This window comes from Dendrobates tinctorius, unplaced genomic scaffold (assembly GCF_039654945.1).
Source record: "Dendrobates tinctorius isolate UK_male_01 unplaced genomic scaffold, ASM3965494v1 ptg000062l, whole genome shotgun sequence".
Classification (NCBI taxonomy): Eukaryota; Metazoa; Chordata; class Amphibia; order Anura; family Dendrobatidae; genus Dendrobates; species Dendrobates tinctorius.
Window position 1 is genome coordinate 21,710,292 of NW_027361730.1, and position 72,089 is coordinate 21,782,380.

General features: G+C 43.4%; 1 protein-coding gene across 1 annotated transcript; it reads right to left on the minus strand.

Moving 5' to 3' along the window:
• Positions 1-14,250: 14,250 nt before the first annotated feature.
• CRABP1 (cellular retinoic acid binding protein 1) lies at positions 14,251-52,768 on the minus strand. Its single transcript, XM_073579178.1, has 3 exons — positions 52,699-52,768; positions 49,894-50,072; positions 14,251-14,394 (listed from the first exon to the last, which is right to left on the minus strand). The coding sequence occupies exons 1-3, from the start codon at positions 52,766-52,768 to the stop codon at positions 14,251-14,253; spliced, it is 393 nt and encodes a 130-aa protein (XP_073435279.1).
• Between the last annotated feature and the right edge of the window lie 19,321 nt (positions 52,769-72,089).

Genomic DNA, 72,089 nt, shown 5'->3' on the forward strand with positions numbered 1-72,089 from the left:
TATCAGATTGCAGACCCCTGAACCTATCAACACAACTAGCAGAAGCCGTGGGGGGTTCCTACGATGACCTAGACCCCTCGATCACAGTCGGAGAGATACATAGGCCTAAAGAAGGAAAGGGGAAATCTAACTGCCCCAGAGCAGACCCCAAAGCAATAGGCAGCCCCCCACATATAATGACGGTGAAGCAAGATGAAAACACTTACACAGACAGAGAGACAGGCTGAGAAAAGACGGGGCCCAAAAACTACCTAGATAGGAACGGATAGGAAGGCTGCTGTCTGCAATCTGCCAAAACCCTATCAGAGACAAAAGCCAACAAGCTGATATAAAAATGGCCCTGAAGCAACTAAGCTTCAAAAACTAAATCAGCACTCAGGTACCTTCAGAAGACAGAGCTCACGGAACACTGCACACTCCAGCAGGGAGTGGCAGAATCCAAAAGCAAAAAAAACAAGAACAAATCTTAGATGCAAAAAGGCAAAACAGAAAACTTAGCTTTAGGAGAGCAGGAATCAGACTGGTGTCCAAGAGTCCACAGAGAAATCACCCCCCGCAGGGCAGAAAGGGAGTAGGCTGCCTTAAATCCAGTCAGTGACTCCACTCAGCCAATCGTCTTCATTAGTCCCAGGTGTCTGATAATCAGGCTCACTACCTTCCTTCACTGGAATAGGGAGTTCACCAGGCCTCAGTGACGGAGGGGAAAATGAACTCACAACAGTACCCCCCCTTGAGGAGGGGTCACCGAACCCTCAACAACGCTACCAGGGCGATCAGGGTGAGCCCGATGAAAGGCACGCACCAATCTTTTGGCAAGAATATCAGAGGCAGAGACCCAGGAATTATCCTCCTGACCATAACCCTTCCACTTAACCAAATACTGGAGTCTCCGTCTAGCCAGACGGGAATCCAGAATTTTCTCTACCTCATATTCCAAGTTACCTTCAACCAATACAGGGTCCGGAGGTGCCACCTCAGGCACAACTGGCTCAACAAACCTCTTCAACAAGGACTTATGGAACACATTATGGATCTTAAATGTGACAGGAAGAGCCAAACGAAAAGAGACCGGATTAATAATCTCCAAAATCTTGTAAGGTCCAATAAATCTAGGCTTAAACTTAGGAGAAGCCACCTTCATAGCAATATTTTTAGACGATAACCACACCATATCACCAATCTTAAACTGGGGTCCTATGTCGATTGGAAAACCGCTGGGCCTTTTCCTGGGAGATAGATAACTTATCCACCACTTGGTCCCAGATCTGGTGCATTCTCTCCACCACAGTGTCAACCCCTGGGCAGGCAGAGGGCTCCACCTGCCCTGAAGAAAATCGAGGGTGAAAACCAAAGTTACAAAAAAAAGGTGACATCAAAGTGGCAAAACTAGCTCTATTATTTAAAGCAAATTCGGCCAAGGGCAAAAATGAAACCCAATCATCCTGATCAGCGGAAATAAAACATCTCAAATACGACTCCAAGGTCTGGTTTGTTCTCTCTGTCTGCCCATTGGTCTGAGGGTGAAAAGCAGATGAGAAGGACAACTGAATTCCCAACTTGGAACAGAACGTACTCCAAAATTTAGACACAAATTGAACTCCTCTGTCAGATACAATGTTCTCAGGAATCCCGTGCAAGCGAACCACCTGTTGCAAAAACAGAGGCACCAACTCAGAGGAAGATGGCAACTTAGGGAGTGGTACAAGATGAACCATCTTAGAGAACCTATCACAAATCACCCAAATAACAGTCATTCTTTGAGAGACCGGCATATCAGAGATGAAATCCATTGAAATATGGGTCCATGGCCTCCTGGGGACCGGCAAAGGCATCAACAACCCACTAGAGCGAGAACAAGATTTAGACCGGGAGCAAGTCCCACAGGACTGCACAAAATTCCTGACATCATGAGACAAGGTGGGCCACCAAAAAGAGCAACTCACCAGATCTCTAGTACCAAAAATACCTGGATGACCAGCCAATGCAGAGCAATGAACTTCAGACATCACTCTCTTCTTCCACTGGTCAGGAACATACAACTTTCCACCGGGGCAACGTTCAGGTTTGTCCTCCTGGAACTCTTGCAGAGCAAGTCTCAAATCGGGCGAGATGGCAGAAAGAACTACCCCTTCGCCTAAGATGGTGGCAGGCTTGGTCACCACAGGAGAATCAGCAAAGAAACTCCTAGAGAGGGCGTCTGCCTTGACATTCTTAGTTCCAGGAAGGAAAGAGACCACAAAATCAAAACGTGTAAAAAACAAGGCCCACCTAGCCTGTTTAGGGTTCAAGCGTTTAGCCGACTCTAGGTAAATCAAATTTTTGTGGTCAGTGAGGACCACAACTTGATGTTTGGCTCCCTCCAACCAATGTCTCCACTCCTCAAATGCCCATTTCATGGCCAACAGTTCCCGATTCCCCACATCATAGTTACGTTCAGATGAAGAGAACTTACGGGAAAAGAAAGCACAGGTATTAATTTTAGATGTTACCGGATCCTTTTGGGACAACACCGCTCCTGCACCAATCTCAGAAGCATCCACCTCTACCTGGAACGGGAGTGAGACATCAGGTTGCCGCAGAACCGGAGCGGAGGTAAATCTACACTTCAGCTCCTGAAAGGAAGCAACCGCCTCCGGAGACCATTTCAACACATCCGCACCCTTCCTGGTCAGGTCAGTCAATGGTTTGGCAATACTAGAAAATTTTGCTATAAATTTCTGATAAAAATTAGCAAAACCCGAAAACTTCTGGAGGGCCTTCAAAGAAGTGGGCTGAACCCAATCATAAATGGCCTGTACCTTGGCCGGGTCCATTTCAATAGTTGACGGAGACAAAATAAATCCCAAAAAAGAAATTCTCTGTACTCCAAAAAGGCATTTTGATCCTTTGACATACAGAGAATTCTCTCTCAAGATCCGGAACACAGTCCGAACATGTTCCACATGAGAATCCCAATCCTTGGAGAAGATCAAAATATCATCCAGATAGATAATCAAAAATTTATCGACAAAGTCTCGGAAAATATCGTTCATGAAGCACTGGAAGACAGAAGGGGCATTAGTGAGCCCAAAAGGCATCACCAGGTAGTCAAAATGTCCCTCCGGAGTATTAAACGCCGTCTTCCATTCATCCCCCTGCTTAATGCGGATAAGATTATACGCCCCCCTGAGGTCAAGCTTGGTAAACCAGCAAGCACCTCTGACTCTAGAGAATAGATCCGAGATCAGGGTTAACGGATACTGATATTTAATAGTAATTTTATTGAGGGCACGATAATCAATACAAGGCCTTAAAGAACCATCCTTCTTGGCCACAAAAAAAAACCGCCACCTAAGGGTGAAGAGGATGGTCTAATATGACCCTGTCATGGTTTGAACAGGGTTCTTGCCCTGCACTCACAGGGTTAAGTGTTCATGGCCTCTTTCTGGATCTGGGAGGGGTATTTATACTCACTCTTTACCAGGGTTCTCAGTCAGCTATACTGTTGTTCTGGTGTGTCTGACCCCTGGTGTGCGTGTATTCTGCGTTGCTTGTTTGATTCCCGTGTATGACCCGGCCTGTTCCCTCACTCTGTATTCCGTCTCTCGCTTTGGTACTACTGTCTTCTCCGGTTCTGACCTCCTGGCTTGGCTATCGTTACTCCGTTACAGTTTGTCCCTATTGTACCGTCTATTGCCCGTTCTGGTTTTCTGACCTATTGCTACGTCCTGTCTATCCTTTCTGTCTAAACCCCATGGTACTGTATTGCTATCTGGTGCTTTGACCCTGGCTTCGTCTGGTTTCTGTCTCTGTCTATGCTCCTTGGTAACATTGCCCCGTAGTTACCTTTCTAGGAGTTTCCCTGCAGCTCCTAGATCTGTGGAGCTTAGGCCACGCCCCCAGCAGTCATGTGCTTCAGGTCCTGATACTCTGAAGCATGCATCGTCACCGCTGCTGCCCTGCTCCACAGGTATCTGTGAGTACTGTCTTTGTACTCAGGACACCCGCACTGGCACAGTAAGCAAGTGCAGTGCGGTGTTCCTGACAGACCCTTCTCCAACTCCTCCTTAATATAGGACCGCCTAGCCTCGTGGTCGGGTACAGATAAATTGAAGAGCCGACCCTTAGGAAATTTACACCCCGGGTTTAGTTCAATAGCACAGTCATAACTCCTATGAGGAGGCAAGGACGCAGACTCATTCTCACTAAATACATCATAGTAGTCCGCCAAATAGTCAGGAACCTCATGCGACTGAGGAGAGGTGGAAAAAACCGGAGACTCACTAAAGGTACACCAGCAACCCTAACTCACCACAGACACAGACTTCCAATCCAAAACTGGATTATGAATCTGCAACCAGGGAAACCCCAGAACAACGGCATCATGCAGACCATGCAACACCAAAAATCTGCAATCTTCTTGGTGGTCTGGGGCGACCCGCATGACCAACTGGGTCCAAAACTGAGGTTTATTTTTAGCCAGAGGGGTAGCATCAATCCCCCTCAAAGGGATAGGCGCCTGCAGAGGTGTCAACGGAAATCCACAACGTTTAGCAAAATCCAAGTCCATTAGGTTTAGCGCTGCTCCTGAATCCACAAAAGCCTTGGCAGAAAATGTGGACAGGGAACAGATCAGAGTAATCGCCAAAAGAAACTTAGGCTGAACCCCACCAACAGAAAACGTGTGTGCAAAGCGTTTCTCACGTTTAGGACAAACAGAAATAACATGTGAGGCATCTCCACAGAAAAAACACAGCTTATTACGCCTTCTGAATTCCTGACGTTGCGCCTTAGGCAAAACTCTATCACATTGCATAGGTTCAGACATCTGTTCAACCGGTGGCAACACCTCTCAGGTAATCCTGCGTTCACGTAAACGCCGATCAACCTGAATGGCTAAAGACATAGAATCGTCCAGACCAGAGGGAACAGGAAATCCCACCATAGTATCTTTTACGGCTTCTGACAAACCCTTCTGAAAGAGAGCAGCCAAGGAACTATCATTCCAGGTAGTAAGGACCGCCCACTTTCGGAACTTTTGACAGTACAACTCTGCAGATTCTCGACCCTCAGCCTGATCAATAGCATTAGGTTCATCGTACAGCAACCCCAAGGCTTGAAAAAATGTGTTCACATTAGTCAGAATAGGGTCATCTGGTTTCAAAGAAAACGCCCAATCCTGGGGATCGCCGCGCAGCAAAGAGATGACAATTTTAACCTGCTGCGCGGGGCTCCCTGACAAGTTAGGCTTCAAAGCAAAAAATAATTTACAATTATTTTTGAAACTCAAAAATTTAGATCAATCCCCAAAAAATACATCAGGTGTGGGGATCTTTGGTTCAACAGCATGTGAACGGGCAAGATAGGCGGAAATTCCTCGCACTTCAGCAGCGAGCTGCTCCACACGATCAGACACTTGCTTAATCTCCATTGAGGGAGAAAAAAAAATTCCCCCTACGGCCTCAGAGATATAGAGGAAAGAATATACACCTTTTTTTTTTTTTTTAATCACAATTCTTTCCTGCTATTGAGTACCCCAGGATCTGCGGTTGGGCGGGTGATTCTGTTATGATTTAGTCACCGTAGGAGGCAAAAACAGAAATGCTAGCTAAGTCCTGAAAACCAGAGAAGTTGGCAACTATCAGATTGCAGACCCCTGAACCTATCAACACAACTAGCAGTAGCCGTGGGGGGTTCCTACGATGACCTAGACCCCTCGATCACAGCCGGAGAGATACATAGGCCTAAAGAAGGAAAGGGGAAATCTAACTGCCCCAGAGCAGACCCCAAAGCAATAGGCAGCCCCCCACATATAATGACGGTGAAGCAAGATGAAAACACTTACACAGACAGTAAGACAGGCTGAGCAAAGACGGGGCCCAAAAACTACCTAGATAGGAACGGATAGGAAGGCTGCTGTCTGCAATCTGCCAAAACCCTATCAGAGACAAAAGCCAACAAGCTGATATAAAAATGGCCCTGAAGCAACTAAGCTTAAAAAACTAAATCAGCACTCAGGTACTTTCAGAAGACAGAGCTCAAGGAACACTGCACACTCCAGCAGGGAGTGGCAGAATCCAAAAAGCAAGAAAAACAAAAACAAATCTTAGATGCAAAAAGGCAACCTGTTGCATTTTGGTTGTGCTCGGCGCACCGTCAAAGGACGCATGCGCCGCCAAACGCAGACTGTGCGCAGACTGCGCACGGCCTGCGCCCTCTGTGATGAAGATAGGGGACGCACGACGCATGCAACGTCATGCGCCCGGAGGCGGAGATACCGGTGGAGGCGGGGCAGGGGGCGGGGCTTAGCGACGGCTGTGCGCAGGCCGTCGCTGCGCTCAAAAGCGCGAATGTGAAACCGGCCTAAGACAGGACATACCAAAAAGGAGAAAAAAAGTACTCAAAAACGCAATAAAACCACATGAAAGAAACGTGCTGAAAAGCGCAATGAAAAAACACAATCAAATTTAGCTAATTGGTGTATAAATACTGCAGAAAATTTGCAACATCAAAAACGCACCAAATACTCATTATGGAAACTTTGTATTAGGGCAGGTACAGACGATCGTAGATTCTCTCATCCAAGAAAATCAGATCAATTAGGAAAATCACACTTCTATCAGACTCTGATCACAGTTTGATCAGAGTGCGATCACAGTGTTGTCCAATTCTCTCAGATGAGGAACAGATGGAGAAAAACATTTCTCCATCTTCTCCATTGTGTGTCCTTAACATTTCTCAATCTTCTCCATTGTGTGAATCTTTGGAAATCAGACTGCATTCAGATCTAATGCGAGTGCAGTCCGATGTTTCCAAAGCACTCATTGACTTGCATGGTCACGTGCGATCCGAATATCAGATCAAACTCAGGCATGCAGCAATTTTGTTTCCTTGCAAGTCTTTTACTGAAGAAAAAATTGGACATGTGCTCAGCCTCACAGACTTACATTGGTCCAAGTGCGAATCGATGTTTTGTTGGATTGCACTGTGCGCTGTACTATTGCGCTGTAATGACATCCCTGTACACTGACTGACAGCATGCCCTGCTCACACACATGTTGCATGTTGTCAGTCAAGCTGCATGTAAATAGTGTTTCTGGCGGGCACAGGTTTCCATTAAGATCAAAACAGTAATATCACCTAGTCTGCATAAACTCCCTATCCATGTCACAAGCTGAAATATGGATTACTGAGCAAACCATAGTGCTAGAGATCACCACTGCAGTTTTTCTTTATCTTAGAACATGGCCACCATCAGGGTATTACTGCCCTGATTGGCATATGGGGCCCGGTCAGCAGAGGAGGCCCGCCTTGGGCCCCGTCTCTTCTGCTGATCGGGCCCCAGTGGCAGGATTATCAGGTGCAGTAACTGAACCTCTGTGTCCGAGAGACAGGCTCAGTTACTCTCTTGCCTTGCAGGCCCGTGAAGGCCTGCATGGCAATAGTTAAAGGCACCAGCCTATCGGAGGCTGGCAGTGATGCCAGCACGCACGTTGCCGGTGTACGATATCATTGTTATTCGCCAGCAAGTACGTGCTTGAAAGGCCGGGAGAGATCATTGCCGCAGGAGAGCTGCCAGGTAAGAATTTTTTTTTAATTGAAAGAGGCATGCCGCACTATGTTTCACCGAGAGGATGGAGACACATGGACCATGTGTCTCCATCCTGCCCGGGGCAGAATGGAGACAGGGGCAGAATGAAGACACGGGTTCAGAATTGGAGACAAGGGGCAGAACGGAGACATGGGGGCAGAATGGAGACACAGGGCAGAATGAAGACACGGAGCAGAACGGAGACACGGCAGAATGGAGACATGTGGGCTGAATGGAGACACAGGGCAGGATTGGAGAGACGGGGGCAGGATTGGAGAAACGGGGGGCAGAATAGAGACATGGGGGCAGAATGAGAGACACAGGGCAGGATGGGAGACACGGGGCAGGATGGGAGACACAAGGGCAGAATGGAGATGGGCAGAATGGAGACACTGGGGCAGGATTGGAGGCACTGGGGCAGAATGGAGACTCGGGTGCAGAATGAATATACACGGGGCAGAATGGGGACAAGGGCAGGATTAGAGATGCGGGGGCAGGATGGGAGATATGGAGGCAGGATGGGAGACATGGGGGAAGAATGTAGACAGGGGGCAGAATGTAGACACGGGGCAGAATGAAGACTCGGGGGCAGGATTGGAGACTCGGTGGCAGGATGGGAGACATGGAGGCAGGATAGGAGATATGGAGGCAGGATGGGAGACACGGGTGCAGAATTTAGACAAGGGGCAGAATAGAGACACGAGGGAAGAATGGAGACACAGGGTAGAATGGATACACGGGGCAGAATGGATACACAGGGGCATTCTGGCAGACACAGGGCAGAATGGAGACAAGGGCAGGATTGGAGACAAGGGGCAGGATTGGAGACACTGGGGCAGAATGGAGACATGGGGGCAGAATGGAGACAAGGGCAGGATTGGAGACATGTAGGCAGGATGGAAGACACAGGGGCAGAATGTAGACAAGGGTCAGAATGGAGACACAGGGCAGAATGTTGACGAGGGACAGAATGTGGACAAAGGGCAGAATGGAGACACAGGGCAGAATGGAGACATGGGGCAGACTGGAGCCACACAGGGCAGAATGGAGCCACACAGGGCAGAATGGGAGACACAGGAGCAAGATGGGAGACACGGGGGCACAATGGAGACACAGGCAAGATTGGAGACACAGGGGGCAGGATGGAAACATGGTGGAGGATGGAGACACGGGGCAGGATGGAGACACAGGGGGCAGGATGGAGACAGATGGGGCAGAAATATGGGGCAGGATGGAGGCAGATAGTGCATGATCATGGGGCAGGATGGAGACAGATGGGGCAGGATGGAGACAGATGGTGCAGAATCATGGGGCAGGATGGAGACAGATGGTGCAGGATCATGGGGCAGAATGGATACGATGGAGACAGATGGGGCAGGATAATGGGACAGATGGGGCAGGATCATGAGACAGATGAGTCAGGATCATGGGACAGATGGGGCAGGATGGAAACAGATGGTGTAGGATCATAGGGCAGGAAGGATACGATGGAGACAGATGGGGCAGTATCATGGGACAAATGGGGCAGGATCATGGGGCAGATGAGGCAGGATCATGGGATAGATGGCACAGGATCATGGGTCAGATGGGGCAGGATCATGGGACAGATGGAGCAGGATGGGGAGATCATGTGGGGCAGGATGGGACATTACAGGGGGGCAGGATAGGAGAACATATGGCTGGAGCCAGGAATGAGACACACGGGGTCCAGGATGGAAGATATTATTACCATAGGGGCTAATTAAGGTGTATTATTACTGCAGTGACGTATTTATTTTATTTTTTGAGGATACTGTTTTAAATGGGGTGGTGATCCTATTACTGTGCAGAGCAACACTGTTGCCTTTTTTTTCTTCATCTGGTGTAGTTTAGAATTTAGGAAAAAATAAGTAATGTATTCTGCAAGCAGTGCTTTAGATAACTGTGTTATTTCCTGCAGAGACGAGCCCTGGCTGGAAGAAGTGACTGTGGTCTGTGCTAGATGAAGATTAAAAGCGAAGATGAATGACTTCATCTAGAGATGTCACTGGTGAGTCAGTGTGTTACCTGTACACTGACACTATACACTGTATACTATATACAGCGGTCCTGTGTACAATATCACCAGTGATCACTGTATTACCTTTACATTATACACTATATACAGAGCTCCTGTGTATAATGTCACTGGTGATCACTGTATTACCTGTACACAGACACTGCATACTAAGTACAGATCTCCTGTGTATAATGGCACTTATGGTAATATTTGCATTGTGTTTTTTATTACTGACCAGTATTGTTGTGTTCAGTCACTGTGTGGTGGTAATATGTTGTCCGGCCATGGTTTGGCGGTATTTTTTCCTTGTATGTGCTATTATTTGGTCACTATGTGGTGGCAATATGTGGTCTGGTCATGGTGTCGTGGTATTTGTTCCTTGTATGCAGTATTATTGGTCACCATGTGGTGGTAATATGTGGTCTGGCCATGGTGTGGTGGTATTATTGGTCACCATGTGGTGGTAATATGGGTTCTGGACATGGTGTGGTGGTATTTGTTCCTTGTATGTGGTATTATTGGTCATCATATGGTGGTAATATGTGGTCTGGACATGGTGTGGTGGTATTTTTTCCTTGTGCTATTATTTGATCACTATGTGGTGATAATATGGTGTCTGGTCATGGTGCGGTGGTATTTGTCCCCTGTATGTGATATTATGGGTCATTTTAAAACTTGAAAAATAAATAAGAATATACTTAAATTGCACTGGATATTTTAGCAAATGTTTAATAGGTTAGAGTAGAGTAGGGCCTGACCTAAAGAGTCTACCTTGTTGTGGTGGCGGCTTAAAAAATCTTTTGACTGTGGAGGGGTGGATGTGGGGCTGGGGTGGAGCCTGGGCAGAGTCTCAAGGGGGGCCCGAAAATTTATTCTCTTCATATTTAAAGCAGATTTTTCAGTAAAATATGCTGTCCTAGTCATTATGCTGACCTTGTTCTGCTTTCAGAAGTGAAGAGCCACTGTTTTTATTAGAGAAGGACCACAAACCCTGCCAAAAACTACTCTCCGTATGTCAGCTTTATGGTCTTTTTTGAGTGTGATCTGCAACAAATGAGTGAAGTACATGGTGAAATAGTGTAATGTTCCCTTTCTCACATTGACAATTTACTTAATCCTAGAAGTCTTTTCTGAGGGCAAAAAGTTGGGTGACTTTTGGCAGAAGTGCAAGTGAGTCGGGTCTGGTGATGGGTGAAAGATTTGAAAGTGAATGTTATAATTAGGGCAAAAAAAGATAATATTGGCAATTTTAGGGGTAAGACAGTTTTTCACACTAGGGTTTTAATGAGCAAAAGCACAATGACCTCTTTGTATATGGATAATGTTAATGAGAGCTTGGTCAGGAAACAAAGACCTTCTTGTGTTAATATGATGTTCTTATTGACCTCTGTGTCTGGCTAGCCTCATCAGTATATACTAATGAGGTGCATTAGTATCGTTGAGTGTCAATGCAGCCTGTGTACAATGTCATTTAATAATTCCTCTGCCATACACAACAATGGGTGCCAGATATAGCACTTTTTACTCTGTCACTTCTACATAGACTCATTAGTAGAATAAAGTAAACTCTTTAATCAGAAAATATGTTAACACATATTTTGGCCTTCTTTCTCTTAAAATGAATCTCATCAAATATTCAAACAAAGCCAGGGAAAGAGGCCCACTGAAAAATATAGCTTAACATGCCATGCATTTCTTGATTAAATTTACATTTACATCATTTGATATATGGTAAGGTTTTAATACTAGAGGTTAGGACGTGGTGGGATGACATTTACGTTTTGTTTTAATAAAAAGTACGTTAACTAAGTACCCTATGTTATTTTCATGCACTACTGCTATTTATTCATTTACTCCAGGTGATTTACTCATTTTGTTTTTTATCTTAGGTTTTGTCTGTTTAGTGACCAGTGTGAGCATGCGCCTACACGTTGCATGCGTACCAACTTATATTCCAGTTCAACTAATTAGGATCACCTTGATGTGGTGGGATGACTTTTTTTAACCAAAATTACGTTAACTAAGTGCAGATATTATGTTCAAGCGCTATTGCTATTTATTTATTTACTGCAGAGTATTTGCTCATTTTGTTTTTATCTTAGGTTTTATCTGTTCATTGGCCAGTGTGAACATGCACCTACACATTTGCATACATACCAACTTATATTCCAGATCATCTCATTAGGTTTTAGTTCTACTTTGTGGTTTGACACATACAGCTGTGCCTAAGGTAAACTAGAGCAAGAATGGGGCACAGTAAGTAAATGGTTGGTATATAAAACTATATAAATTTGGTATCACCATAATATTACTGACTTGTAGAACAAGTTAACATGCCATTTTATCAAGCAGTAGACTTTGTAAAAACAAAACCTAATCTAATATATAAAGCTCAAGTGTGTGTATGTATGTGTGTATGTCCGAGATTGGCATCCGCACCGTTGCAGCTACAGCCACAAAATTTGGCACAGTCACACGTCTGGACCCCGAGAGCGTCCTAGGCTATGTTGTGAGGTGAAATTTTAACCCCACGCGTTCCAATTCACCAAACAATTTTGCCCCTATCTACATAATGGGGAAAAAGTGTGTGTGTGTATCAAGCCCTGCCCCTCATTATGATGTCATAATGGTTGCCATGGCAGCGCCGGGCTCTTCGGCTAGTTAACAATAAAAATGGTGGTGTTTCTTATGCTAGAAATGTTACTCCGGTCTTTGACTAGAGTAGCATTTTTGACAAGGTGCATGGAGTCTCATGTCACTGATAAGATGCTCCAAATTCATTAAGTATTGTGCGCCTCCTAATGAATTAGGATTGTATTCCTGCACACCCCTCATTAAGACAAGAGTATGAAACCCCAGTCTTAATGAATCGACACCATTATGTATTCCACCTCTCTAAGGTTGCCAGTGTCAATAGAAATCTCTATATATAAAAAAAAATGTGTGTGTGTGTGTGTGTGTGTATCACCAACCAATCACGAAGCATCTTTCATTTCACCAGAGCTGTTCAAAAGTAGCTAAGCTGTCATTGGTTGCTATGACCAACAGTTTTCCTTGCAACCAATCACTAAGCATCTCTCATTTCACCATAGCTGGTTAAAAGTAGCTGAGCTGTGATTGGTTGCTATGCGCAAGTTTTCCCACTTGACAACACCTCAGCAGACACTGACATTGTGGGAGAAATCTAGCATCCCCAGGAACATAAGCTCCAGCCATCGTCTGTCCCCCAGAAAGGAGCAGTGAGTACATGACAGAATTGAATCCCCCCTCCCATGTGGTATCATTAAGTGACACACATGAATGTAGGAAAGTGCACATATTAAATGTCATGTGGATTTAATATTTTCTCACAGACACTTTTATGCATTATTGATGTGTTACTGTGCTCTGATGCTGTGAGTTTTTTTAAAGTGCTACTTTCCCCATAATTCACCTGAATATACCCATATAATGCGTAATGCTTTTCCCATAACAACCCATTAAATATGATAATATACTGCATACAGATGCTGTACATCCATGAGCAACTCAGCCGGACAAATTACAAGTTGACGGTGCATGAAAATGTGTATGAAGGTTTCTCTACTGTACTAATGTATAAGCTTTGTGCCTGTCCATTGGTGAAAAGCATTACTGTGATATTTATGGTGGCAGATAAATGAGAATATCAGCCTGATCAGTAGAAAACCTGGGATCTTAGTGAACCATGTTTCTGTGCAATTTCACTTTTCTACTTTTACTGGCTTTGACGGGATGATGTGGGATATTAGGGGTAGTAGTCTGGTAGCTCTGGCTGACGGGATGATGTGGGATATTAGGGGTAGTAGTCCAGTGGCTCTGGCTGATGGGATGATGTGGGATATTATAGTGAATGTGGCTATGCGGAGTGGGCGGGGCCATACACTCAGCTTTATATATAGATATAATAATTATAATTTGTTACAACTAACCATATTTAGTTACTATGCCCGGGCAGCACCAGGTTCTTCAGCTAGTACAGTATAAAGATAGAAAGCGCTTGAATATAACTGGAGTTGTTGCTGTGCAACCACTTCTCTTCTACGCTCCCACATGTTACAAGTAAATGAGGATGGGCCATGACTACCGGCTCTGGCCATTGAGGTGGACAGAGAGAAACTTGGAATCTATCTAAAGTTTGAGGAGGACCAACCTAAGTAATATTTCTAAGTGTAACCCTGCAGATAGTTCAAAGTGCCAGGCTCGTTAATAAAGTGGATAAACATCCACTTTATTATTAATAATAACATCCACTTTATATTAATCTAAATAGAGAAAAAATCATAAGTACTTTCCAATACTCAGAATAAATGTAAAGTTTATTCACAGTGTAATTATGAGGTCAAGTTATTTCCTGGTATGCATTTAGTTTCCGAATTTATTATCATTTCTAGATGTACTTCGAATTTCAAAAGTTATTCAGTAGTCGCTGTACAAGTAAAGACATTGTCCAGCCATTAATAAAAGAACATTTTAGAATGCTATAACAAATTTAGTGAAGCCATACTCACCTTCCTGGTCCCTCAATAGTCTTTGTAAAGTCGTCTTTTTTTATAACATTTTAGGCTAGTTTTTTTTGTTGCTTTTTTATGACAGGACAACCCGCCAACTTCATAAGAAATAATCAAACATATAGATTATTATATTGCCTCACCAATATCAGTTCGTCTCCTAAGAGCTCTCGTGTCCAGTAAGTCTTGGGCCCCGTCCCATCTACCAGATTTTGCTTACAGTAGATCTTATTTTCTTTTTCCCAAACAGGAAAACTCTGAAAAACAGAAAATAAGTTAGTTTATGTTATGCTTGGGTGCATATAATAAGCAAAAGCAATATGATTAGTAACATTGGAAATATGAATGTTAGTAAGATCTCTACAATTCATTTAGAAACACTTAGCTACGCTGTTCTCTTTGGTCATCTAATATACTGTATAAAGCTCAAGTGTGTGTATGTATGTATGTATGTATGTCCGGGATTGGCAACCACACCGTCGCAGCTACAGCCGCAAAATTTGGCACAGTCACATGTCTGGACCCCGAGAGTGTCCTAGGTTATGTTGTGAGACGAAATTTTAACCCTGCGCGTTCCAATTCACCAAACAATTTTACCCCTATCTACATAATGGGGAAAAAGTGTGTGTGTATCAAGCCCCGCCCCTCATTATGATGTTATAATGCCCCTATCTACATAATGGGGAAACAGTGTGCGCGTATCAAGCCCCGCCCCTCATTATAATGTCATAATGGTTGCCATGGCGACGCTGATGTCATCATAGGTTGCAAGCCCCACCGCTCATTATGATGTCATAATGTTTGACTATGGGATGGAGGATGTGTGATAGGTATATGGGCACTGGACTATGGGACGGAGGATATGTATGACAGGTATATTGGCACGGGACTATAGGATGGCGGATATGTATGACGGGTATATGGGCACGGGACTATGGGATGGCGGATATGTATGATGGGTATATGGGCATGGGACTATGGGATGGAGGATGTGTGATGGGTATATGGGCATGGGCATGGGACTATGGGATGAAGGATGTGTGATGGGTATATGGGCACTCGACTATGGGATGGCGAATATGTATGATGGGTATATGGGCATGGGACTATGGGATGGAGGATGTGTGATGGGTATATGGGCACGGGCCTATGGGATCGTGGATATGTATGATGGGTATATGGGCACGGGACTATGGGATGGAGGATAATTATAATTTGCTATAACTAACCACAGTTAGTTACTATGGCCGGGCAGCGCCGGGCTCTTCAGCTAGTAATGTTATAAACCAAAATCAACTCAACAAATCAACTAAAAATCAACTGCTTTTGTAATTCTAAAATATATTTTCATGCAATTTTCACTAAGTTCTAAATGATAATTTACCTTAATGGTCAGTAATGCAAGAAATTTCTGATAAAAAAAATGGACCACAATCTACATAAATACTAATAGAGCGGTCTCCAAGAAGCTGCTTACAACATGTCTGGCCTCCTAACACTAGTCAGTTAAAACACATATACAGTATATATATATAGATAGATACTGCTCAACAAAATAAAGGGAACACTAAACAATACATTGCATTGTTTAGTATTCCCTTTATTTTTTGAGCTGTATTTATTTATGCAATTGCCTTGTAATGTTTTCATTTCCAGTTCTGTCCAGATGTCACCGTATCCCAGAATTCGAAGCAGAGGAAGTTCACCGACCACCATATTGGGACACCCAAGTGATGGGTGTCTCAATATGGAAACTGCTGCTGGTACCAACCTATTGCGCGGTACCACCAGCGGAACACCATCGCACCTCTCACACTCTCTTGTGCGGTGCCACCAGCGGAACACCGTGGCACCACACACACACACTATATACACCGTATGCACCACACACACTCACACACTCGTACTCACACACACACTCACATTCACTCACACTCAGTCACACTCACAGTCACACACACACACACACTCAGACTCACACAGTCACACTCACATTCACTCACACACTCAGTCTCACACTACTTTCACACTCACACTCTGACACTCACTCTGACATTCATACACTCACAGACTCACACTCACATTCACACTCAGACACTCACACACACTAGTTGCTTGAGGACCTGAGCATGTGACCTCCAATGAGAGGTCATCCCGCGGGCATGCTAAGTAGCCCCAAAGAAGGACTTAGTCCCAGGAGCTGCTTGCTGCTGACCAGTGCAGGCTGCTATAGCTGACCCTGAGATGGGAGCAGCAACTGAACCAACAGCACTGACCTTGCTCAAGAAGCCAGGAACGTCGTCTTTGCTGAGCAGCCTCTTCAGCGGCCAGGACTGATTAGGAGACCGCAGAAGGCAAGGCTCAAGATTCCTCCTGCGCAGAGGCAGGAACCCGATGCCTAACACACACACTCACATTCACACTCTCACATTCACACTCAGACTCAGTCACACTCAGACACTCACATTCAGACTCAGACTCACACACTCACGCAGCCTCTTGCGCGGTACCACCAGCGGAACACCGTTGCACTATGCCTTCGCGAATTCCACGCAGGTGCAGTGAATTATTCGGCTGATCCCGGCAGCAGATGCGTGATGTGTCTACAGGCAGAGGAAACCGGTCACATTAAAGGGGTTTTCCCACGAACAAAGGTTCATTTTAAAAATTGTCTGTGTCTGACCATGTACAGAACATACCACATCTCCTGGGCAGGGGAGGAAGCAAAAGACAATACTGACATAACAGCAGGGGATCACAGAGGATTCACTGACTGTTTTTAAACAATATTTTACCTCACAAAATGTATCCTCTGCGATCGCCTGCTGTAATGTCAGTATTGTCTTTTGCTTCCTCCCCTTCCCAGGAGCTGTGGTATGTTCTGTACATGGTCAGACACAGGGGTGAGAAAGACAGAGCACAGGGGGGAGACAGCTCAAATGGGACAGCACATGAGGGGAGAACACAGCACAAGAAGGAGAGAGACAGCAGACAAGAGGGATAGCACATGGGGTAGACAGGTCAAAGAAGAGAGCACAGATGGGAGAAGTCAGCACATGGGGAAAGAGAGAGTGGATAGGTGGGTGAGCACATGGGGGGAGAGATTCTCAATGCTGCAAAGCCTGCCCCCATTGTGACATTACTGCCCTTCCGATGCAATAGCATCGGGCCTCCATCTAGCATATATACAGTATATATATATATGTAAATATATATATGTATGTATTTGGTTGAACTTAGGAAAAAAAAGAGTCTAAGGCTAGTTTCAGACTGGCGTTTTTGCCAGCAGCGCACGGCGCTGCTAAGCCCCAACCCCTGCCGCGCCCCCTCCGGTCATCTCCGCCTAGTATCGCACATCGCTGCATGGGATCTGCACACCCTATCTTTAGCATAGGGTGCGCAGACCGTGTGCTGGCCGTGTGCTAGTAGGATTTTGCGTGCGCTGCGCCCTTTTGAGGGTGCGCCGACGTGCGCCGAACGCACCATGTTGCATTTTGGTGCGCGAGTTCCAGAGAAACAAGCATTCATCTAGAGGACTTGCTGGTCCAGCACTGTGGTGGTTCCATGAGGAGGTGAATTGTGGACAAACAAGACAGAAGAGCTGTTAGGTTCCAGATTAAACCAAAAGCATTTTTGAGCTCTGTCCGCACAGGAGGAGGACAGAGGGCAGTGTGGTGAGTTTACAGTATAATTACTCTTACAACATTTTTACTAGATAGGTAACGTAACAATGAAGCTCCAGGACATCTAATATATAAAGCTCAATGTGGGTGTGTATGTATGTATGTATGTCCAGGATTAGCATCCGCACCGTCGCAGCTACAGCCTTAAAATTTGGCACAGTCACACGTCTGGACCCCGAGAGCGTCATAGGCTATGTTGTGAGGCGAAATTTTAACCCCGCGCGTTCCAATTCACCAAACAATTTTGCCCCTATCTACATAGTGGGGAAAAAGAGTATGTATTGGCATCTGCACCGTCGTAGCTACAGCCACAAAAGTTTGCACAGTCACACGCCTGGACCCCGAGAGCGTCATAGGCTATGTTGTGAGGCAAAATTTTAACCCCGCGCGTTCCAATTCACCAAACAATTTTGCCCCTATCTACATAATGGGGAAAATGTGTATGTATGTATTGGCATCTGCACCGTCGTAGCTACAGCCACAAAATTTTGCACAGTCACACGTCTGGATCCCGATAGCGTCATAGGCTATGTTGTGAGGCGAAATTTTAACCCCGCACATTCCAATTCACCAAACAATTTTGCCCTTATCTACATAATGGGGAAAAAGTGAAAGGAAAAGTGTTGGAGGCAAATTGACAGCTGCCAGATGTGAACAAGGGGGACTTAAAGAATGAGAGCGATGGCGCCAAACAGTATATACCGTACAGTTGCTAAGGTGGGGCCCTGACATGGGATACTCACCACACACGGGGATATGAACACACACACAAAATGCGCCACACACTACCACGTGATTCAACACATATACCACCCTCAGCACACATTTCACCACACATACACCAAACTCGCCACATAAAAGTCGAAACACAAAAGTCGCCACTCAAAACTCGCCACGCTGTCCCAGAGCTGTTTAAAAGATGAAAAATGAGCTGTGATTGGTTGCTATCAGCAACAGTTTTCTTTGTAGACAGTTGTGGTAACTGAGGCCTATTATTCTTATCTTTTCTATGGTGTTATCGTCCTTCTGTAAAGCTGGAAATAACACAATTTATTACCGTGCCAACACAGACCACCCTCTGACACAGACTGCAGGGGGAGCCCAGTATCACACAGGATAGGATTAGATACATAGCTCAGCAGTCAGTATCACACAAGATAGGATTTGATACACAGCTCAGCAGTCAGTATCACACAGGAGAGGATTAGACACAGTCTCAGCAGGCAGTATCGCACAGGATAATAATAATATAATAATAATAAATTTTATTGCTATAGCGCCGACATATTCCGCAGCACTTTACATTTTAGAGGGGATTTGTACAGACAATAGACATTACAGCATAACAATAATCACATAGATTATAACAAATACCAAGAGGAATGAAGGCCCTGCTCGCAAACTTACAATCTATGAGAGGATTAGATACACAGCTCAGCAGTCAGTATCACACAGGATAGGATTAGATACGCAGCTCAGCACACAGTATCACACAGAATAGGATTAGATACACGGCTCAGCAGACAGTATCACACAGAATAGGATTAGATACACAGCTCAGCAGTCAGTATCACACAGGATAGGATTAGATGCACGGTTTTTATGTGCAATGTAATCATTATAATTTGTTATAACTAACCACAGTTGGTTACTATGCCCAGGCAATGCCGGGCTCTTCAGCTAGTTTTATATATAATTGTTGACCATCCACATAAGGCTTTTGACAGCGCCCATATTGTTTCTTAGTGCTGTCAGTTTTTTTCACTGACAGCTCTTGGTCTGAAAATGTGGTCGTGTAAACTTAGAGAGTGTTTATAAATGAGGCAGTTCAGATAACATGAAATTGATCGCATGAAAAAAATTGCTTTCAAGTCTATGGGTTTTATATATTATCTGTGTTAGCAAAATTATTATGTACAAATGGTGCACAAAAAATCATACTTTACATCTTATAACAGATTGGTGGCAGCGCATTTGATAGGTTGTTGAAGAAAGAGCAGCACCTTGTGTAGTAGCATTTTAATTGTATTATTTTTAGTGAATAAAGGTCAGGTGCACATGCCCAGAACTGGACCTGTCAGGGATTCTTCTGAGCGCTCGACGGGAATAGTGAGCGACTTCGGTTGCCTAGCAGCACCGAGCCGCTTGCGTTCCACGAGCGCAAGGGAAAAAGCCCAGATTGATGACGGTCCTGAGTCTACGCATGCGCCGTTAAGTAACCAGGTTTCTGATTGCTTATATGCAATTGGACATCATTTTTCTATAAATACTGACACCGGGGCTGATGAAGGCCACGCCTCCTGAGGAAGAAGCGGTGAAACGCACGTTGAGGAGGCAGGCCAGGGGAATCCTAGTGTACACGGCTAGATGTAAGTACGGTGCCATGCTCCTTTTATAGGATTTAGTTTAGGTTCTCGTCATGCACAAATAGTGTAACACAAAAACTTTATATGCAGTGTTTTTTACATACATAGTATCCAGGTAGTATTGCATGTATTGCTAGCAATGAATTCTGAAATGGACACACAGGTTGTATTTTTGTAGTTAATAATGAGCCTAATTTATATTATCTAGCCCTTTTGCACTACAAGCACTTAGTACGTTGATTTGCAGTGAGCCTAAGTTATGAAATGAAATATCTGCAATCGATAGGTTATCATTATAATGCAATATATTCTATTGGGACACTTGCAAGATGGTAGTAATTTTTTATAGCCGTATAAAATTGTGACATCTATTGGATTATTTATTTCTGGGTTTACCCCGTGTTATATGCCTGCTTATTGGGAAACTCTGTTTATTGATGTAATTTTAATATATTTCAATAAAATTGTTCATATTTTCCTAAAAATACTCGGTGTTTTTTTTCAGCTATAATTAGCTTGAAAATGAATGTGTTGTACAGTTTAGTATGTGCCTGATCCAAGGTGTGAGATCCCTAACAGATTGGTGGCAGCGCGGTGGGATCGAGATAATAGTTTGTGTGGGAGAGCTTTGGGCACAAAGTTATGGGCCATCCATGATTCTGGACAGAAAATCTTATTCTCAGACTTGGGAGGAGAGAGGCAGCCCAGCCCAGGGGCGGCAACAGAGTTTGGGAGGGAACAGCCTTGGAGATATAAGGCAGTCCCTCATTTTGGACTTAGTTTTCTACTGGCAGGAGGACCCGTTAGCTGATGCAGCCAAGGGAACCACATAACTAAGATTCGGACCTGTGATCCACCAGCGCCTCCCTGTGGTCACATGCTACGTAACACAGCAATTGCAACCTATCTATAACCTATCCTTGCACTACACTTGTGACTGTATACCTGTATATTGTTCTTGTAGATATATACATGTATATTTCTAGTGCGCTTTTTTGGCCCCCTTCCTGACCTTTGACACAGCATATGCGTCATGAAAGTCGGTGCCAATCCGACCTATGACACATATGCTGTGCCATGAATTGATTGCCCTACTGTGGGTCGGGTGACTGGGGTTAATGAAAGGTCACCTGACCCACAGGTACAGGGGGCTTTGTACTTCACCCCAGGGGGGGTGGCTTTGCCCCCCCATGGCTACCATCGCTCTGATTGGCTGTTTTATTTTCAACAGCCAATCAGAGCAATTGTAATATTTCACCAATTAAATTTGGTTAAATATTACAATCCAGTCATGGCTGATGCTGAAATAACATTGGCCATGGCTGGAGACCACGATCTGATCCCCCCATGACTAACTGCAGCAATTTGCTGCCGTCGTCAGTATTTGCTCCCCCTCCCCTGCCCTCCGCTCCCCCCCACCTTCCGATCCCCCCTGCCCCACCCTTCGGTACTTCCTGAGTCCCAGTGTCCATCCTCCATCCTGCATGGGCGCCGCCATCTTCCAAAATAGCCGGCAGATTCATTCATTCATTCCAGGTACATTTTGATCACTGTGATAAACCCTATGACAATGATCAAAATAAAAAAAGTGAATAAATAAATATCACCCCCATAGGTAGGGATAAATAGTGAAATAAAGAAATATATTTATTTTTATTTTTCCATTAGGGTTAGGGTTAGGGTTAGAATAAGGGTTAGGGTTGGAGTTAGGGTTAGGGTTGGAACTAGGGTTAGGGTTGGAATTAGGGTTGGGGTTGGAATTAGGGTTGGGGTTGGAATTAGGGTTGGGGTTGGAACAAGGGTTAGAGTTGGAATTAGGGTTAAGATTAGGGTTAGGGGTGTGTTGGGGTTGGGATTAGGGTTAGGCTTGTGCTTAGTGTTAGGGTTGTGATTAGAATTAGGGGTGTGTTAGGGTTAGGGCTGAGTTAGAATTGAGGGGTTTCAACTATTTAGGTACATCAGGGGGTCTCCATATGCGACATGGTGCCACCATTGATTCCAGCCAATTTTGCGTTCAAAAATTCAAATGGTGCTCCTTCCCTTCCAAGCCCTGCCGTGCGCCCCCCACATATGGGGTGCCAGCTTACTCGGAACGAACTGGACAACAGCTTTTGGGGTCCAATTTCTCTTGTTACCCTTGTGAAAATAAAAAATTGCGTGCTAAAAAATGATTTTTTGAGGAAAAAAATGATTTTTATTTTCACAGCTCTGTGTTATAAACTTCTGTGAAGCACTTGGGGGTTCAGAGTGCTCACCACACATCTAGATACGTTCCTTGGGGGGGTCTAGTTTCCAAAATCTGGTCACTTGTGGGGGGAGCACCAATGTTTAGGCACACAGGGGCTCTCCATACGCGTCATGGTGTCCACTAACGATTGGAGCTAATTTCCCATTCAAAAAGTCAAATGGCGCTCCTTCCCTTCCGAGTCCTGCCGTGCACCTAAACAGTGGTTCCCCCCACATATGGGGTTTCAGCGTACTCAGGACAAATTGCACAACAACTTTTGGGGTCCACTTTCTCCTTTTACCCTTGAGAAAGTAAAAAAAAATTGTTGCTTAAAGATCATTTTTGTGACTAAAAAGTGAAATGTTCATTTTTTCCTTCCATGTTGCTTCTGCTGCTGTGAAACACCTGAAGGGTTAATAAACTTCTTGAATGTGGTTTTGATCAGCTTGAGGGGTGCAGTTTTTAGAATGGTGTCACTTTTGGGTATTTTCAGCCATATAGACCCTTCAAACTGACTTCAAATGTGAGGTGGTCCCTAAAAAAAATGGTTTTGTAAATTATGTTGTAAAAATGAGAAATTGCTGGTCAACTTTTAACCCTTATAACTTCCTAACAAAAAAAAAAGTTTCCAAAATTGTGCTGATGTAAAGTAGACACGGGGAAAATGTTATTTATTAACTCTTTTGTGTCACATAACTCTCTGGTTTAACAGAATAAAAATTCAAATTTTGAAAATTGCAAAATTTTCAAAATTTTTGCCAAATTTCTGATTTTTTCACAAATAAATGCAAAAATTATTGACCTAAGGTTACCACTAACATGAAGCCCAATATGTCACAAAAAATTTCTCAGACTCGCTAGGATCCATTGAAGCATTCCTGAGTTACCTCATAAAGGGACACTGGTCAGAATTGAAAAAATGGCCAGGTCATTAAGGTTAAAATAGGCTGTCATGAAGGGGTTAAATATAAAATTAGAGTTGAGCGATACCGTCCGATACTTCAAAGTATCGGATCGGAATGGATCGGCCGATCTTAAAAAAAAGTATCGGTATCGCCGATTCCGATACCGGAAGTCCCATTCAAGTCTATGGGACTTCCGGTATCGGAATAAGAAAAACCCTGTTTTTGCCTTGTACAGCCTCTCTGGGGTCTGTACGGGCCTTTCGGGGGGCTGTGCCGGCCTGCCAGGGGGTCTGTGCAGGCTCCGGTGGTCTGTGCCGGCCTGCTGGGGGGCTGTGCCGGCCTGCCGGTGGTCTGTGCAGGCTCCGGTGGGCTGTGCCGGCCTGCCGGGGGGCTGTGCCGGCCTGCCGGGGGCTGTGCAGGCCCCGGGGGGCTGTGCCGGCCTGCCGGTGGTCTGTGCAGGCTCCGGGGGGCTGTGCCGGCCTGCCGGTGGTCTGTGCAGGCTTCGGGGGTCTGTGCAGGCATCGTCCGATGGGACTACAAGTCCCATCGGGCGATGCCTGCTACCATGACAGTGATTGACACATTAGCCAATGATGGGACAGTAGTAGTCCCATCATCCGGCTAATGTGTTGAATGTAAAAAAAAAAATAAAAAAAAAAAAATTACATGCTACATACATGCTACATACATACAACATGCATACTACATGTAACATACATACTACATATATACTACATGCTACATGCATACTACATACATGCTACATTCATACTACATACTACATACATGCTACATTCATACTACATATATACTACATGCATACTACATATATACTACATGCTACATACATACTACATATATACTACATGCATGCTACATACATACTACATATATACTACATGCATGCTACATACATACTGCATGCTACATACATACTACATACATACTACATGCTACATACATACCACATATATACTACATACATACTACATATATGCTACATACAATACATTCATACAATACATACATAGACATACAGTACATATAACATAGAGTAACATACTTACCAATACTTGTCACATTGTTCCCCGAAGCCATTGTCTTTTACGGAATAAATATTAACATAACAAACCACAAAAATACTCACCCACGATCCGAAGCAGTCCACGAGTGTGTCCCACGACGATCTTGGGTAGAGAACTGCAGCATCAGCTGATGCTGCCGTTCTCTACGGGCTGCAGGAATCCAATGACGGAAGGTAGGTATCCTTCCGCACTGTATTCCTCCGCCACTTAAAAAAAAAAAGTCCCTAGTCTCACTTTATGCCATTGCTGTGTGGGAATTTCCCATGCAGCAATGGCATAAAGTGAGACTAGGGACTTTTTTTTTTTAAGTGGCGGAGGAATACAGTGCGGAAGGATACCTACCTTCCGTCATTGGATTCCTGCAGCCCGTAGAGAACGGCAGCATCAGCTGATGCTGCAGTTCTCTACCCAAGATCGTCGTGGGACACACTCGTGGACTGCTTCGGATCGTGGGTGAGTATTTTTGTGGTTTGTTATGTTAATATTTATTCCGTAAAAGACAATGGCTTCGGGGAACAATGTGACAAGTATTGGTAAGTATGTTACTCTATGTTATATGTACTGTATGTCTATGTATGTAGCATGCATGTAGTATGTATGTAGTATATATGTGGTATGTATGTAGCATGCATGTAGTATGTATGTAGTATATATGTAGTATGTATGTAGCATGTAGTATGTATGTAGCATGCATGTAGTATGTATGTAGTATGTATGTGGTATGTATGTAGCATGTAGTATGTATGTAGCATGCATGTAGTATATATGTGTTATGTATGTAGCATGTAGCATGCATGTAGTATGTATGTAGTATGTATGTAGTATGTATGTGGTATGTATGTAGCATGTAGCATGCATGTAGTATGTATGTAGTATATATGTGGTATGTATGTAGCATGTAGTATGTATGTAGCATGCAGTATGTATGTAGCATGCATGTAGTATATATGTAGTATGTATGTAGCATGTAGTATGTATGTAGCATGCATGTAGTATATATGTAGTATGTATGTAGCATGTAATATGTATGTAGCATGCATGTAGTATATATGTGGTATGTATGTAGCATGTAGTATGTATGTAGCATGCATGTAGTATGTATGTAGTATGTATGTAGTATTTTTTTTTTTTTTTTTTTTTTTTTTAACATTTAACACATTAGCCGGATGATGGGACTACTACTGTCCCATCATTGGCTAATGTGTCAATCACTGTCATGGTAGCAGGCATCACCAGATGGGACTTGTAGTCCCATCGGACGATGCTTGCACAGACCCCCGGACATCAGCACAGCCCCCCGGCAGGCCGGCACAGCCCCCCGGCAGGCCGGTACAGACCCCCACAGGGTGCACAGACCACCGGCAGGCCGGCACAGCCCCCCGGCAGGCCGGTACAGACCCCGGGCAGTCCACACAGCCCCCCGGCAGGCCGGCACAGCCCCCCGGAAGGCCCGAAATGACGGCGCATCATGATGCGCACACACCGCGCATCATGATGACGTCATTTCGGCTGTCAATCAACTTTGAACTTCCGATTCCGATGCCGACTTCCGATATTGAAAAAATATCGGAAGTCGGTATCAGAATTCCGATACAGCAAGTATCGGCCGATACCCGATACTTGCGGTATCGGAATGCTCAACACTATATAAAATTAATCTTGGGCTGCTCTTTTATCTCGATTCAGGAATACCCACATCTGTACGCTTCCCGGGTTGGTTTCTGACCTGATATAAGCCTGTTGTCGGACTTATTTAAAAGCCCTATATAACGCTTTGAAAATTGACAATTGATAGTTTGATGCAACTTTCCTGTAATCAATGCCTCCCAGAACACAGAGTACTATGTCAACCGCATGAAGCAATATACAGTATATGCTTCATTTAATATACTAATTACTTCTTTTCCATTATCTGTATAAATTGGGATATGTCCACAACAAATGTAACATATCTGCACCTTCTCTCTGACATTTTGTGTACTTAGAGTTTTATCTCCGCTCAATAATTCTATATCAATTCATAGGAGTGAGATATATCTTATGAATTACAAAGTATTGTGATCTAAGATATTCTGTATTGTATGGCAGCAGAATTGTATTAAATGCAGGTTCAGGAATATCACCCAAATCTTCTCTCCACTTATACTTACTAATATTAGTATACATCTATTTACTCTTAATCCATAACATATCACATAGTTTTTACATTATCCCCTTTATTTGTTGCCTTCATCACCAGTTCTAATAAGTTTGCACAACTCTTAATTTCATACCTATTTGTAATTGGATCGGTTGTGACTAGTCACTCCCTGCTGGTCGGCAGTCCCTTTTGGGTGGAGCTTGTGCTTCATAGGGTAGACATCAGCAGTCAGTGGTCACCCATTTCCAAGCTACCATCTGACAAGTGAGGTCCTACAAACCGGTCTGTGTTAGGAGCCATGTATGGGGGAAACCTTTTTGAGGAAATTACATTTTCAGTAGATAGTTAGGGACTCTAAATAGATACAGAGTTCTGGAGTCATGGTTGCCACTGTAAACAATTGCTTACAGCTGATATTGAGGTATAAACTGTAGAATAGTTTGGTTCTTACTCTCCTTATTACAAAGCACATTAAACTAGGCTCTCTCTCTCTTTCTCTCCAGAAGCACAAGTGACAAAGTTTTGAACAAATTCGCACAGCCAAAACGCACTAGAAACCACATCAAATCCGCTGGAAAAACGCTAGGAATCGGCAGGAAAACAGCATGCGTTTTACCCTGCGGTTTCTGCCAAGAGATGCGGATTCTCTGCAGAAAAATCCGCAGGCTAATCCGCAACGTGCGCACATACCCTTATAGGTGTATACATTTACATATTTCATATGTGAAAAGTAAAACAATTAAGGAATATCTCATAAAGCATACATGATATTCAATTGATTGTGTTAGTACATAATAGATATGGCATATAAATATACATATCAAGTGCTTTCAACAGTGCATAAAGTGTACATACAGTGATAGGAACATTTAATTATATATAGAAACACCTGTGTGTTTGATTATGCTTAATGACTCACCCCATCTCAGAAATCAGTAAAACACCGAACTCGGCGTTACCCAACACCTACTGCATATGACATCTCCTCACCCACATGTGATCACTTCCGCGCATGCGCGGTAGCGTTCTGCTGATGATATCACCATTTGTAAAGAGGGAATCAGTGTGTTTAGACTGCGTATGCGCTGTTTGTGCCAAGCATATGGAGACAGAAACATTGATACAAGCATACTAAGCAGGTCTAAAACACATTAGAGACCTAATATCTCATAGCTAACCGTCTATTAACATCAATTAATTGACTCTCTGTTATTACAGCAAATATTATATGTGACACTGACAATATATAATTTTAAGAGAAGGTCCCTAGATCCTATCCCTAATTTGTTCACAGAAGTATATTAAAGGGAACCTGTCACCTCATTTTTGGCCTATGAGATGCAGCCACCGCCGTATGTCCAGACTTCCCAAAATGAACAAGTCTGGATTGCATAATCTCTGGTATGCATTATCTCTCCGGACACTGAACAGCATTGGTCCTGTCTGCTCTGCATTGAGGAAGCAGAAGGTAGAAATCTCTCACAACCCCTATTAATCAACCACACGTCCATTCGCCTCATGCGGGGACAGAACAGTAAATGATTAAGAACTTGTTTTCTTTGCATTATTTGAGGTCTGAAAGCACTGGGTTCTTTTTTAAATTTTGACCATTTTTCGGTCAGTAAAAAAATACAAAATTTATTGCTTGGAAATTCAGTGACATGTTGTCAGAAGTTTATAGACTTAAAGAACAATTTACATTTTACTCAAAAATATATAAAGAGAAAAATCAGACAAACTGAACATTTGAAAGTGGTCTCATAATTTTTGCCAGAGCTGTATATTTGAAACCTTTAATTCAGAATTACTTAAAAACATTCATGAAAAGAAAGGGTACCATCATTTGTAAAGACCAGCCTGCAAAAGCTAAACTTGGGTTAGCATCTTGGCTAGTATTTATAACGCCGGCATCTATGCACGGTTCCCCTTCCTCCACCTTGCAGGGATGCTGACTTGAAAACCACTGCCATGGCCGTTCGGCAGCATCTCCTGCTCCGCCTCCCGCTGTGACTTCCAGGTTTCAGAATCCAAACATGTCGTGGAGGATTCCTGCCAATTTGCTTAGAGTGCGCTCGCAGGCTCCCTATTTCTTAAAGGGGTAGCGCATGCACTCCAGAAATGTCCCCATCTTGTTGCTGGGAGGCATTAGTTATTTAACTAAACTGCTCTCTAGGGAGGTGTCTGAGCAACTTCAGTTTCTAATATGTCTCTAATCTACTAGTCTGTTGTCAGGTCCCTCTTCTTGAACCCATTCTACAATCCCGTAGAACTAGGAAGAAACTGTAATCCCTAAGGCTTTGAAGGAAATCCCAAGCAGTGCCAATGATTTATTAATCAGTGCACACTTCACTATGAAATGTTAGCCCACCAGTTTCCCTCTGATTGTGCTAAAGTGGCATTCTGATGTCCCACTTTGGGGGAAAGGCCCCTGTTAGGGTTTGTTCCGAGGGATTAAGGACGAACTAGCAGGTGGAAACATCCCTGCTGCTCTTGATGACCTAATTTTCCTGGCTATCCAGATCAATCTCAGCGTCCAGGAACGAAACAGAGAGGCAACACGTGAGAGGAGTCTGAGGTGTCTGGCCCTATCCTTCTAAAGACTGCTCATTCCCCAGCCTTCTGCAGAATCTGACTCTCCTGAACCTATGCAGGTTGACCGTGTTAAGCTGTTTGAGCAATGGCAGGAACACTGTCATGCCAAGGGGTTATGCTTCTACTGTGCTTCTAGTGTGGAACAGTGTGGAACATCTTATCCGTTCTTGTCCAAAGAAGTCTGGAAACTCCCAAGTTTAGTATCTGTAAGAGAGCCTACCTTGGGCGAGCGTAATTCCTCTCCACCATTGACTCTGGCTGTATCCATGTCATGTGGAGTTACCTAGTTACCTAGTTAATTGAGACGGCCAACCAAGATTCCGGTTTGGCTGGAAACTTTATGTAGCAAGCCGTGGTAGAATGGTACCAGATTGCCATCCAAAGTCTCTAGAGTCCTTTGATCATGTTGTCTGTCAATGGAATGTTTCATTTTACAAGGTAGGTCCTTGCTTTATCGGTCCCTTCGAGGTTGTCAAGCAAATCAATGCCACGTCCTACAAGTTGAAGCTTCCAGCCTTGTTACGCATGTCTAACTCCTTCCACGTATCCCTCCTCAAGTCAGTCATCTTGAGCCACTTCTTCAAGGATCCTGGTTCATGTTTGCACTAGTCTGCTCTGAGAATGTCTTTAAGTGGAAGAGCATCTTGATCATGAAGAAGGTGAGGGGTAAAACTTTTTTCCTGGTGGATAGGAAAGGATTTGGTCCTTGTGATGAAGGAGTTAACTGCTCCTACCCCCCCAGGGCCTGTAAGCTTATTGAAGAAAGCAGGATTTAGTGTTCCAATGCTGAATAGCAAGGCCTTTTAGTATGATAATGAGATAAGGCCCAAAACAGAACTTCAAAGCTTAGGTAAGGAGCCACGCCAGCATGGGGCAGGAAGATGCCTGAGGGCTTCAATTAGAAGGTACCTGCCAGCTAGACACAGAAATACACATCCATTGTCTCTCCCAGCCTCTCCGGCTCCATCCTAGGATCATGGATTATGAGCACATCTTTCAAGTTATGGACTCATGAAAAATATCCGAGTGACCCTGAGGAAATCATGCATCTGGTAGTGTGACTCCTGAGTCGGTGAGGGTTCTGGGACCTGAGATACATAGATTGGCCCTCCACAGCAACCCAATGGGGCCATGTTTGCTCTCCACATGACAGGCAAAACAAACCGCATTCACTGGTACCTCTCATGTCCTGATCCGATCATGTTGTTGAAAGTTACCCCCTTTCTTAGATATTGGGAATAAATTCTGCAGAGAGCTAAAGGGTGGAGATTATTAGCCCACCCTCTGACACAGGGGGAGGAACCTAGCGTGTTTAAGAACTAGCAGCCCATGGCAGAGACAGACACTCACACAGAAGAACCAGACGATGGTGATCTAAGAAGGAACTGGGGACCTGCCAAGGGGAGCAGCGGCCCGTGCTTTGGGGGTCTGTCTGGCAACTAAGATTCTTGTACCTGTGGACTGCAGAGCTCCCGGCACCCACATGCACCCTACGATCTGGTAAATTGACCTCCAGCTTAATATCTCTAAGTCTTGTACCCTTATTGCTATATTTTACTCTTAGCTTTCTGTATATTTCTGTAATTATCTAGTGCGCCCTTAAGGCAATTAAACTATAAAATTAATCTTGGGCTGATGCTTTTACTCTGATCACGAATCTTAGAATACCCAGCGGGTAACAGGACATCCTCGCCGGCGGCCATTTGCTCTAGGTGCAGTTCCCTTACTGACCTGAGAGACCAAGGGGGCGCCAGAGAGCTGTGCCTGTGTAGTTACGTCACATTGGTGATGTGGGAGGAACGGGTCCTGTGTTGTGTCCTCCACAGTCCTGAAGAGAGATTGTAGATGCCCATGGAGAATATTAATGCCCCGCTTCCCCTGAAGAGATTCCTTCCAGGTTTGGAGAGGAGGGGGCATAAGGATGGGGGTACACTAATGCCAGCATCTCTACATGGTCCTCCTTCATCCCCCTGGCAGGGACACCGAAATGCTCACCACCACGGCCGCTCAGCGACATCTCATCCTCTGGCTCCCAGTGCGTCTTCCTGGTTCTCTCACACATCGCAAGGGTCTCCCAGTAACTTGCGCTCTCTGCTTCTTAAAGAGGCAGTGCACGCACTCCGGAAATGTCCCTGGCATATTGCTGGGAGGTATTAAGAATTTAAGGCACTCTCCACTGTAGGAAGGTGCCTGAGCAACTTCAGTACCTAGTGTGTCTTTACTAGTCCATTGTCATGTCCCTATTCCTGAACCCATTCTGCGATCCCGTATCAGTACCTATCCAGTTGTCCTGAGCCTGTTCTGTCTGAACCAACCATTCTGTCTGTACCTGAACCTGTTCTGTCTGAACCGGCGTCAGTGATCCTGTACTGCCTGACACTCTGAGTCCATACCTGCATCCCTGAAGCCTGGGGTCAGCTGTCTCTGTCCTGGGGACTGCTCTGGAGTGGTACCTGGCGGCTACATGCAGAACAAGCATAACCTCACCATCAGAGGCTCTAGTCAAGAACCAGATAGTCACATAGTTACACCCCTCCCGGGTAAGCCTGGTCCATGGTGCAGTGGGTCCACACCCACCAGCGTGACAGTATTGTCTGTGCCTCCCACCATACATGAGATCACACTTATAGGACTGCCATTATATTATGGTGTGAAATGCATGCTTGTCCCTCATATATAGGCACTTAGCTATCACTACAATCCCTACATCAATTGCGAAGTGCAGTAGGAAGCAGTAAGGGAAGATGTTATGAATGGGTCACCGAGGAGGAAAAAGTAAACAACAAGCTAAGTCTCAGAAAACCAGAGAAGTTGGTAACTATGCAGATTGCAGATACCTTAACTTAACCGCACAACTAGCAGCAGTCGTGGAGCATTCCTACGATGGTCCTAGATGCCTCGTCACAATCGGAGAGCTACATAAGCCTAAAGCAGGAAAAGAGGAAAACTAACTGCCCCAGAGCAGACCCCAAAGGAAAGACAGCCCCCCACATGTATTGACGGTGAAACAAGATGAAATTACAAACAAAGGCAGGAAAATAGGCTGAGCAAACGATGGGGCCGGCTAACTAAAAAGGACAGGAAAGGAAAGACACTGTCTGCAATCTGCCAAAAAAACCTACAAAAATATTGTCCAACACTTCTGATAGCAAAATTAACCCTGAAGTCACTAGACTTCTAAACCTATATCAGCACTCTGAAATATTCTGAGACAGAGCAAAAAAGAGGTCAATCTAATAAGGAACAAAAAGCAGATTGCCAAATACTGATTAATAGGAGTGGAAATTCAGCATAGCCCCAGCAGGGGCAAGCTGATTACACAAAAAACTGAATTGACCAACAAGCACAAATGTGAACATTAGCAAAAAAGAAACTTAACTTGAGAAGACTGGAAGAGAGCTGAAGTCCAGAACCTGAGAAGCAGACTGAATCACCAGCACCGGGATAGGGCGTCGGCTGTCTTATATCCAGTCTGATACTCCAGAGATCCAATCGTTATCTTCCTCATCAGGTGGCAGATCACTACCACTTAAACCAACAGCACTACCTCCTGTCACCACCAGAGGGAGAACGGAAGGGGAACTCTCAACTGGTGGAGCAGAAAATGAGTTCATGACCGTACCCCCCATTGAGGAGGGGTCACCGAACCCTCATCCATGCCACCAGGCCGATCAGGATGGGCCCGGTGAATAGCACGAACCAATTTATTGGCATGAATACCAGAGGCAGAGAGCCAAGAATTATCCTCCTGGCCATAACCCTTCCATTTTACCAAATACTGGAGTCTCCATCTAACCAAACGAGAATCCAATATATTCTCTACCTCATATTCCACATTGCCTTTAACCAATACAGGATCAGGAGGTGCCGCCACAGGAACTACTGGCTCAACAAACCTCTTCAACAGTGACTTGTGAAATACGTTATGGATTTTGAACGTAACTGGAAGAGCCAATCGAAAAGAAACAGGATTAAGAATCTCCAAAATCTTATAAGGTCCAATAAATCTTGGCATAAATTTTGGAGATGCAACCTTCATAGGAATATTCTTAGACGACAACCAAACCATATCACCCACTTTAAACTGGGGACCAATGGTCCTACGCCGGTTGGAAAAACGCTGGGCCTTTTCCTGAGAGAATGGCAACTTATCCACCACTTGGTCCCATATCTGCTGCATTCTCACAACCACAGTGTCCACACCTGGGCAGGATGAAGATTCCATTTGCCCTGAAGAGAATCGAGGATGAAACCCAAAATTACAGAAAAAGGGTGACATCAGAGTGGCAGAACTAGCTCTATTGTTGAGCGCAAATTCGGCCAAGGGCAAAAATGAGACCCAATCATCATGATCAGCAGATATAAAACATCTGAAATAAGACACCAGGGTCTGGTTTGTTCTCTCAGTCTGCCCATTGGTCTGGGGATGAAACGCGGAGAAGGATAACTGAATTCCCAGATTGGAACAAAAGGCTTTCCAGAATCTGGAAACAAACTGGACCCCACTATCGGACACAATGTTCTCAGGAATCCCGTTTAATCGAACCACCTGTTGTAAAAACAAGGGTACCAACTCAGCGGAACATGGCAATTTTGAGAGTGGTACAAGATGGACCATCTTCGAAAATCTATCACAAATCACCCAGATAACAGTCATTCTCTGAGAGACAGGAAGATCAGAAATAAAATCCATTGAGATATGGGTCCATGGCCTCTTGGGCACCGGCAGGGGCATCAGCAACCCACTAGAACGAGAACAGGGTTTAGACCGAGAACAAGTCCCACAGGACTGTACAAGATTCCTGACATCACTAGATAAGGCAGGCCACCAAAACGACTGACTCACCAAATCTCTGGTACCAAAAATACCAGGATGACCAGCCAATGCGGAGCAATGGACTTCAGACATCACTCTCTTTCTCCACTGGTCAGGAACATACAATCTTCCCATAGGGCAACGCTCAGGTTTATCCTCCTGAAATTCCTCCAGGGCGCATCTCAAATCGGGCGAAATGGCAGAAAGAACTACCCCCTCACCTAGGATAGTAGTAGGCTCAGTCACATTAAGAGAATCAGCAAAGAAACTCCTAGAAAGGGCGTCTGCCTTAACATTCTTAGTGCCCGGAAGAAAAGAGACCACAAAATTAAAACGCGTTTAAAACAAGGACCATCTAGCCTGTCTAGGATTCAAGCTTTTGTCCGACTCCAGATAAATCAGATTCTTGTGATCGGTGAGGACCACAAATTGATGTCTATCTCCCTCCAGCCAATGTCTCCACTCCTCAAATGCCCATTTCATGGCCAACAATTCCTGATTCCCCACGTCATAGTTGCGTTCAGATGGGGAAAACTTTCGGGAAAAGATGGCACAGGGATTAATCTTAGAAGTCACAGGGTCTTTTTGGGACAACACAGCTCCTGCACCAATCTCAGAAGCGTCCACCTCCACTTGAAATGGAAGTGAGACATCAGGTTGCCGTAAAACTGGAGCTGAAGTAAATCTCCGCTTAAGCTCCTGAAATGCTGAGACAGCTTCAGGAGACCAATTCAGCACATCAGCTCCCTTCTTGGTCAGATCAGTCAGTGGTTTGACAATACTAGAAAAATTACCTATAAATTTACGATAGAAATTAGAAAAATCCAAAAACTTCTGGAGAGTCTTCAAAGAAGTAGGGTGAACCCAATCATAAATGGCCTGTACCTTGGCCGGGTCCATTTCAATAGTCGATGGAGACAAGATAAATCCAAAAACTTAAATCCTCTGTACACCAAAGAGGCACTTTGATCCCTTAACAAACAGGGAATTCTCCCTCAAAATCCGGAACACAGTCCGGACATGTTCCACATGGGAATCCCAATCAGTAGAAAAGACCAAAATATCATCCAGATAGATGATCAAAAACATATCCACAAAGTCTCGGAAAATATCATTCATAAAGGACTGGAAGACAGAAGGGGCATTAGAGAGCCCAAAAGGCATCACCAGGTACTCAAAATGTCCCTCCGGAGTATTAAACGCCGTCTTCCATTCGTCCCCGTGCTTGATGCGAATAAGATTATACGCCCCCCTGAGGTCAAGCTTAGTAAACCAGCAGGCACTCTTAACTCTGGAGAATAAATCAGACATCAGAGGTAACGGGTACTGATATTTAACCGTCATCTTGTTAAGGGAACGATAATCAATACACGGTCTTAATGAACCGTCTTTCTTGGCCACAAAAAAAACAGCGCCTAAAGGTGACGAGGATGGTCTAATATGACCCTTCTCCAATGACTCCTTAATATAGGATCGCATAGCATCATGTTCGGGTACAGATAAGTTGAAAAGCCGACCCTTGGGAAATTTACACACAGGCATCAACTCAATTGCACAGTCATAACTCCTATGAGGAGGCAAAGACGCAGACTTACTCTCACTAAAAACATCAGAGAAATCAGCAAGATAATCAGGAATATCATGAGACTGAGGAGAGGTGGAGAAAACAGGAGCGTCCCTAAGAACACACTGACAACCCCAACTCATCACAGACACAGATTTCCAATCCAAAACTGGGTTATGAGTTTGCAACCAGGGGAACCCCAGAACAATAAATAGTATCATGCAAATTATGCAGCACCAAAAATTTACAATTTTCTTGGTGGTCTGGGGCAACTCGCATTATCACCTGGGACCAAAACTGAGGTTTATTCTCCGCCAAAGGAGTGGCATCAATATCCCTCAAAGGAATAGGCGTCTGCAGAGGCGTCATGGACAGACCACAACGTTTAGCAAAGTCCAAATCCATCAGATTCAGAGCTGCTCCTGAATCCACAAAAGCCTTAGTGGAAAATGTGGACAAGGAGCAGATCAGAGTAATTGCCAAAAGGAACTTAGGTTGTATACTGCCCACAGCAAATGTGTGTGCAAAACGTTTCTCTCGTTTAGGGCAGACAGAAATAGTATGAGAGGCGTCTCCACAGAAAAAACACAGCTTATTACGCCTTCTAAACTCCCGACGTTGCGCCCTAGACAAAACCCCATCACATTGCATAGGTTCAGAAATTTGTTGAAAAGGTGGCAGCGCCTCCCGTGTAGTTTTACTTTCACATAAACGCCGATCAACTTTTATGGCTAATGACATAGAGCCATCCAGACCAGAGGGAACAGGAAATCCCACCATAACATCTTTTACGGTCTCTTACAAACCTTTCCGAAAGAGAGCTGCCAATGCACTATCATTCCATGTAGTAAGGACCGTACACTTTCGGAATCTTTGACAGTACAACTCTGCAGGATCCTGACCCTGGTTTAATGCCAACAGGGTTCTCTCAGCTTGATCAACGGCATTAGGTTCATCATACAACAACCCCAAGGCCTGAAAAATGCATCCACATTAGTCAGAATAGGATTTTCCGGTGTCAGAGAAAAAGCCCAATCTTGAGGATCGCCGCGCAGCAAGGAGATGACAATTTTAACCTGCTGCACAAAGCTCCCCGATGAGTTAGGCTTCAAAGCAAGAAATAATTTACAATTATTCTTAAAATTCAGAAATTTAGACCGATCTCCAGAAAACACATCAGGAGTAGGAATCTTGGGTTCAGCAGCATGTGACTGAATAAGGTAGGCGGAAATTCCCTGCACTTCAGCAGCAAGCTGCTCCACACGATCAGACAGATGCTTAATCTCCATTTTAATCTCCATTAGGAAAAAAATCCTCCTACGGCCGCAGAGAAAAAGAGGAAAAAATACATAATAAAAAATAAAAATTTCTGACACTTTTTTTTTTTTTCCTCTAACAATTCTTTCCTGCTTTTGAGTACCCTAGAATCTGCGGTAGGGCTGGTGATTCTGTTATGAATGGGTCACCAAGGAGGAAAAAATAACAAGCTAAGTCTCAGAAAACCAGAGAAGTTGGTAACTATGCAGATTGCAGATCCCTGAACTTAACCGCACAACTAGCAGCAGTCGTGGAGCGTTCCTACGATGGTCCTAGATGCTGCCTCATCACAACCGGAGAGCTACATAAGCCTAAAGCAGGAAAAGAGGAAAACTAACTGCCCCAGTGCAGACCCCAAAGGAAAGACAGCCCCCTTATGTATTGACGGAGAAACAAGATGAAATTACAAACAAAGGCAGGAAAATAGGCTGAGCAAACGATGGGGCCGGCTAACTAAAAAGGACAGGAAAGGAAAGACACTGTCTGCAATCTGCCAAAAAAACCTACAAAAATATTGTCCAACACTTCTGATAGCAAAATTAACCCTGAAGTCACTAGACTTCTAAACCTATATCAGCACTCTGAAATATTCTGAGACAGAGCAAAAAAGAGGCCAATCTAATAAGGAACAAAAAGCAGATTGCCAAATACTGATTAATAGGAGTGGAAATTCAGCATAGCCCCAGCAGGGGCAAGCTGATTACACAAAAAACTGAATTGACCAACAAGCGCAAGTGTGAACATTAGCAAAAAACAAACTTAACTTGAGAAGACTGGAAGAGAGCTGAAGTCCAGGACCTGAGAAGCAGACTGAATCACCAGCACCCGGATAGGGCGTCGGCTGTCTTATATCCAGTCTGATACTCCAGAGATCCAATCGTTATCTTCCTCATCAGGTGGCAGATCACTACCACTTAAACCAACAGCACTACCTCCTGTCACCACCAGAGGGAGAACAGAAGGGGAACTCTCAACTGGTGGAGCAGAAAATGAATTCATGACAGGAAGAACTTCTCAAAAGAAGGCAAAAAGTCTCAAGCAAAAGTTGCATATCATAATTTCACCTGTAGATTGCTTGTACTCTATATAATCTTTTAATACCTTTTGAGTTTTCAGTAGAGAAAATAATATAGTCTAGATTACAATTTCAATTTACTGTAATTTACTGAATTTTTTTTTTACTTCATCCCAGAATATGATGACACCATATAAATAAGAATCTGCCCCCTTGTCTTTATAATTGTTCTATAATTCATTAGTTCTGCTCATAGTTTTGCTGTTTGCAATTGATCTTCTTCACTGTTATTCATCATTAGCTAATTGTGTTAAATATTTTTCTTTAGTTAAGCTCTCTCAATTATTTTCTCTGAGAATTTAGAGTTTTCATAAGTAACGTAACCAAGAATTAGCCGTATTAACTTCAATGTAAGCTATAGCTTGGCTGAAAGTATTTCATTGCTAAGGAGCCTTGATCAATACCTTGCTCTATTGCTTCATTAATGCCGAGCCCCTCCTGTAGGCTTGGGGATGCAATAAATCCACCCCATCTTCTCGCCTGGAAGGCACAAGGAGGCAGATGGGAAGCAGTCATATAAATCAGTAGTCATGCCTTGAGAGATCTAATATGCACTGTGTAGACTGTGTAATGTCTGGGATGTAATCATGTAGCCAATTCACATTCAATGTGACAGCCAAAGATATATACACCTAATGGCAGCCCATTATGTGTATCATCGGTTATACTAATGTACTTACATTGACAGCTGCACCATTTCTGGCTAATTTGCTCACACTCTACCTATCTGTATGTTATATTAATGCGTTCACACTTATACTACTTGCTGTCTTATATTAAGTGGATAATACATTATTTTATGGTTATTTTTATGGGATCGCAGTAGATAATTAAAATAAAGCATTTCCTTATCAAAGGAGGTAAATTATTAAGGAGCTATGTTCAAGAAGTTATATAGAAGTAGGCATAATAAATATCTCACACTATGAAATTAGAATTTTTTTGGCATTTCTATGTTGTTCATTTTATGGTAAAAAATATAATTTTAAGAGGCTGTCTGGAAATGACAAATTGTACTGATAGTACTACAGAAGAATACATTTAGTTCATGTAACACATATATAGTCCATCAGTAGACCTTAATATAGTAACTTCATGCTTATTGGTAGCCAGAAGTTTACTAAGGTCTGATGTTCATGTTCTGTATGCTAGCAAAATGAACTGAAGGAATGTAAGTCTTTTATATAGCACCCTGCATACTATATTTTCAAAGTAGCTTGAACCCCCAAAATAAAAGAAAATCAGGTTTCACAGTTAATGATATTGTTTTATGCATGAGAGCTTTCTGAAAAATTCAGGAGAGGTGATATTGTTAATGAATGTGGTATTAGGGCAAGCAGAACATCTGTATTGTGCATATGGTTTAGTACTCTCCTGGGTCCAAATATGCAGCTTTATTAAGATTGAAACAAAAAATCCTTCTTGTAGAGCTGCAGTTTTTATGATTTTTATTAGAGATTACCAGCTCTTACCATCTTCTGCTGCCTGCAACTCAAAAATATCCCTAAAAAAATCTACTAAAATGTTAGTGCATGCCCTCTATAACACTAATGTCGGCGCCCCTGGATGATCCCTCTTTTCCCTTCATGCAGAGACACGGACATAATCACTGCCCTGGCCACGAATTGAGCTCCCTGTCTAATGCATCCTGGTCTGTGCACTTTGCACAGGCTTCCCAGCAACGTGGGATCGCTCTTCGGTTCTTAAAGGGTAAGCACGCACACTTTGAAAATGCCCCCCAGCCAATGGCTGGGAGGCATCTTGTATAAAAGGCAACCTCCCCAGTGTAGAGATGCCTGAGCAACCCCTGTACTTCCTTGTTTAGTGTGTGTGCATCTGTATTTTGCCAGGTCCCTCGTTCCGTTCTAGTATTCCTTGTATTTTAACATCAACCTTGTGTGGATAGGGCCTGAGCCTGAACCCCTGGTCCTTGTGTGGCCAGGGCCTGAATCTGAAACTGCACCTGGTGGTTTCTGTAGCCTGAAGCTACATGGGCAATACCTGAACAGTTAGGCTGCGCCGGCGGAACCTGAATCCTGAAGCAGCATCTGTGGTACCTGATCCCTGAACAGTTCCGTCAGTACTAGATCCTGTGCCTGTGTCAGTCCTGGTTAGTGTTCCAGTATCCAAATCCAGCCCTGTCTGTGACTCAGTGCCAGTATCCATTCTGCCCGAGAATCCCTGGTGTTAGCTGCTGCAGTACCGTGGACTGCCTATGAGTTGTACCTGGCGGCTACCGGCAGCTCAAGCCTGACTCCACCATCAAGAGCTCCAGTGAAAACCAGTGAAAAGTTAGTTACACCTCTCCTAGGTAAGCCCCGCCCCATGGCACAGTGGATCCATGAACTACATTTGCCACCTATGTGACAGTTTGCTCAGGCCATATATACAGAAGATCCCCATGACCCTTTGCACTCAGAGTTATATCTGCAGTTATTTTGCCAGTGAGAGCAGCTGAAAAAATGTGTTTTATCTACAGATGGTGGATGGCCGACCTCAACCTGCAATTTACGCTCCAGAAGGTTAACCCATCCTGTCCGATCTGCCACGTTACAATAAGGATACAGCACTATGAATTATTGGGCCATCAGTTTCCCTCTGATCGGGTTACAGTTGGATTCTTTACGTTCTGCTTAGCAGGAGGGGACCTAGCGTGGCTCAACTCCTCTGTGGGAGAGAGGGGATCGTGTGACCTCGAAAGGTCTTCGGTGAGCCAATCCTTGAATCTTGTGCTTCATATTCCCTTCCCAGCTTTCAGGAGCAGACCAGAGAGGTAACGTGTATGAGGAAAACCTCACATCCGGCTCCGTCCTTCCAGAGACCACCTGTTCCCCAGTTTTCTGAAGCAGCCATCCATTCTTGTTGTGAGTTCATTTTTCCCTTCACTATTGAGGTCTGATGAACTCCCTCCTCTGGTGAAGGAAGGTAGTGAGGCTGATTATCAGACACCTGGGCAGCTAGATGATGACTGGGTGGCTGGAATTGAGGACTGGATATAAGGCTGCCGACGCCCTTCTTCCTGGCTGGTGATTTTCCTGCTGGATTATTGGAGACCAGTCTGATTCCTAAATCTCAAAGCTAAGTTTTTCTGCTCTGCTTTGTACTCTTCTGTTTTGTTTTTTGTTTTGCCTTGTTTTTTGGCAATTCTGCCATCCCCGGCCGGGGGTGAGCTGAATTCCATTTTTGTCTCTGATCTGTTGATATTTTGCTCTGTCTTCAGAATATACCTGAGTGCTGATATAGTCTTTTGAAGCCTAGCGACTTCAGGGCCTGTTTTTCCTATCAGTCGGTTGGCTCATTTTGATAGGGTTTTTGCGGATAGCAGACAGCAGTTTTCCTATCCTGTCCTATGTAGTTAGCTTGGGCCCCATCATTTGCTCAACCTATCTTTCTATCTGTGTTAGTGTTTTCATCTTGCTTCACCGTCATTATATGTTGGGGGCTGCCTATTGCTTTGGGGTCTGCTCTGGGGCAGTTTAGTTTTTCCCCTTTCTGTCTTTAGGCTATATAGTTCTCCGGCTGTGATCGAGGGGTCTAGGGCACCGTAGGAACCCCCCACGGCTACTGCTAGTTGCTGTGGATAGGTTCAGGGGTCTGCAAACCGATAGCTGCCAACCTCTCTGGTTTCTCTGGACTTAGCTGGTATTTTGTTTTTTCCTCCGTCGGTGACTCATCATAACAGAATCACCAGCCATACCGCAGATCCTAGGGCACTCAATAGCAGGAGAGAATTGTAAAAAAAAAAAAAAAAAGAAGAAAAAAAAGTGTCAGAATTTTTTTTTTTTTCGTGTGCATATTTTTTCCTCTATATCTCTGAGGCCGTAGGGGGAATTTTTCTCTCAATGGAGATGAAGCAATTGTCTGATCGTGTGGAGCAGCTCGCTGCTGAAGTGCGGGGAATTTCCGCCTATCTTGCTCATTCACATGTGGCTGAACCAAAGATTCCCACTCCAGATGTGTTTTTTGGGGATCGGTCTAAATTCTTGAATTTCAAGAATAATTGTAAATTATTTTTTGCCTTGAAGCCTAACTCGTCGGGGAACTCCGCGCAGCAGGTTAAAATTGTCATCTCTTTGCTGCGCGGCGATCCCCAGGATTGGGCGTTTTCTTTGAAACCTGATGGGTTGTTGTATGATGAACCTAATGCTATTGATGAGGCTGAAAAGACCCTGTTGGCATTAAGCCAGGGTCTGGATTCGGCAGAGTTGTACTGTCAAAAATTCCAAAAGTGGGCGGTCCTTACTACCTGGAATGATGGTGCCTTGGCAGCGCTCTTTCGGAAGGGTTTGTCAGAAACTGTAAAGGATACTATGGTGGGATTTCCTGTTCCCTCTGGTCTTGACGATTCTATGTCATTAGCCATTCAGGTGGATCGGCGTTTACGTGAACGCAAAACTACACGAGAGATGTTGCCACCTGTTGAACAAATGTCTGAACCTATGCAATGTGATAAAGTTTTGTCTAGGGCGCAACGTCAGGAGTTCAGAAGGCATAATAAGCTGTGTTTTTTTTGTGCAGATGCCTCGCATATTATTTCTGTCTGCCCTAAACGAGAGAAACGTTGTGCACACACGTTTTCTGTGGGTGGTGTTCAACCTAAGTTTCTTCTGGCAAATACTCTGATCTGCTCCCTGTCCACATTTTCCGCCAAGGCTTTTGTGGATTCAGGAGCAGCTCTTAACCTGATGGACTTGGATTTTGCTAAACGTTGTGGATTTCCTATGACACCTCTGCGGACGCCTATCCCTTTGAGGGTCTCACCCGGATCGCCCTGGTGGCATGGATGAGGGTTCGGTGACCCCTCCTCAAGGGGGAGGTACTGTTGTGAGTTCATTTTTCCCTTCACTATTGAGGTCTGATGAGCTCCCTCCTCTGGTGAAGGAAGGTAGTGAGGCTGATTATCAGACACCTGGGCAGCTAGATGATGACTGGGTGGCTGGAATTGAGGACTGGATATAAGGCTGCCGACGCCCTTCTTCCTGGCTGGTGATTTTCCTGCTGGATTCTTGGAGACCAGTCTGATTCCTGCATCTCAAAGCTAAGTTTTTCTGCTCTGCTTTGTACTCTTCTGTTTTGTTTTTTGTTTTGCCTTGTTTTTTGGGAATTCTGCCATCCCCGGCCGGGGGTGAGCTGAATTCCATTTTTGTCTCTGATCTGTTGATATTTTGCTCTGTCTACAGAATATACCTGAGTGCTGATATAGTCTTTTGAAGCCTAGCGACTTCAGGGCCTGTTTTTCCTATCAGTCGGTTGGCTCATTTTGATAGGGTTTTTGCGGATGGCAGACAGCAGCTTTCCTATCCTGTCCTATGTAGTTAGCTTGGGCCCCATCATTTGCTCAACCTATCTTTCTATCTGTATTAGTGTTTTCATCTTGCTTCACTGTCATTATATGTTGGGGGCTGCCTATTGCTTTGGGGTCTGCTCTGGGGCAGTTTAGTTTTTCCCCTTTCTGTCTTTAGGCTATATAGTTCTCCGGCTGTGATCGAGGGGTCTAGGGCACCGTAGGAACCCCCCACGGCTACTGCTAGTTGTTGTGGATAGGTTCAGGGGTCTGCAATCCGATAGCTGCCAACCTCTCTGGTTTATCTGGACTTAGCTGGTATTTTGTTTTTTCCTCCTTCGGTGACTCATCATAACACATTCTGAATCCATGCACGTTGACCATGTAGCTGGAACTCAGTTGTGACAAGGGATTGTGCTATTGCTGCAGTTGTGTGGAACATCCCATCTGTCTATGTCCTGAGAAATCTGAAAAACTCCCAAGCCTTGGGACTGTAGGAGAGGCTACCAATGGTGAGAGTATTCCCTCTCCACATATGACTCTGACTGTATCTTGTTCATGTGGAGACTCTGGTTCAGGGGAAAATGTCTTGCTGCAAGCCGTGCAGGATCTGTATTAGATTCCTGTCCGATATCTCCCGTATCCTGTGAGGGTATTATTTGGTGAAATAAAAGCCCTATCCAAAAATACTAAGGTTGTTTCTGAGCAAGCAAAGCTCCAGATAGAAGAATTGCATATGGAGAAGATTGCCTTCCCGGTGCTGTCTGATTAATTTCATTTACTTCTCATGTCTTCCGTGGCTATGTTCTAGTCTGGAGGTCCGGTAAAGTGCTTCCTTGGGGACAGTCGCGTCATGAGAAGTGTCTGATCCCTGTACATCCAGTTTGGTCACCACTATCACCATATTCTCTTCCAGATCTGCTACTCGTCGACTTGTGTGCTGACATCTCTGAAAGAAGGGAAGCGGAGTCAATATCTCCACACAGTTCCGACAATTGTTCCAATATCCTTTTCCCGGGAACCTCCCCACCTCGAGGATGGTCTACTTCAGTCTGCTTGGAGGATGTGTTGATGGTAAGAAGCATCCAAGTCATGAAAAATGTGAAAGAGGTAACCTTTCCTCTAGTGGACTGGAGAGAACATGCCCGTGAAGAGAAGTTGTGGGAGTCCATGAAGAAGAGTATGGCTCCAATTTCTCTGCAGAGTCCTCGCATGCTTGGAGAAGAGGGAGCATAAGGGGGGTACTGTAACACTATTTCCGGCACTCCTGCATGATCCCTCTTCCCCCTTCATGCAGGGACTATACCATATTTACAGCCCCGGACATGTGGAGAGCTCCCTATCTCTGGCTTCCTAGTCTGTGCACACCACACAGGCTACCCGGCCGCACACCTAGTTAGTTTGAATTAGCCCCAGCCAATGGCTGGGAGGCATCCTGCATAAAAGGCACCCTCCCCAGTAGGGACATGCCTGAGCAACCCCTGTAGCTCCTTGTATAGTGTGTTCAACTGTATGCTGCCAGGTCCCCGTCCTAGTATCCATTGTAGATGAACGTGAGCCTGATCCCCTGGTCCTTGTTTGGCCAGGAAACTTACCTATTTAGTTATAGCTGGGTTTTTGCTTATTTTGATTCTTGTAGGTTTTTTCAATGTTTTATGGCCAAAGTGAACATGCGTTTGTATGCTGCATGTATACCAACTTTAACTAAGCTCAATTTTTGTGTGTTTTTTCTCGTGTGGCTAGGGCCTAAAACCCAAGTCCTTGTGTGGCCAGGGCCTGAACCTGAAACCACACCTGGTGGTTCTTCTTGTTGCCTGAAGCCCCATCGGCGGTACCTGAATCCTGAAGCCGCACCATCGGTACCTGAAGCCCTGAATCTGTACCATCAGTATTAGATCCTGCACCTGTGTCAGTCCTGGTTAGTATTCCAAGGTCCACACTGTCAGAGCCTGTTCCAGTATCTGAATCCCTGTATGTGACTCTGTACACATTTCTGTTCTGCGAGAGGATCCAGAACCTGTGTAGTCTGAACAGAGTAAGAATCCTTTCCTGCCAATTACTCTGAGACCAATCTGAGTTGGCGTAGCTCTGTCAGCTGCACTACTGGAACTGCTTAGAAGTGGTACCTTGCTGTTATCTGCAGCTCACGCCTGACTCCACCATCAGGAGCTCCAGTGAAAACCAGGTGGCCGCTTAGCTACACCCCTCCTAGGTAAGCCCGGCTCCATAGCACAATGGGTCCATGAACCACATGCGCCACAAGTGTGCATGACAACCTCATTATCTCCTGCCTCAACTACTGCAATATCCTTCTCTGTGGCCTTCCTGCTAACAGTCTCACACCTCTCCAGTCCATACTTAACTCTGCTGCCTGATTAATCCATCTCTCTTCTTGCTACTCCTCTGCTTCTCTTCTTTGCAAGTCCCTTCATTGGCTTCCAATTACCCAACATATCCAGTTAAAACTACTAACACTGAACTTCAAAGGACCTTCAATCTCACTCCTCCAAACTAATCTCTCTATATTTTACCATACATAATTTCCGGACCTACCTCCTTCTCTCATCCACACTTCTTCACCCAATTGCCTCCAAGGATTCTCCCAAGTATCCCCTTTGCTAATTCTGTGCCCCAACACATTTGATTATCCACCACTTTTGGAACTTTCAGATGGAACTTGAAAACCCATTTCTTCAAGAAAACTTACAGCCTGCAATGACCATGTTGCCATCTCACCACCATCAAAGCTGGCGCAAACTCTCAAGCTAATGTCTCCTTCCCCATTATCCGGTAGACTGTAAACCTGCAAGGGCAGAGCCCTCTCTCCTCTGTTCCAGTCTGTAATTGTTAGTTTGTTCATTGTAATTTATTTGCATTTTGTATGTAATCCCTTCTCTGTACAGCACCATGGAATCAATTGTGCTCTAAAAATAAATAATGATAGTATTAATTAATTAATAATAATAGAAATTTCACAAAAAAATGGATTCTCCAGAACCTGAATTTTTTGAGATTTGAATATTTTTAGGACCCGAGATGGTAATAAAAAATGAATTATAAAATATTTTACTCACCTCGCCCCTCTTCCAACTTCACTTTTCAGAGCCTCTGGTGCTGACTATAGCCCCCTTCACACATAGCGAGATCGCTAGCGATCTCGCTAAAGCGTCACCGATTTTGTGACGCAACAGCGATATCGCTAGCGATCTCGCTACATGTGACATTTACCTCCGACCGGCCCCCCCGATCGATATCGCGCGAGAACGGGATGGTCCATTTTCTCATCACCGGCTTCCTGCTGGCGCCGACAAGCGACGCATGGACGCGGGTGGAAGACATCAGCAGAGCTGCGTGTGACAGGTAAGTAACGACCGCTGACCGCTGCTGCATCGCTGGATAGATCTGCCTGTTTGGCAGCTCACTAGCGACCATTTAGCGATGCACCAGCGATCCTGACCAGGCTGTATCGTTGTCGGGATCGCTGGTGCATCGCTAAATGTAACGGGACCTTATGTCTCAAGTGATGTCATAACGTTGCATGAGGTCTAGTGGTTGGGAGAGTGCGAAAAAGGCTGAAGACCAAAGTGTGAAAAAGACTAAAGACCAAAGAGAAGCCTGGAGCTAAAGGGAGGAAACTAGCTTGCAGACAACTCCAGAGGGAGTCGACTTTTAGCAAATTAGGTAAATCGAATTTTGTCATATTCCCTAATTTCCACTGGCTATTCCTTTCAAAATAAATGTTAGCTGAGCTCATCAGACAGATATTTCTCTCTATTTTGCAATAAGCATGTACGCAAAGTATGCTTATATTAATAGGGAGAAGGAAATGAACCCCTGCCACATTTTACTTTCAAAGGGTAATCTGTAAGAACAAAAATACAAATATTCTTACTCTCAAAGCTTATTATGGGTATCTTCTATATGTCCACAAATAAGCCACAGTCAACTTGTGATCTTATTGACGTGTCACATGGCTGCATCTTTTATTAGCCACATTAAATTCACTTGAAAGAAACATTGCTGTGAGAGTCACTACGGCCTACAACCAATGAATGGCACAGCAATCTGATGACATTACTATAGACACAATGTCAAAGTGACCAAAACAGAGCAATGCAGGAGTTCATTACATTATTACATTTATGAGCTTTACTGCTAATTGTTTTGCAGGACATCTCTGTCCTATTCTTTATAGGGGTCTGGCTCCAAATATTTGACACCTAGTAGGGGCATAGGGGGTGGGATCTCCACTAATCTGCTATTTGTAATGACCGAAGGTCCGAATAAGATCCAGTGGGTCACAAACCGAGACTGAGGCAGAAATCTCAAAAGTCTTTACTCAAACAGCAGATAAAGTAGAACTTAGTATATGGAAGAAACAGATTGAGTACCCTTATCCAGTACACTCACTCAGCCAGAGCTGAAATCACTATGTCAATCCAAGGTTCCCTGAAGAGCGTATTACACAAGGATTTGAAATAAATTTACCTATCAGAAGGTCAATTCAGGTACTCATAGAACAGGTGTAAATCAAATGTAGTGATATCAAGGGCCCCCTGGAATGGCACACTGAGTATAACCTATGCAAACCTATAATAACAATACATATAAATATAATACAAAGGTGCTTAAGCGCTTCATTTAGGGATACCCAGGAATCTATGACTATGGTACCTTTAACCTGAGGTGAGTATGCTCTCAGGCATATAGATTGCATAGGCTGCAGCCAGTCCCAAATCTTCGGCGCCAATCAGTTGCAGCAACACAGGGTTTCTCGTCTTGTCGGCCGGGCTCAAACACCGGGGACTTATAGTTCTGTAGCCTCAAGATGCCATCTCTCCTCCTGTAGTCCTCACGAATTCTCCTAGAAGCAATACGCCTGTGTCTGTATAAAATGTCTGTCCAATATTGCTTCTCAGCTCATAACAACAGGGACTCCACAGAGCTCCACAGTCACACAGCTCTCAGGAACGCTCAGTCTTTATTCCACAGCAAGGCTCCCAAGATGAAGGGTTGCAGTACACAGTCTCTTATGGCATTCAGTCTCAATGTGAGAAGCAATTTGCTCCATACACAGTGTCTCTCAGAGCAGTCTCTCTTCTCTTCTGGAAGCTCTAGACAGGCGACACTGGGCCCCACCCCCCAGCACACACAGACTCATGGGCACTCACAGCACCTGCTCTTAGCTGCAACAGGCAAACACCACAGGGTCCTAGTGCTCTCCTGGTGTATTCACAGTTCACCTTCTTACATATTGATGACCTAGCCTTTGGATAGGTCATCAAATTCTTATGCCCAGACAACTTTGTTTTAAAGGGGTTAACAAAGCTAATTTTAATTAACATTTTAATCAATACATCTTTGAAAAATAAGTTCCACAATTGGATGTGTTTAAAAAAATGTTCCTGTGCGGAGATAATCTTACAAATGTGTCCCTGCTGTGTACTGTGTAATGGCTGTGTCTGACCGCACTAAGTCAAGGTCTGATCATACCACAGCTCCTGGGCAGGGGAGAAAGCAAAAAATAGTAAACAGATATTACAGCATGTGATCACAGCTGATTATTTCTTTGAGGTAAATCATTACTTAAAACCAGTTAGGGAAATGTTTTGCCTCACAAAAAGAATTACTTGCTATCCCGTGCTGTAATGTCTGTATACTCTTCTTTGCCATGCTTTCTGCACAAGAGATGTGGTATGATGAGACCATGTTCCTGCGCGATCAGACACAGACATTACACAGTACGCAGCAGGGGCACATTTATAAGATTATCTCAGCACAGGAACATTTTTTTTTTTAAACAAATTCAATTGTGGAAATTATTTTTATTCCAAGATCTATTCATTAAAATGTATTTTGTTTGTGAGAAAACCCTTTTAACGTAGTAATCCAAGTACTCTACTTCTCTACTTCTCCATACACCCAGAATAAAATATCTTTCTGATTTTTGCATCCATTGATAATGGATGCAACACAATTAGTAGTTGCAGGCTTCACAAATTTTATTGCTAAATTCTACAACAGACAGCAAGTGATTCAACCTTTAGAAATGTTTTTAGTGCTTTTAGCAGTGGTCACACTTGTGTCCTCAGTCCTTGAGCTGTCCCCAACCACTTGAGCAGTCAGCTTTCCATGTTAACTAGGCCTATAAATCCACTCATACCTACAGCTTCATTTCCAAAATTGCTAACATGTTATCATGAAAATTGCGTAGTCATTTGCTTTTTGAAGCTTGATTTTAGTGATTTACATTTGTTAACATCATTTACAACCTGTACATTAAAAACTGTACAAAAATCTGATGCAGAGACGAAAAAATAATTCAAAAGGCAGTGAAATACTCTCCTGGGAGACTTGGCAGGTTTAGAGAATTAGATGGTGTTACCGTCATTAGCCATTTCCATCAGTAACAAGTTTGGGGAAGAAGAAAAAGAGGTTGAAAGTGCTCATGATTGCACATCATGAGAAATCTGAATTAATACAGTTCTTGCCTTTTATCAAGGAAGAGGAAGAGTTTTGTTCCCAACCATTTCTAAAATATCATTTTTCAAGTCCATATATTTGGATCCCCCTTCGTGGATGAAGATCACCAGTGTGTTTTACTGTTCATTGTTCAACATTCAACATTTTCTATTAATGTAGATTTTATATTGGACTTAACAACCTGGTAAGTGTACAGTATTTGAGACAAGGAGAATCTACCTTGCATTTTCTGCCATCCACAGTCTCCTCATCATATTCTTCTCCAACTGTAAATTGGATCTCTGTGGTTCTGACTGTGGTGGATGTTTTAATATAAAACCGGTCTCCATTCTGACGGATTTCTACGTGAGGCTTTGAAGCTGCAGCCACTGCTACCTTCCTGAGCATTGCGTTCACACCTATACAACAGCAATTGCACAAGTAAGTATTAAACTATTCTCACTCACTTTAGAAAACAAACGTTTCACATAGTTTTTCCATTACTTATGTTAACTTGTTGTAAATCTTACAGTGTAAGAAAATGAGCAGCATGGTGGCTCAGTGGTTAGCACTGCAGCCTTGCAGCGCTGGAGTCCTGGGTTCAAATTCCACCAAGGACAACATCTGCAAGGAGTTTGCAAGTTCTCCCTGTGTTTGCATGGGTTTCCTCCGGGATCTCCGGTTTCCTCCCACACGCCAAAAACATACTGATAGGGAATTTAGATTGTGAGCCCCATCGGGATAGCGCCAATAATGTCTGTAAAGTGCTGTGGAATTAGTGGCGCTATATAAATTAATAAAATAAATAAATAAAATGTATAACAAATATACATATTGTACTAAAATTGATCAGCCTTCCTAGGTTGCCCCTACCATAAGTGATTACAATGTACAACAATTATATTAATTTAATTCACAATATTGATTTCTACAATGGCCATGAATCAGCCCCTTAAGTACATGCTACAGTGAAAATGGTGTAATAATACTCAGACCATTTATGAAGCCAATTAATACTTTTCCAACCAGCTCCTGTGTAAATGATAAGGGTGGCATTATCTGAAAACTTGTACATTATGTCTTTACATTTTTAGCTGATATGCACCAAATTGTGTAAATTGTTCCAGAAATTATTAATATATGACAACTTGTAGTATTAGTAAATTACTAAATGACATATTTTTCTATTTGAACCCTCAGATATTGTTTTTCCTTTTTAGAACCATCTAGAACAAATTTAATTTTTGATTTACTTTTATTACTAGTAGTTTTTTCGATATTACCCAATAGCAGTAGCTGTGAAGCATATTAGGATGCTGATGGAATTCTTGGCCAAACTTAGCACGACTTACGTGTCATGGCGGAGTTTAGGATGGGGGTTACTAAACCTCTGCAGTAACAAAAAAGCATTGGCTGCTGGCTATGGTAAAAAACTTCCTCATAGGCTCCATATACATAATAATGATTGTTTATGATGTAACCAGAAAAGACTATAATTAAGATTATCATTATGTACAGTATGTGTTGCCAAAATGATTGATTTTGAAGGCTAAAAACATATTACTGGCAGTAACAGTGATGGAAATGCGGTTATTTTTTTTCTAGTCTTTATTCATTACCGTAATTGTATGTTGAAGCTATTATATGATCTATGAGCCATCAGGAATTATTAGTAGTTTTATTGCAAATCTAAAAATGTCATTGTCTAGAAGAATTTATACTGGCACAACTTGCTGTACCGTACAATTCAAATTACTTGCACAAACATAAAAGTAATACATTTTAATTTACACATTACTGCATTGTAATTTTTCTTTTATGTGGATCTATTTCTTAAAGATGAGCAATTCAGAAACAAAGAGGGTTGGGGTGATCTGGGTCAAATGTAATGACTGCCTCTCAAAAGAAAGGGACTATGAATATACAACAGTATACCAAAGTAATATTGCTTTTATATTGAAATCGTACAAATCTCTAGCTGAAGTTATTGCTAGAGTGACAGGGTATGAAATACACTCAGTCTGACAAGAGCTTAGTCAGAGGCACAAGCTGAATTCTCTTGAGCAACACCTACATCAGTCTTAAGTAGGTCTTCCAGTCTGTCACCAGAATCATTTGCTCCCGGATGGTCAAATCTCAGGATATATTGTTTAAACATATCCAGAATATCATATTTATATATGTTTATATTATATAGCAGATCATTTTTATGTTTTTGTATCTGTATGGTCATTTCAATCACAATTCACGTAATCTTTTGTGTATGTATCAGTATTGTCAACTGCACTGCATTTCTGAGCCATTGTTTTATACCTTCATTTTTTTTTGCAATTATAGTATTACAGAATAATTTGCCCATTTAATAAAAAAAATGAAAGAAATGAGAAAGATTCAATTCTTACATCATTTGATAAATTGCAGCATATCTACTTTTTATAATTCGTATAGGTTCACTATATCAGATTCACAACAATCCCATCGTAATAGCATATAATCATGTATTGTTACAACCATTGTCCATCCAGTACATATAGTGATTTTTTTTTTCTTGGTTTTGTCTACTGATTATGTAATCTACCTGTGGATATTATCCTGTTGTTAAATTTCATGGAATCCACTTGTTTTTTTGCAATCAAATTTCTTCATTCGCGAATACATTATATAGACCCCATGTGGTAGAGCTCAGTTTGCTTATTTTTTCGGCAAAGTAATTAATCTCATAGCCATCTCATTAGATTTACCTGCCGTTTTATCTCTGCTACCCCTGCCTATATATAGAAATAATAAAGACCAAAAAAATATATTACATAATAACAAAATAATATTAATCACCAAATGCATTCAGCATTGACTGATCTTCTTCATTTGGTGCTTTATTACATAAACTTATAATTACATAAAGAATGAAAAAAATCATTTTGATAAATTTCTGTATTAAATAAATCTAGATTTATGTAGGATTGTTGTCTAAACATATAAAATCCTATATAATATAACATTCTGGCATGAATGCAGATAAATTATATAACCATTTGACGATCTTACCAAGAGCTTTTAGAAGTTCGTCGAAATTCTCACTGCTTTTCATTTTCCAAATTCCTGCAAAATTCGGCATGATGTATGTGTAAGATCCACGCAGACGTTGGCCGTAAACAGGGTAGAAATGAAGGAACTTAGGATGGTTCAATCTAAGAGGACGTTCTGATTCCAGCCAGACGTCGAAATGAGTCCTGTCTTATTCTCTCATGTGTTTCATCGTGATGGAGAAGAGAGTGGGTGCCCCTCCTTCTGCCCTCTTCACTGCCCCCCTTCAGAAATGTTAGATTTTCATTAGAAATATAAGCACCTTACAAGGACGTTTCTACAATGTCGAAATAATACAAATTATTTTGTTTGTGCTGCGGCTTCTGTGCTAAGGGCTAATGGATAAACGGTTAGAGTGGTTTTACTATCCCGCCGGAAAGCATTCTTGCATTTATAGAAAGGAGTCTAGATTTTTGCCTGTAACAGTGCATTCATAGTAATATTTCTTAACTACTGCTTTTAATATTTGGCCCATTCTTCTTGAGTATATAAAGCCTGGCTTTCTGGACTAAATGAAAAGAAAGTAACAGAATAGTTCTGATTTTGATGGTAATAATTTTTCATTACTTTACTACATATTAGCTAATTGTCAAAACTTTATTGATAATGTGTCTACCTGCAGTCCTATGTAAAATTACAGTTAAAAAGTCTCACTATACCAATTCATGTTGAGTCACCATACAAAGAAATCTGACAAACTGATACAAACTGAACCTTCATGTGCCCCCAGCATCTGCGCGGGATGGGAATTTTATTATAACTGCTGGGTAATCGTTGTCAACACTAAACATTAAAATCTGCTCCTCTAACTTCTCTAAGCCATTTTGGAATGTTGCCTGGTATAGAAAAGCAATGGTTAAGTCATTTAATTCTCACACTAGGAACAATTGGTCTGAGCATCCTCCCTCAGGCAGTGGAACAGTTAATATATGTCACAGCTGCAGATTGGGTTTGATAGACTGTCCCAGCTGGTATATGGGTTTGAGACATTTGGGACATAGATGTAGACATTAATGTGTCATAAATCCAAGTCCCTCCTGGCAACAACGACAAACACTCCTATAAATCTGCATAATATGACACTCCCATTATTAATTCCATGTGAGTTTTTTCAGCTGATTCTGAGTTGCCTGCTGAGAGTGGCATCAGCATTGGGTTAAGAGGTCAACTTCATGTAAGACAAAATCTGACTTAAAGGGGGCATGTCTGTTGTGACTTCATTAACTCTTTGTACTTTCTAAGTTATGGTGAGGAAGCCACATTCACCAGCTGTGATATAATAAATTACAAATTTGTAAAGTACAAAGGCTGCCCTAATGGACCTCATCATGGTTCTTTAGACTAAAAGGTTGCATAAGTGTAGAATTATGTAGCTTATAGCTCTTACTGTGTTTACTTATAATACACTGCGTGCAGAATTATTGGCAAGTTGTATTTGAGAGGATTCTTTTATTATTGAACAACAACTATTTTCTCAATCAACCCAAAAGACTCATAAATATCAAAGCTTAATATTTTTGGAAGTTGGAGTGGGTTCTTTTTAGATTTGGCTATCTTAGGAGGATATCTGTTTTTTCAGGTAACTATTACAGTGCAGAGTTATTAGGCAACTTAATAAAAAACAAATATATACCCATCTCACTTGCTTATTTTCACCAGGTAAACCAATATAACAACACAAAATTTAGAAATAAACATTTCTGACATTCAAAAACAAAAAAAATCAGTGACCAATATAGCCACCCTTCTTTACGATGACACTCTAAAGCCTTCCATCCATAGATTCTAAATAATAAAAAAACACAGGATGTGAATAAGGTACGATTTATTTCTACTTATAATTGTCAATGGAAAGGGCTAACTGACATCATACGCAAACATTGGCATACCCTTTTTGTAGACCCTGTTTTAAGGGAAGTGCTTCCAGCTGCCCCTTCTTTTGTGGCTAAAAGGTCTAGTAATTTAAAAGACATCCTGGTACATAGTCACTATGTCTCTGGGGAAAATAAAAAGAGGATACAAAAAAATTAAAAAAAATTTTTTTAGGTAAACCAGGTTTTTTTCCCTTGCGGCATCTGTAAGGGATGCCTCAATTTGATAAAGACTGATGTTTTTCTTAATCAAGATGGGTCCAAGAAATATCTAATTAGGAAACATATTAATTGTTCTTCACAAGGTGTCATTTACCATGCTCAATGCCCGTGTGGTAAGATCTATATAGGTCTTACCACACGTGAGTTAAAAGTTAGAACTAGAGAACACGTGAGGGACATCGAAAAGGCAAAAACCTCATTGGATGATTCTCTTTTGAAAACTCTGCCACGGCACTTTAAAAGATATCATGACAGTAGTGCCAGAGGCCTTATCATCAAGGGCATTGACTTGGTAAGTTTGGGTTCTAGAGGTGGTGATCTTGGTAGGGCCTTGGCCCAAAAAGAAAGTCAATGGATCTTTCGTCTGGGAACAATGAGTCCGCTAGGCCTTAATGAAAGTTTAGGGTTTTCTTCCTTCTTATAATATAATTGACCTTTATTCTCATTATATTCTTTAGGTGTATTAGGTTTTTGGTGGCATTTTTTATGGGATGGGTGGGTTTTTTTATTTTTATTTATATTTATTTTTATTTCCTTGATTAATTTTCCCCTTTTTTTGTTTAGAATTATAGTTAACCCCGGAGAATTTATTATTGTCTAGTCGTGGATTGGCAGGATGTGTATCCATGGTTATTGGACTTTATTCTGCACATTTATTAAGAATATTGGATTCGAGCATGCCTAGAAAATATTTTCCTACACAATCATCAAGAAGGATGAAGAATTTGGAGTACATTTTGAATTTGTTTTGTTATATCTATTATAGACTTTTCTTCATATTGGGATTAGTGTCTATTCAGATTCTAGCATGCTTAGAATAGTCTTAGTTTATAGGAGTTTAATTAATAAATTATTTTTATATTTATATGATATGTATATTTTTTTTTTATTAATATAGTCCTTTGACCATGTTTGGAATAGGGTGGATATTTTATTCGCACTTGTCACTTTATTAATATACATTCATGATTGATTGTATGTTCTTTTATATCATGAATTATGGAATTTTGCACTTTATTATATTTTCACAATATTAAATATTAAATATATATATTTTATGCATTTTTTATTTTTAGTATTATTTTAGTCGCATGCGCACTATTATTATTATTATTATTAGTTTTTTCAAAGTTACCTTGGTGTTATTCAAGGTTAATGGTACATATTATTATGCACTATTATTATTTTCACTTCATCATCATAGCTGCACTATTTATATGTACTATATCTCCCATCCCTATTCCTGAAGATAGTGCGCTTGCGCAGGGTCTGTAGCGCCTTTCACTTCCAGGAGCGCTCCATTATTGAGCCGCATGCGCAGTAGTGTTCGGCTCAAGGAGCGCGTCACCGGAAGTGACGTTACTTCAGGCTGCACAGATCGGCGCACGCGCCACATACATCTGAAGGAATAGTTTCCTCCCTGTTATAATTAACGGCTCCCTATTGGTCCTTTGGGGTATATAATCACGTGACACACTCACCCCTGACACGCCCCCGGAAGAAGCGACTGCGAAACGCGCGTTGGGGTTGGGGAGGTCACGCCATGCACTGTCACAGACGACGGTTTATATGAGGTAATTGTTTATTTGTATTTCTCATCTTACTTAGGATTTTCAATCCATGATGATGTTAGTTAATAAGATGGGTATTTAGGTTGAGATGTATATTTAATTGGCAATACAGCCATTACTATGTTGGCACCAATTGTGTATTTGCAATTTGCATATAATTAATATGGTGTTTGTACCATGGTTGCTAATTTTGATTTATTGACCTGAGATAGTAATATTTACATGATTACCTTTGACATTATTTCTAGCGTCTTGGATGTATAATTCCTCCTACTGGGTTATTTTGCTTTTTAAATTCTTTTAATATATTCAATAAAAACGTTGTTTTTTAATTATTCTGGGTCTCTTCAGTTCGGCATATATGAGTATATAAGTCCGATAATTGTAGTATTCTTATGTTTATGAAGTGCCAGTATATTTGGTATTAGGACTAATTTTGATTGACATCCATAGATTCTGTCAGTTGCTTGATCTGTTTACGATCAACATTGCGTGCAGCAGCCACCACAGCCTCCCAGACAATGTTCCGAGAGGTGTACTGTTTTCCCTCCTTGTAGATCTCACATTTTATGAGGTTCAGATCAGGTGAACAAGGGGGCCATGTCATTATTTTTTCTTCTTTTAGACCTTTACTGGCCAGCCACGCTGTGGAGTATTTGGATGCATGTGATGGAGCATTGTCCTGCATTTAAATCATGTTTTTCTTGAACGATACCGACTTCTTCCTGTACCACTGCTTGAAGAAGGTGTATTCCAGAAACTGGCAGTAGGTCTGGGAGTTGAGCTTCACTCCATCCTCAACCCAAAAAGGTCCCACAAGTTCATCTTTGATGATACCAGCCCATACCAGTACCCCACCTCCACCCTCCTGGCGTCTGAGTCGGAGTGGAGCTCTCTGCCCGTTACTGATCCAGCCTCGGGCCCATCCATCTGGACCATCCAGAGTCACTATCATTTAATCAGTCCATAAAACCTTAGAAAAATCAGTCTTAAGATATTTCTTGGCCCAGTCTTGATGTTTTATCTTATGTTTCTTGTTCAAAGGTGGTCGTTTTCCAGCCTTCCTTACCTTGGCCATGTCCCTGAGTATGGCACACCTTGAGCTTTTTGATACTCCAGTAACGTTGCAGCTCTGAAATATGGCAAAACTGGTGGCAAATGGCATCTTGGCAGCTTCATGCTTGATTTTCCTCAATTCATGGGCAGTTATTTTGCGCCTTTTTTATCTACACGCTTCTTGCGACCCTGTTGGCTATTTGCCATGAAGCGCTTGATTGTTTGGTGATCACGCTTCAAAAGTTTGGCAATTTCAAGACTGCTGCATCCCTATGCAAGACATATCACAATTTTTGACTTTTCAGAGTCCGTCAAATCTTTCTTCAGACCCATTTTGCCAAAGGAAGTTGCCTAATAATTAAGCACACCTTATATAGGGTGTTGATGTCATTAGACCACACCCCTTCTCATTACAGAGATGCAAATCACCTGATTTACATAATTGGCAGTTGGCTTTCAAGCCTATACAGCTTGCAGTAGGACAACATGTATAGAAAGGATGATGTGATTAAAATACTCATTTGCCTAATAATTCTGCTCACAGTGAATGTCTAGAAATGTATTCATCATTGTGCGATATAAACAAACTTCATCTCATCTGTGATAGGAGAGGTGGGTTTCCAAAAACAGCAGAACACAGGTGCCCTGAGCTGTTTGCGCAACTCTAATAGAAACTAATTTGACTCGTGGAAGCAGCATAGGAAAGCGAGTCGATTTATTAGCGTAACTTCTGAGTTTCGATAACTGTGTAACTCAATGTGTTACATTGTTTCAATAATGCTAAGTTCACACTACCATATTTTTTCCCATCTTAGAAAATCGATCCGATTATGCTAATCACACTCTGATCATACTCTGATCACTTTGATCTGTGTGTGAGCACACAGTGTGATCCAATTTTCTCAGGTGTGGAGAAGATAGAAAAAATGTCTCCATCGTCTCCATTCTGCGAATACGCTGTAAGATGGCTGCCAGACAGGTCCTTGAGGGAAGATATGCATAATCGAGGTTGGTAGTCTCCATGATGTAAGTTTGGGAAAGAAGTTTCCAGTACGAACTGTATACTGCTGAGAGAGATAATAGGGCATATCAGGGCCAGGTTTACAAGCAGTCAAAGAGATGGGTGGGACTGGCTGGGATACTCATGTATTCCCACCCCTGGGGCACGGTATGGCAGATAAAAATGAGACCAGTTGTCTCATTCAGTGTCTGTGTCTGGAGGTGTGTAAACCTCCAGCATTGCTTGTGTTTGCTAAAGGACTCAAGAGCTGGACACTAACCTGAGCAGATGAACCATCACTAGTGTATGGACTATTTCTGTTCTATTTTCACTCTATGTTGGAAAAGGCTATTTTTTGTTTGGTTATGCTGAGTGGTTTATGAAGTTTTAATAAACCAGCCTGGACATTTTACTGAAAATGTTCTGTGCCTACCTCAACCGCAAGTGAGTGAGTAGAAACCCTACAGTGTGAAAATCGGACCATACTCCGATGGTGACGCAAGTCACGATAGTTAATAAATATATTACCTACTGTAAGTAAATGGAGGTCAAGCAATCCGAGGTCAGGTCTAGGAAATGGTGCCGTATGACACAGGGGAGTCAGAGACAAAGTCCAATACACAAGCCATGGTCAGAAAAGCCAGAGAGACAAAACTTTACACAGGGAGCACGCACAAGCAAAGTCACGTCACAAGCAAAGGGTCTGAGTCTAGGAAGAGAATCAAGTCAAGTTAGGTCAGGCACAGAGCACCAAGGGATCAGTCTTACACAGGCAGCAGCAAGTGTACAATTGACACTGGGGGGAGGAACTAGCATGCTTAAGTAGAAGCCTGATTAAGGAAAATGAACACAGGTGATTGCAACACAGACCTAGCAAAGACTGACAGCCCCGACACAAAATAACAAAAAGACAGAAACAGAGTGGAAATTGTGACACGTTTGTTATCCAAGTGCGATCCATTTTTTTTACTGACCCATAGACTTGCATCAATGAGTGCAAATCACTTTATGAGTGCAAGTCATGCATGCTGCAAATTTTTCCGGACACACTCTCATTGACTTGCATGGCCAAGTGTGATCCAAATGTCGGATCAAACTCAGGCATGCAGCCATGTCCGAGGAAAAAAATCAGACATATGCACGGCCTCATAAAAGAACATTGGTCTGACTGCGATTCGATATTTTGCCAGACCATACTCTGACCGAACATACGGTCATCTACATGAGCCCAATTTCTGATATATTTCTAAGAGATAGGCACAAAAAGCATAGTGTAGCTGTACTCTGCTGTTTTTGTAACACTGCATCCGGCAGTCTCAATCTAGCAAGAGTTATTACTGCTTTTGCCATAAAGGACATAAATAGGAATAATCCTTTAATGTATACTACATGGATAACAGTATTGGGACACACTTTTTAATTAGTGTATTAAATTCAGGCTCTTCAATCAGTCCCATTGCCACAGATGTGTAAAATCCGGACCCTAGCCATCCAGTCTGCCTTCACAAACTTTTGTGAAATAATGAGTAATTTTAAAGATCTGACTGAATTTTAGCATGGTGCTTTAATAAATTGACAGTTTTGCAACAGGTCAGTTAGTGATTTTTTTCCCCCTCCTCAATATCCCTCTATTCACTTTGTGAGGTAAAGGAAAAAGCAGAAGTTATTAGGAACCACAGCAATTCATCCACACAGCAGCAGACCACATAAAGTTAGAGAGTGGGGTTGAGTGCTGAAGCTGTGTGCATAGAAGTCACTAGCACTCTCAAAACTCAATAACTGTGGAGTTATAAATCCTCTTTTACATTCTTATTCATGGCATGGGTTTACATGGTAAGGCAGCTGCATACAAGTCTTACATCTCCACGCACAATACCAAGCGAAGGATGAAGTGGTGTAAATCATGCTGTCACAGGTATCTGGACCAGTGGAAACGTGTTCTTTGGAGTAATAATGTCACGAAGTGACTGGCCCTGCATGGCGCGACCCGACGATTGGTCGGTCACAAACCAACAAAGACAAACAAGGGGACTCCGGGGACACAATTACAATGGTGGGCCCTGCAACAAGGGAAAGGGGAAATTGACACCTCCTGCACTCTCCTAAGGAAGTGCCCTGAACTCTCCTCACGTTCCCTATACAGGTTCTTTCAACCTGTCGCCGACCAGGATACCTCAGTCCCTCACTTGCCCTGCACCTATCCTTTACTAGGTAACTGGCAAGTGCGGACACTGGTCCCACTGCTGTACTAATAAAACACAATTGAAAATAACGGACAGGGAAAAACAAACAACTTAGCTTTCTCTGCTGCCAATGCTCCGAGGCAGCCGAGTAAGGCAACCGAACTCAGCTTTCAGCAGAAACACCACTGCTCCAGATAGGTTGCAAAAAGCTCTGCTCCAGATAGCTCCTCTCTTCTCAAAGGTTGGTATGCAAAGGACCTGCTATTACCAACAGTCAGCTGGTGTACCAGGTGACCTTATATCGGAAGATGGGAGTGGTCTCCACTAGCAGACTAAACATGTAGTAACACCAGCGGCCACCGGGGGCAAAAACTGATATTAACTCCCGAAGGCCTGAAAGTAAAAAAGTTTATATCAGAGAATCCAGAATCTGACAGATCCAAAAATGAATCGTGACAAATAACTTCTCTATTTGGCAGTCTGATGGATGAGTCATGGTTTTGTAAATGCTAGGAGAATATTATCCATCTGACATTTGGCATCGTGCCAACTGTAAAATTTGGTGGAAGAGGGACAATGCAATGAGGTTTTTCAGGGCTTGGTATAGGCCTGTTGGTTCCAGTTAAGAAAAATTTTATTGCATCATCATATGAGTTTTGTAAAATTACTTTTTGGAGCTGGTATTCCACAACTGGCCTCTGCTACTCGCAAAGCCTTGACAGCATGTGCAGTGTGGAGTTCCAGCACGTGATCACATCGCACACCAGTTGGTGAGCTAGCACTTGCATGTGCTGCTGCAGCACTGCAAGAACGGCGGCAGCAGTAGCTGATTTGTGGAAATGGCCGCTGACGTGGTGCACCTTGACCAGAAGCTCTGGCAAATATGGGTAGGTTTTCAGAACCCGCAGAACTACCAAGGTGAGCTGTTGTGAGTTCATTTTTCCCTTCACCATTGAGGTCTGATGAACTCCCTCCTCTGGTGAAGGAAGGTAGTGAGGCTGATTACCAAACACCTGGGCAGCTAGATGATGACTGGGTGGCTGGAATTGAGGACTGGATATAAGGCAGCCGACGCCCTTCTGCCTTGCTGGATTCTTGGAGACCAGTCTGATTCCTGCGTCTCAAAGCTAAGTTTTTCTGCTCTGCTCTGTACACTTCAGTTTTGTTTTGCCTTGTTTTTTGGGAGTTCTGCCATCCCCGGCTGGGGGTGAGCTGAATTCCAATTTTTTGTCTCTGATCTGTTGATCTTTTGCTCTGTCTTCAGAATATACCTGAGCGCTGATATAGTCTTTTGAAGCCTAGCGACTTCAGGGCCTGTTTTTCCTATCAGTCGGTTGGCACATTTTGGATAGGGTTTTTGCGGATGGCAGAAAGCAGCTTTCCTATCCTGTCCTATTTAGTTAGCTTGGCCCCATAATTTGTGCAACCTATCTTTCTATCTGTGTTAGTGTTTTCATCTTGCTTCACCGTCATTATATCTTGGGGGCTGCCTATTGCTTTGGGGTCTGCTCTGGGGCAGTTTAGTTTTCCCCTTTCTGTCTTTAGGTTATGTAGTTCTCCGGCTGTGATCGAGGGGTCTAGGGCACCGTAGGAACCCCCCACGGCTACTGCTAGTTGTTGTGGATAGGATCAGGGGTCTGCAATCCGATAGCTGCCAACATCTCTGTTTTTCTCTGGACTTAGCTAGTATTTTGTTTTTTTCCTCCTTCGGTGACTCATCATAACAGAATCACCAGCCATACCGCAGATCCTAGGGTACTCAATAGCAGGAGAGAATTGTAAAAAAAAAAAAAGAAAGAAAAAAAAACAGTGTGTCAGAATTTTTTTTGTGTGCATATTTTTTCCTCTATATCTCTGAGGTCGTAGGGGGGATTTTTCTCTCAATGGAGATGAAGCAATTGTCTGATCGTGTGGAGCAGCTCGCTGCTGAAGTGTGGGGAATTTCCGCCTATCTTTCTCATTCACATGCTGCTGAACCAAAGATTCCTACTCCTGATGTGTTTTTTGGGGATCGGTCTAAATTCTTGAATTTCAAGAATAATTGTAAATTATTTTTTACCTTGAAGCCTAACTCGTCGGGGAACTCCACGCAGCAGGTTAAAATTGTCATCTCTTTGCTGCGCGGCGATCCCCAGGATTGGGCGTTTTCTTTGAAACCTGATGATCCTATTCTGAATAATGTGAACGCATTTTTTCAACCCTTGGGGTTGTTGTATGATGAACCTAATGCTATTGATCAGGCTGAAAAGACCCTGTTGGCATTAAGCCAGGGTCGGGATTAGGCAGAGTTGTACTGTCAAAAATTCCGAAAGTGGGCGGTCCTTACTACCTGGAATGATGGTGCCTTGGCAGCCCTCTTTCAGAAGGGTTTGTCAGAAACTGTAAAAGATACTATGGTGGGATTTCCTGTTCCCTCTGGTCTTGATGATTCTATGTCATTAGCCATTCAGGTGGATCGGCGTTTACGTGAACGCAAAACTACACGAGAGATGTTGCCATCTGTTGAACAAATGTCTGAACCTATGCAATGTGGTAGAGTTTTGTCTAGGGCGCAACGTCAGGAGTTCAGAAGGCGTAATAAGCTGTGTTTTTTCTGTGGAGATGACTCGCATATTATTTCTGTCTGCCCTAAACGAGAGAAACGTTGTGCACACACGTTTTCTGTGGGTGGTGTTCAACCTAAGTTTCTTCTGGCAATTACTCTGATCTGCTCCCTGTCCACATTTTCCGCCAAGGCTTTTGTGGATTCGGGAGCAGCTCTGAACCTGATGGACTTGGATTTTGCTAAAAGTTGTGGATTTCCTATGACACCTCTGCGGACGCCTATCCCTTTGAGGGGTATTGATGCTACTCCTTTGGCGAAGAATAAACCTCAGTTTTGGACCCAGGTGGTAATGCGGGTCGCCCCAGACCATCAAGAAAATTGCAGATTTTTGGTGTTGCATAATTTGCATGATACCATTGTTCTGGGATTTCCCTGGTTGCAAATCCATAATCCAGTTTTGGATTGGAAATCTGTGTCTGTGGTGAGTTGGGGTTGTCGGTGTGCTCTTGGTGACGCTCCTGTTTTCTCCACCTCTCCCCAGTCGCATGATGTTCCTGACTATTTGGCTGATTTTTATGATGTATTTAGTGAGAATAAGTCTGCGTCTTTGCCTCCTCATAGGAGTTATAACTGTGCAATTGAGTTGAGCCCTGGGTGTAAATTTCCCAAGGGTCGACTTTTCAATTTATCTGTACCCGAGCACAAGGCTATGCGATCCTATATTAAGGAATCGTTGGAGAAGGGTCATATTAGACCATCCTCTTCACCCTTGGGTGCTGGGGTTTTTTTCGTGGCCAAGAAAGATGGTTCATTAAGGCCTTGTATTGACTATCGTTCCCTCAACAAAATTACTGTTAAATATCAGTATCCGTTACCCCTGATTTCTGATCTATTCTCCAGAGTTAAAGGTGCTTGCTGGTTTACCAAGCTTGACCTCAGGGGGGCGTATAATCTTATTCACATTAAGCATGGGGAAGAATGGAAGACGGCGTTTAATACTCCGGAGGGACATTTTGAGTACCTGGTGATGCCTTTTGGGCTCACTAATGCCCCTTCTGTCTTCCAGTGCTTCATGAATGATATTTTCCAGGACTTTGCGGATAAATTTTTGATCATCTATCTGGATGATATTTTGATCTTTTCCAGGGATTGGGACTCTCATGTGGAACATGTTCGGACTGTGTTACGGATTTTGAAGGAGAATTCCCTGTATGTTAAGGGATCGAAATGCCTTTTTGGTGTACAGAGGATTTCATTTTTGGGATTTATTTTATCTCTATTTATCTCTGTTTTTCTAAAGACATACTGATAGGAAATTTAGATTGTGAGTCCCATCGGGGGGACAGTGATGATAATGTGTGCAAACTGTAAAGCGCTGCAGAATATGTTAGCGCTATATAAAAATAAAGATTATTATTATTATTATTTATCTCCGTCAACTATTGAAATGGACCCGGCCAAGGTACAGGCCATTTATGATTGGGTTCAGCCCACTTCTTTGAAGGCCCTCCAGAAGTTTTTGGGTTTTGCTAATTTTTCTGGTATTGCCAAACCATTGACTGATTTGACTAAGAAGGGTGCTGATGTGCTGAATTGGTCTCCAGAGGCTATTTCTTCCTTTCAGGAGCTGAAGCGGAGGTTCACTTCTGCTCCAGTTTTGCGGCAACCTGATGTCTCACTCCCGTTTCAGGTAGAGGTGGACGCTTCTGAGATTGGTGCAGGAGCTGTTTTGTCCCAAAAAGATCCGGTAACATCTAAAATGAATCCCTGTGCTTTCTTTTCCTGAAAGTTCTCCCCTTCCGAACGCAACTATGATGTGGGGAATTGGGAACTGTTAGCCATGAAATGGGCATTTGAGGAGTGGAGACATTGGTTGGAGGGAGCTAAACATCAAGTTGTGGTCCTTACTGACCACAAGAATTTGATTTACCTTGAGTCGGCCAAACGCTTGAATCCTAGACCGGCTAGGTGGGCCTTGTTTTTCACACGTTTTGATTTTGTGGTCTCTTTTCTTCCGGGCACTAAGAATGTCAAGGAAGACGCCCTCTCTAGGAGTTTCTTTGCTGATTCTCCTATTGTGACCAAGCCTGCTACCATCTTAGGTGAGGGAGAAGTTCTTTCTGCCATCTCGCCCGATTTGAGACGTGCTCTGGAAGAGTTTCAGGAGGACAAACCTGAGCGTTGTCCCATTGGAAAATTGTATGGTCCTGACCAGTGGAGGAAGAGAGTAATGTCTGAAGTTCATTGCTCCGCATTGGCTGGTCATCCAGGTATTTTTGGTACTAGAGATTTGGCGAGTCTGTCTTTTTGGTGACCCGCCTTGTCTCGTGATGTCAGGAATTTTGTGCAGTCCTGTGGGACTTGCTCCCGGTCTAAACCTTGTTCTCGCTCTAGTGGGTTGTTGATGCCTTTGCCATTGCCCAGGAGGCCATGGACCCATATTTCAATGGATTTTATTTCTGATATGCCTGTCTCTCAGAGAATGACTGTTATTTGGGTGATTTGTGATAGATTCTCTAAGATGGTCCATCTCGTACCACTCCCTAAGTTGCCATCTTCCTCAGAGTTGGTGCCCTTGTTTTTGCAACAGGTGGTTCGCTTGCATGGGATTCCTGAGAATATTGTGTCTGACAGAGGAGTTCAGTTTGTTTCTAGATTTTGGAGGACTTTTTGTTCCAAGCTGGGAATTCAGTTGTCCTTCTCCTCTGCGTTTCACCCTCAGACCAATGGGCAGACAGAGAGAACAAACCAGACTTTGGAGTCTTATTTGAGATGTTTTATTTCTGCTGATCAGGATGATTGGATTTCATTTTTGCCCTTGGCCGAATTTGCTTTAAATAATAGAGCTAGTTCTGCCACTTTGATGTCACCTTTTTTGTAACTTTGGGTTTCATCCTCGATTCTCTTCAGGGCAGGTGGAGTCTTCTGCCTGCCCAGGTGTTGACACTGTGGTGGAGAGAATGCACCAGATCTGGGACCAAGTGGTGGATAAGTTGTCTCTCTCCCAGGAAAAGGCCCAACGGTTTTCCAACCGGCATAGGACCATTGGTCCCCGGTTTAAGGTGGGTGATATGGTTTGGTTGTCATCAAAGAATATCTCTATGAAGGTGGCTTCTCCAAAGTTTAAACCTAGATTTATTGGACCTTACAAGATTTTGGAGATTCTTAATCTGGTGTCTTTTCAATTGGCTCTTCCTGTTACATTCAAGATCCATAACGTGTTTCATAAGTCTCTGTTAAAGAGGTTTGTTGAGCCAGTAGTTCCTGTGGTGGCACCTCCTGACCCCGTATTGGTTGAAGGTAATGTGGAATATGAGGTTGAGAAGATACTGGATTCTCGTCTGGCTAGATGGAGACTCCAGTATTTGGTTAAGTAGAAGGGTTATGGCCAGGAGGATAATTCTTGGGTCTCTGCATCTGATATTCATGCCGAAAGATTGGTTTGTGCTTTTCATCGGGCCCATCCTGATCGCCCTGGTGGCGTGGATGAGGGTTCGGTGACCCCTCCTCAAGGGGGAGGTACTGTTATGAGCTCATTTTCTCCTTCACCTTTGATGTCCAATGAACTCCCTCTGCTGGTGAAAGGAGGTAGTGATATTTATTTGGATGGGAAAAACCTGTCATCTCAACAGGTGGAGTGTGATTGGACATCCGGAATCTCTGAGTGGATATAAGGCTGCCGACGCCCTGCTGGGTTGCTGGTGATCCTCTCTGCTCTGAGCTCTGGCCTCCAGTTTAGTCCTGTCTACTAAAGCTAAGTTTTTGCTCTGCTATTGTTCCATGAGATTTTGTCTGGTTTACTTAGTGTTTGTGTTCAGCCAGCCCTGGTTGGGACTGGCTGAACTCCATTTTTGTCTCTGATCAGTTGATCTCTTTGCTCTGTTTTCAGAATATACCTGAGTGCTGACATATTGATTTTGAAGTCTAGTGACTTCAGGGCCTTTTCTATCAGATGTGTTGGACATTATTTTTGGCAGGGTTTTTGCGTGATTGCAGACAGTTGCTTTTCTTTCCTGTCCTATCTAGTTAGTGAGGGCCCCATCGTTTGCTCAGCCTGTCTTTCTGTCTGTGTTTGTGTTTTCATCTGTTTTCACCATCAATACATGTTGGGGGCTGTCTATTGCTTTGGGGTCTGCTCTGGGGCAGTTTAGATTTCCCCTTTCTTTCTTTAGGTTTATTTAGTTCTCCGGCTGTGAACGAGGTGTCTAGGACCACCGTAGGAACACCCCATGGCTACTGTTAGTTGTTGTGAATAGGATCAGGGGTCTGCAATCTGCTAGCTACCAACCTCTCCGGTTTTCTGGACTTAGCTTGTATTTTTGTTTTCTCCTCCTCCGGTGACTCATTCATAACAGTGTGCGGTCCGACGCCTCCCATCTTCATATGATGCTGTCCTCTTCTTTCCTTCCTGTTGTGGCTCTGGCCAGACCTCTCCTGGCACCTGCGCGCTGCAGGACTCTGCTCTGCACTCAACAGGGCACCCATCCCCCGCAGCCCAGTTCTGAGTAGGTGCCCCATTCTGTATTATTAGAAGGGAACCCTGGCTGAATCCCCCTCTGGGGTGAAGGACCCGGCAAAAGCCACCTCCAAATCGGTCCGATGCCCTGTATGTAGGATAAAGCTACGAGACACCTATAACAAGACCCTATGCGGACCCTGTACCTCTAGGGTCATAGGCGAGGAACAGCCATCCCTCCTTGCCGAAATGAGATCGCTGATAAGGGAGGAAGTTCAGGCCTCTACAGCCAGCCTCGCACGGCGTCAGTCCCCCAGCCCAGGGCCGAGTCGCAAGCGTCCAAGGTGGGAAGCAGACCCAGTTTCGGAAGCAAGCCCTAGTGAGGAGTCTGACTTCCGGGAGTCAGATCAGGAGGAAGAAGGCGAGATCATGGGGGATAGACAGGATCAGAGCAGGAAGTACCTGTTCAGACTGGAGGACACGGATGAGTTGGTTCAGGCAGTCAGAAATACTATGCAAATAGAGGAAGTCCCTAGACCACAGTCCAGACAGGACTTAATGTTTGGAGGACTGGTGGCCCGGAAACAGGTAGTGTTCCCCGTAAGTGAACACATCAAGACAATGGTCCAGGAGTAGAGTTGAGCGAAACGGGTCGAAAAATTTCAAAAGTCGCCGACTTTTGGCAAAGTCGGGTTTCAAAAGTTTGTTTTGCACTCTTTTTCAGCCAATCAGGATCCACGGACACTGTGGGCAACGTGATGACATAGGCAGGGGTCACCACCATCTTTCAGAAGGGCATGCAAGTGATTGGCTTGCTTTGGTGGGCATCACAGGGGGTATAAAAGGGCGTGCACGCCGATCGCCATGTTACTCATGCTGATCTCAGAATAGGGAGAGCTGCTGCTGCTGCTGATTTTGTAGGGAGAGCGTTTGGCAGGGAAGAAGACACCAAAAACTGCTTCTGCTGCTAGCGATTTTGCCTGTACAACACACCAGTCACTGTGTGTGCAGTGCAAGTGGATGCTATATTTTGCTGGATCAGCGGTGTTGGTTGTTAGGCTGCCTTCTAAGGCTTCCTGACGGCTGCATTGCTGTTTACCCACTGCTCTGCAAACTGCTTTTTTAAAAACAATCCCAATTTTTTTTTTGTCCTGGTGAGGTACTGAGCGTGCATTTTTTCACACCATACAGTTGTGCACACTCCTCACACAGTACCGTTTAATGGCTGTTATCACAGCCACAGTGAAGCTGTGTGTCACTCTGTAAGAATAAGTCGAGGACATGTTCCGTTTTTACAGACCTGCACGTTCTAGTTTTGTCTAGCTTTCAAACAGTTAAATATATTTGCTGTTTGATCACATTCAAAACTATAGAGAGACAGCGTGTGTCAGTCCGTATACTTAAAAAACACGGAGCTTGACAATTTTACGTACACCGGACAGCCGTGTATGTGCACGCTCCTCTCTCAGTACCGTGTAAGGGCTGTTATCATGGCCACAGTGAAGCTATCTGTGTGTCGCTCTGTAAGGATAAGTCGAGGACATGTTCCGTTCTTACAGACCAGCACCTTCTAGTTTTGTCTAGTTTTCAAACAGTTAAATATATTTGCTGTTTGATCACATTCAAAACTATAGAGAGACAGCGTGTGTCAGTCCGTATACTTTAAAAACACGGAGCTTGACAATTTTACGTACACCGGACAGCGGTGTACGTGCACGCTCCTCTCTCAGTACCGTGTAACGGCTGTTATCACGGCCACAGTGAAGCTATCTGTGTGTCGCTCTGTAAGGATAAGTCGAGGACGTGTTCCGTTCTTACAGACCTACACTCTAGGGAGATTCCTATTCTGCCCAATTCTATATACACCTTGTAGTTTGTCATACACTAGCCAATTTCTGCCTGTGACATAGCGCTGTGATATTCAGTGGGCCTCACACAATCCAAAAGTGTCCAGTGTCCACAAGTGTGTGCAGAAATTCAAAATCTGCGTTATCCTCTAGTGACATTTTTCACACCTGCAACATCGAGCCTGTGACATAGCGCTGTGATATTCAGTGGGCCTCACACAATCCAAAAGTGTCCAGTGTCCACAAGTGTGTGCAGAAATTCAAAATCTCTGTTATCCTCTAGTGACATTTTTCACACCTGCGACATCGAGCCTGTGACATAGCGCTGTGATATTCAGTGGGCCTCACACAATCCAAAAGTGTCCAGTGTCCACAAGTGTGTGCAAAGGGAGTTTGTAGCTATATTCCGCGCTGCCGCTTTAGACAAATTCCAGGAGAATGCTGTATGATTGCAGTGGTTTTATTCTACGCGTTTCAGGGGTCTCATGCCCCCTTCATCAGGAAATACCACCAATATTTCCTGATGAAGGGGGCATGAGACCCCTGAAACGCGTAGAATAAAACCACTGCAATCATACAGCATTCTCCTGGAATTTGTCTAAAGCGGCAGCGCGGAATATAGCTACAAACTCCCTTTGGATTCATCATTTCTTTGGTCACTGAAGACCTGTGGATCTGCAGCAGCCGCTACCTACACGCTCTTATCTCATCCTAACCAGGTGAGCATATTTCATGATATACTGTCTTTTGTAACGTGGATAAGACCCTATTGCGCTTTTTTGTCTCCCCCTTTTTTTGCACAAGTGTGTGCAGAAATTCAAAATCTCTGTTATCCTCTAGTGACATTTTTCACACCTGCGACATCGAGCCGGTGACATAGCGCTGTGATATTCAGTGGGCCTCACACAATCCAAAAGTGTCCAGTGTCCACAAGTGTGTGCAGAAATTCAAAATCTCCTCTGTCCTATAGACACCTTGTACCTTGTTTTACATTACTATATAGTTTGTTGGATTTTGTCTACATTTTTACCAAAAATGAGGAAGGCTGGTGGAAGAGGCCGTGGAATTGGGCGGGGGTTGGCAGCTGGTAATGATGGTGTTGGTGGTGGATCTGATGGTAGTGGCAAAAGCAAAATAGGACCGAATGCAGGAGGTGTTGAGCCTGCATCATCGTCTGGCTCCACAAGGCCTCGAAGGCTTAGTTTTCTAGGAGTTGACAAACCGCTTTTAAAGCCAGAGCTTCAGGAAAAAGTTTTGTCTTACATTGCTGACTCAGCCTCCAGCTCTATCGCCTCCTCTTCTGAAGTTGTAAAAAATAAAAGCACTGAGTCGTCATTGGAGGCTCATGTTCATGAACCACACCTTTCCTTGTGTCCTTCACCCCAACCAAGATTGAAGGCTGATGCAGGCCATACTACTGATTACTCCATGGAGCTGTTTTCACATACCATGCCTCGATTATCAAGTGAAATGGTGAATTACCCAGGCCAAGATGAATCTGACATGGAGTGCACTGATGCACAGCCACTGATAGATGATTCTGCTGGTACATTCACTCAGAGCACTACATTGTCCTTGCAGTGTACAGAGCCAGATTCTGACCCTGATGAGACTCAGGTGCCCCTTCCCGCACACTATACCACCATACACGGTGACACAGAGGAAGGTGCACATGACATTGAAGAGGAGGTGATGGATGACCCAGTTGTTGACCCAGATTGGCATCATAGAATCATAGAATCGTAGAGTTGGAAGGGACCTCCTGGGCCATCTGGTCCAACCCCCTGCTCAAAGCAGGATTCGCTAAATCATCCCAGTCAGATGTCTGTCCAGCCTCTGTTTGAAGACTTCCATTGAAGGAGAACTCACCACTTCTCGTGGCAGCCTGTTCCACTCATTGATCACTCTAACTGTCAAAAAGTTTTTTCTAATATCTAATCTGTGTCTCTTCCCATTCAGTTTCATCCCATTGCTTCTAGTCTTTCCTTGTGCAAATGAGAATAAAGTTGATCCTTCTACAATGTGACAGCCCTTTAGATATTTGTAGACAGCTATTAAGTCTCCTCTCAGTCTTCTCTTTTGCAAACTAAACATTCCCAAATCCTGCAACCTTTCCTCATAAGACAGGGTTTGCAGACCGGTCACCATTCTGGTCGCTCTTTTCTGAACTTGCTCCAGTTTGTTGATGTCTTTTTTAAAATGTGGTGCCCAAAACTGGACACAATATTCCAGATGAGGTCTGACCAAAGAGGAGTAGAGGGAAATAATGACTTCACGTGATCTAGACTGTATGCTTCTGTTAATACATCCTAGAATTGCATTTGCCTTTTTTGCTGCTGCATCACACTGTTGACTCATATTCAGTCTGTGATCTATTAGTATACCCAAGTCTTTTTCACATGTGCTGTCACTTAGCCCTATTCCTCCCATTCTATATATGCTTTTTTCATTTTTATTGCCCAGATGTAGTACTTTGCATTTCTCCCTGTTAAAAACCATTCTGTTAGTTGCTGCCCACTTCTCCAGTTTATTTAAATCTTTTTGAATCCTCTCTCTCTCTTCTCTAGTATTAGCTATCCCTCCTAGCTTTGTGTCATCAGC

Coding starts and splice junctions, on each gene's coding strand:
- CRABP1 (XM_073579178.1), bottom strand. CDS start 52,768: ATGCCGAATTTTGCAGGAATTTGGAAAATGAAAAGCAGTGAGAATTTC. Junction 50,073..52,698: donor CGAACTTCTAAAAGCTCTTG/GTAAGATCGTCA, acceptor GCTGTTGTATAG/GTGTGAACGCAATGCTCAGG. Junction 14,395..49,893: donor TGGATGGCAGAAAATGCAAG/GTAGATTCTCCT, acceptor TCTGTTTTTCAG/AGTTTTCCTGTTTGGGAAAA.